The sequence below is a fragment of the Helianthus annuus genome, chromosome 15 (genome assembly GCF_002127325.2).
Source record: "Helianthus annuus cultivar XRQ/B chromosome 15, HanXRQr2.0-SUNRISE, whole genome shotgun sequence".
Classification (NCBI taxonomy): Eukaryota; Viridiplantae; Streptophyta; class Magnoliopsida; order Asterales; family Asteraceae; genus Helianthus; species Helianthus annuus.
Genome location: NC_035447.2, coordinates 40,980,056 through 41,052,144, shown reverse-complemented (window position 1 = coordinate 41,052,144; position 72,089 = coordinate 40,980,056). Strand labels below are relative to the sequence as shown.

General features: G+C 37.9%; 2 protein-coding genes and 1 pseudogene across 12 annotated transcripts; all 3 read right to left on the bottom strand.

The window, feature by feature from the left end:
* Window positions 1-9,805: 9,805 nt before the first annotated feature.
* LOC110911467 (LEAF RUST 10 DISEASE-RESISTANCE LOCUS RECEPTOR-LIKE PROTEIN KINASE-like 1.1) lies at window positions 9,806-12,570 on the bottom strand. Its single transcript, XM_022156092.2, has 4 exons — window positions 11,649-12,570; window positions 11,455-11,502; window positions 11,123-11,359; window positions 9,806-11,031 (listed from the first exon to the last, which is right to left on the bottom strand). Exons 1-4 carry the CDS (start codon window positions 12,373-12,375, stop codon window positions 10,022-10,024), a joined length of 2,022 nt encoding a protein of 673 aa, XP_022011784.1. The 5' UTR covers window positions 12,376-12,570; the 3' UTR covers window positions 9,806-10,021.
* A 1,778-nt stretch (window positions 12,571-14,348) lies between these two features.
* LOC110911466 (LEAF RUST 10 DISEASE-RESISTANCE LOCUS RECEPTOR-LIKE PROTEIN KINASE-like 1.1) lies at window positions 14,349-17,757 on the bottom strand. Of its 11 annotated transcripts, none has more exons than XM_035983813.1 (7): window positions 17,472-17,753; window positions 16,684-17,351; window positions 16,505-16,549; window positions 16,358-16,387; window positions 16,233-16,259; window positions 15,606-15,842; window positions 14,349-15,528 (listed from the first exon to the last, which is right to left on the bottom strand). In XM_035983813.1, the coding sequence occupies exons 1-7, from the start codon at window positions 17,516-17,518 to the stop codon at window positions 14,534-14,536; spliced, it is 2,049 nt and encodes a 682-aa protein (XP_035839706.1). In that variant the 5' UTR covers window positions 17,519-17,753; the 3' UTR covers window positions 14,349-14,533. The 11 variants fall into 11 exon arrangements, with proteins under 11 accessions (XP_035839706.1, XP_035839707.1, XP_022011782.1 ...); XM_035983814.1 differs by having other exon boundaries at window positions 16,505-16,543; XM_022156090.2 differs by having other exon boundaries at window positions 17,460-17,749.
* Window positions 17,758-25,728: 7,971 nt separating this feature from the next.
* LOC110913630 lies at window positions 25,729-33,164 on the bottom strand (annotated as a pseudogene).
* Window positions 33,165-72,089: the final 38,925 nt, after the last annotated feature.

The following is a 72,089-nucleotide window of genomic DNA, read 5'->3' as shown; positions in this document are numbered from 1 at the left end:
AGTCTTACCATCTTGGCCGGGTCTTATAATGACACCAGGCTAGGTTTCACTATTAAGATTCTTTATTTAGGCAAATTAATTTAAAAGGAATGATCTTTGATTCATTTCATATAATAATGTATTTAATAACAAAAATGAAATTTATAACATATATTCCATTAATCATAATAATGGTTATACACTGCCCTAAACGGGACTTTTAAATAATTAAATACCTACACAGAGGTTTACAGAAAACAAGTCCACGCAGGGACCAAATACATAGATAGATGTCCGCACAGGGACTAAAAGATAAGTCCTCGCAGGGACTGAAATGCAATTGTCCACACAGGGACTAAACACGATAAATGTCCACGCAGGGACTAAAATACTCAAAACAAATGTCCTCGCAGGGACTTGATTGCAATAGTAAATACTATAGTACATAAAGAGACTAATGATCTTGTTTCTTCCTCCCTTTTTAGTAGGTTTGCTAGGCCTTTAAGGAATCCACGATTACTTTTACGTTCTTGCTCAAAGTCTCGTTCCACTCGGTTTAGACGGTGGAGGATTTCTTCCTGCTCCGGTGGAGAAAAACGTGGCTGCTGCGACGGTTGTTGAACCGGAGGTCTAGGAGGTGCTGGATACCCATGAGCTGAGTAATCTATTCCCCAAAGGTTTCCATAAGCTCTGTCGGGATGGAGGGCATTGTAATTAGCCGCTACCACGTATGGGTCGGCATCGTAATTATAGTTGTAGTGCGTGTGAGTCGGCTGCTCAAATGGGTTGTACGCGGTGGAACGGCGTACGCTGGTATTGGATTGTCATATCCGAATGGTGGTGGAGGTGGTGCAACTGGTGCAGAATTCACCTCTGCAGGGTGACCAGAAGGTTCCCCTAACTGTGGTTCTTCAGGCACTGGCGGAAAGTGACTTGCACTCGAGTGGCGAGGGGTGCTAAAGTGGAATTCCCCTCCTCGGGTAGACATCCGCGCGCCTGATCTGCTACGCCTTGGCGGATCAGGAGGTGCTGGTTGAACTGGTGGCGGAGGAGGCGGTGGCGTAACTGTCACGAAGCGTGAATCCTCGGAAGGATCCTGTTGTTGTTACTGCTCGTGAGGCGAGAAGTGATGAGAAGGTGTGAAGTACCAATCACACTGGTTGAACCTCGTCTGGTAACTGTCGGGACCTTGATAGGGTGTTCCATGAAAGGATGACCCATCAGAGATCTCGATTGGATGATTGGGAGTACCTCTTGCAGGTTCTATGGGATCTGTGTCTTCATCCATATCTACCGCATTATCTTTGGAGAAATGGTCTTCGGGTCCTAAAGGGTTATAACCTATTGGTTCTTGGACATAATCAGCCGGATTAAATCGGCCTTGAAAAAAGGAGTAGGGTCGCCATAGGAACAGTACGAAGCAGATCGCTGGAGAGGTATAAACGAAGGTTGAGGGTTACTGGGATTGTTCTCCGAATCTGGTCCAAAAGAGTGACGGTATGAAGGTGTCGAACTGTGTGAGGTAGACCGTCTTGCTGGCTCAAAGAGGTTTCTTCTACGTCTCTGAGGTTCTTCGCTCCTCATGCTGGAAGGAGCTCGCATGTTCGAAGGTCCGGCCTCGTGATCATTATAAGTAGTGATCGGCCCTTTGCCTCTTCCTCCTCTTTTAATTGTTGGTGGCATAATTCCTGCTTAACAAACTTTTAAATCATAATAAACAATAAAAAAACAAACTGGAATAACAATTCGAATTTGTCCTATGTTCTTGTCTAGACTCAAGAATGTGCAATTGTGTCATTGAGATTAAACACATAAAGATAGTGTTTAATTCACTCAACGTTGGCTCTGATACCAACCCGTCACACCCCGATTTCCACGTGTATCACCGGTGGGCCCGGTGGGGGATTACCGTGACGTAGTTGGCAACAATATAGTCAAACCACACAATATATAAATGCACAGCGGAAGCATAAAGATAAATATATTTCAACTATTGAATGTAATATCCAAGTATCACAATCGTCGAAATATAATCCACAAGGGATCAAAATAAGATAGAAAATAATTGTTCAACGGATATTGGCATCCAAAGCTTGCGAGACTCTACACGATGCTAAGGAGTGGCCAGCCTATTACGCGTAGAACCTGCATTAATCTTTTTGGGGAGAATACGTCAGTTTACACTGGTAAATACATTCAACAGACACTTTTGTAAAATGTTTAATAAAATTAATTTGAATGCACAAGGCACAAACTCTTTATAACTTGGGATAATTTATAATTAAATCTTGTAAAAGAATTACATGTTTACTATGCGTTCGGTCGCCCGGGTCGTGCCGGGTTTAAGGTTAATAGACACACCACATAGCATAAAACCGCGGCGGGAAAACCAATGGCTATACCTTTGTAATTAAGGACACATTGACGGGTGTACGCCTACACCCGCGTGTCTAGGTCGTGGCCATTTCGTAAAATGCTGCCAAGGATATCCGGGACATGGTCATTAAGCTCCCAAAGGCGTAAAGCCAACAAAACCAATTTTTAAACGGGTCACATTGAAATCACCCAACTACTAATGAGTTGGGGTCAATTGCCCGACCAAGCGGTATTTTAAATACCGTAACCCAAGCCCGTATAACGGAAAATAAGTTAAAAGTATTTACCTGAGCAAGTAATAATCCTTAATAAACAAATGCAAGTTTCTTTTACTGGTCTCCTATTCTGGAACGAAGGTTTAAAATAACATATTAGAATCCTAACGGGTCTTTAATTTAGCCTTAGCTTAGACCGGTCAATTTCAAAGGATAATTACGGTCTAATCGCGTGAAAGGCGAAAACCGGGAATGGAATGTGGTTTGGACCCAACAAGTTTGAAGACTTGTTTTATATGGGTAATATAACCACACTCTGGATTTTGAGGTCAAAACAATAAGGTTTGACCCGTTTCGGCTAGTTTATGTAAACTAGTTACATAAACCGTACCGTGCGCGCAAAAGGCGTAACGGGTAACCGTAAGAGTCCTACACAAGTTTCCTTAGTTAATATGCTTTAAAGAGGTTGTGGTATCAGTAGGATACCTTCCATAATACCCGTAACGAGTTTAAATCCATTATATGCCCCGTAGGGGTATTTCGGTAATTTTAAAGATTATAAAAGAGGTTTCTGAGTTCTACAGGAAATCTGAGTTTTCTGAACAGTTTATAAAGTCCAAAATATTCTATTTATCATTTAAAATCAGTAGCAACTGGAATCCGGTCAAAATACCTTGTAGAACTCAAGTTATGCTTGAAAAGGGTATATTCGGTATTTACCGAACCGATGCCATAACCGCAGGTTATGAGCAAGTTAAAAATAATTAAAAATCTTTAAAAATACCAAAATATCATTTTACATCAGTGTGTAAAAGGTTTGGTGCCGAAATTTGGGTTTAGATAGGCTTTATGCTAAATGCGCCGTTTAATTACTAAAGTTTCTGTAATTGCGCTATTTAGCATAACTCCTATTCTGGACCTCGGATTGACGTGAAATTTTAGGGACATGCTTAGAAATCAGCAACCAAGGTTATTGTCCTTTCACGTGTCCAAAATTCTCGTTTTAAAGCGAAAAGGACCTTACGGTCAACTTTTAAGCATTTAGCGGAAATGTGCTAAAGACTCGGACAAACAACGAACCAGTCACAGAGGGTTATACCATCATGCATCCTGGTCCTAATAGAGTCCTAAGGCATATCTAAATCATACCATAACGGGTCAGAACTGAAGTCAAAGCAAAAGTCAAAGTTTTGCGACTTTCGGTTCCGAACCGGGTCAAAACAGTAAATGGTCGGATCAAACAAGCTTAGACTAGTTAATATACTTATTATCATTTTATATGAGTGTTAAAACAGGTTACACGCTATCTACATTACTGATTATGCATGAAATCATAAAATAGCATTCTGTTGACTTTTTCTAACCAAGTTTGACTCGACATTCGGACTTGTTAGAGTGGGAATCAGATGGTGCCCTTTTAGGGGTTTAAAGCCCACATGATTACCAACATATAACTACCTTTGATTCGACAAACCACTGGACCATTTGTGATTTATCGTAAAGTCAATCGTTAATTACGACGGATTGACTTTTAAGCTATAACTATGTAAAAACTAAACCACAAAGGGTTAGGCAAACCTACAGAAGCTTGGTACACGACCAGAGATGTTAGAAGAGTGCTCTTGAGCTCCAGAAGTGATCAAGAAAGCAGGTTTGAGGTGTGGTTACAATGTGCACAACTTATGGCCTTTTATAGTGAAAATTAGAGCACAAGATCATTACAACTAGGGCTATAATTGTTCATGGATGATCAACATGTGTCCCTGAGTGCTAGGGGACGTTTAGGGGGCGCCCATGCTGCCCTAATTGCCATATAAGTCGGTTAAAATAGCAAACCGTGCTCCTGTCCCCGTATTCTGCATCTGGCGCCTTGACGCGGCCCGCGTAAGAGTTCACATATGGCTTACGCGGGTCGCCTGAATCCCAATGTCAGGCACCGAATCTATACATGGCTCGCAACCCACGTGAGCTTCCTTGTTTCTCTAACGCGGGTCGCCTGAGACTTGATTTTCAAGGTTTTCAAATCTTTTGCCATTATTACCCTGGCCTTTCGGTTCCGAAGGGGTAACTTTGCGTTTTGGGCGTCGTTTATTTACGAATAAGGGCCTCGCGACTTTTACCCGCATCGCTAAGTCCCCGGTTAGTTTAATTACTATCCGAAAAGCCCTAACTTTCATTGTTGACGCTTCTAACCCCTCGCATACGAATTTGATCATAACTTTCTCGTTTTAAAACGGAACTTCACGAAATTTATATCGTATATTCTAGTGAGCGTAATTTACTGTTACAAAGCCTCGGGTATGTTAAAGGGTCACTCAGAGGTATAACTTAAACATGTTGACACAATTAACCCCTGTAGTTTGTAATCTCTCACTTTCTTCCGCATTTCGTTCCGTACGATCCTTGATTTATCCGTTTGAAGGTACGAGCATCATTTAGGGTTACTGTACAGTATATTTATCCCTCGTTGACATTTCTAACCCTCGAATTTACATACTTTCGATGTTTGTCAACTTTAGTCCTTTTTCAGTATTTAACACCACGTGTAAACTCAAGACATGTGTCAATACATTATTGGACGCAAAATTTCGAGGTGTTACATATATATATATATATATATATATATATATATATATATATATATATATATATATATATATATATAGAGTAGGGATCCTGCGGAAAGTGTGTTTTTCGTAGAAAGTCTAGGAAGCGATCTGGGCCATCCAATGGGTGTGTTTAATGGTTGAGATGAAGTCAATGGCAATCTTGTAATTTTTTTAGTTTATTTAATTTATTGTTTTAAAAGACTAGGGACAATTTTGTCAATGTACCGTCAATCAAACCCCCACCCCTTCTAATCTACGATGTTCCCTCTCTCTCTCCATTATTCATGTGATTCTCTCTCTCTCTCCAAAAAATCCACTTCTGTTAAACCTAAGTCATACCAAAATTAGCTTGAATCCATGGATGTAGATAAGAAATATGGACTCCAATACAAGCGTAAGATGCTTTTTAACTTGATAATTGTGTTTTAGATCTCGATTATTCATCATCAATGTGTTTTTTTTTGTGATTTCTTTTATAGGAACAAGATTCAAGAATACTGAAAACAATGGAGAAGAATTACACTCTGATCTATCCCAAAAAAAACCTTACAAGAAGGAATCGACTGGGAAAGGTGTGTTTTTTGTATATATTTCAAGTCTAGATTTCATAACTTTGTTTTTTCAGCTATAAACACTGTTTATCCAAGTGTGTTATACGAGAACTTGAACGGTGTCTTTGTCGTTATGTTTTTGTTTAAAAGGTGTTGTATTTTACATTATAAGGAAGATATTCAAAAAGCATGATGGTAAAACACGGCGTCAAGAAATCTGCTGCTGTTAAAACACAGCGTCAAGAAATCTGCTGCTGTTAAAACACAGCGTCAAGAAATCTGCTGTTGTTACGTCAAGAAATCTGCTGCTGTTAAAACACAGCGTCGAGAAATTTGCTTGCTGTTAAAACACAGCGTCAAGAAATCTACTTGCTGTTAAAATACATCGTCAAGAAATCTGCTTGCTGTTAAAACACAATGTCGAGAAATCTGCTTGCTGTTAACACACAGCGTCAAGAAATCTGCTTGTTGTTAAAACACAGCTTCAAGAAATATGCTTGCTGTTAAAACACAATGTCAAGAATCCTCCAGCAATCTGCTTGCTGTTAAAACACAGCGTCAAGAAATCTGCTTGCTGTTAAAACACAGCGTGTCTGTTTGCTGGTAAAACACAATGTCAAGAAAATAAGAAATCCTGCATCAAAAATCATTGCTGAAAAGATGTTGTATGATTTAAATTGAAACTGTCAATTTGAATTAAAAGAGATATTTAGTTTCCATAATTTTCTAATTAGTTAGTTATCCTAATAATATAATCCATAATTAAAATAATATTCAAATTACACAAATGCCCTTTTACTTAAAATCCTTCAATGCCACATGTCGCGTTCTTAATGCTTCCTAGACTTTCTAGGAAAAACACACTTTCTACCCAACTCCTACTATATATATATATATATATATATATATATATATATATATATATATATATATATATATATATATATATATATATATATATATAAATTTAAAACCCAAGGCGAATAGGATGCCGCCACATCAATCCCAAGCCCGCCCCACGCCCGGCTTCAAACCCAAGCCCCAAGAGCCACGCCCCAACCCAAGCCCCAAGGGGTGGTGGCTTAGCAGCAAAGTGTAACTTAGAGCCTCTAATTACACCTATAATCCCTAAAGGGAAGAATGTTAGGGGGCGTTTGCTCTACGGAATGTTTTGGAATTGGAATTGGAATTTGTATAGGAATTAGAATTTGAGGGAATTGGATTTGGAATTTAAACATTCCAATTGGAATTGGAAATTGTTGGAATTGGAATTTCAATTCTATTTTTGTTGTGTTTGGTTGTCAAATGAATTGGAATCCATCACCGCGTTACCCACAACTCCCGATTCGGGTCGAAACGGTACGAGTCAAAACGGTTCGCGTCGCGGTTCTTGTCGAAATTGAGTCGGGCCAATTTTCCTTTTTTTCCTGAGAGAACGGGTTAGATTGTCAATATGATTGTGAGCATGATTTTCATTTCTTAAATCATAGTGCTGAACGTTTATTGGGTGTTGACTTGATTGTCAAAAGTCCAAACAGCTCAATAACCTTTTGACTATTCGATTCTCATCGCGACTAAACGGTACGAGGTGAAACGGCTCGGGTCGAAACGGTTCGATTCGAAACGGCACGGGTCAAACGGTTCGTGTAGAAACGGTTCGCGTCGAAACGGTACAGGTCGAAACGGTTCACGTTAAAACGGTTCGATTCGAAACAGTACGGGTCGAAACGGTTCGATTCGAAACGGTACGGGTCGGAACGGTTCGCGTAGAAACGGTTCGTGTCGGAATGATTCACGTCGAAACGGTTCGTGTTCGTGTCGAAACGGTTCGCGTCGAAACGGTACGGGTCGAAACGGTTCGGATCGAAACCGGTACGGGTCGAAATGGTCGAAGATTCCAATGAAAATATTTTAATTCCTTCACATATAGGAAGGATTTTGAATTCCTTCACATAAAGGAATTTAAAGGAATTCATGCTAATTCCAACTCAAATTCCATTGTCAACCAAACACATGAAGATTGGAATTGAGATTCCAAGTCCATCAAATTCTGTTCTGTGAACCAAACATATTAAGAGATGGAATTCAGATTCCAATTCACTTAAATTCCATTAAATTCTTGTGAACCAAACGCCCCCTAAAACAAGGAACGAAGGTTAGCCAAGTATGAATTGTTTTGAATAATTAGGCCCAAACTAGATATGTTTGGGCTTAAAATTACCAAGCCAAAAATAGAGTGTTCTGACAAATACGAGAACTAGTCAACAAAATATTACTTAAGGTGGGTCATTTGCGCTAGTATTTTTAGAGTCACTTTCAACACTCGCCTTCTCATAAAAGGGAGAAAAGGACCTAATTATAGCCCTAAACTTATAATGGCGAGAAATTTATTATTTTCAATTAAATAATTTTCTATTGAATGTGACATTATTTTTCATGGACAAACAAAAATTAAAGTAAGAAAAAAATTATTTAGCACATCTTTCCAATACTTAAACTGAATAGATCGGGTATTTGCCTTTATCAATATATCATATCAATGATCGGGTTTGTTTAGCATCTAACCAGGGACCTAAATCGAACTGAACCCTTATCCCCCACCGGCCTCCCCACAAAATAAATTGCGGAAGTGTTAACGTTTGAACCGAGAAAAACTAAGGTCTCATGTTCAAACCTGGGCAAGGTAGCTCGGGCCAACATGGTGTGAATTGATATGAATAATTAGGACCAAATTTGACATGTACCTGGGCTTAATTTTTCCATAAAGAGCGATTCAGAAGAAGGGTAGTAGCCCTAGCTCATGGGGCGACTGAAAACTGGTCATATATGAGGCTCTGGTTTCACAGCCAAATCGCATGCTCAGAGGTATAACTGAGACCGAGTGCAACGTCTGATAGCATCGGTTACACGAGAATCAACAACGGCTAAGTTAATATTAGGTTTTATGATAAATCCGAACAGATATATGAGAATTAGGTCAATGAGATAACATTCCTCATATATGAAGAAGCAACATAGTTGAAGAGGTATGGTCCCAATTCCCCGCCTACATGGCAGGGACCACACCACTTTTGAGCATACAAGGCGTCCACATCAGCGAAGCAATCCAAAAGCTTCTAGAAACTTCTGGAAGACTTACAGCTGGCGCCAAAGATGCTCTATCCGACATAAAGGACAACACGTGTCACCACTCGCAGAACGCCACATAGGCCTGCGACAAATCAGGGAGCAGAGCTGACAACACCAGTACGAGGTCTCCAGCGTGGGCAAATGTAAGAACGCCACGTGTACCACTACACCTGCCGTGACAGAGCAGACCAAGAGGATATTCCCCTTGGTCGAACAGCTGGCACGCGCCCAAAGCTGGCACAGCTGCTCCTTCCTTCTTCACCCTCCGGCTATAAATAGGACCCTTCATCATTCAGGTTCAGGATCTTTACTCTCCATATTCACTCTACACACACACTGTTTATTTCTCTCAGAACAGTACTTATTCTCACGCCGGAGCCTGGTTAAGAGGGAAACCCCCTTTCTCCCCCTCTTAACGAGACTGACGGTGTTTACTGTTTTGCAGATCTCGGGCCATCGATACGAGTAAGGAAAGAGGTTGAACCCCATAGACGAAATAACCCCATCGATAAACCTTGTGTTAATCGGTGTTTCATCAATAGTGAAGTTGATTCGGTTTATGATGCCTAGTTGTTTGATAGTTCATGATTCACATTGATGTTTGTATGAAGAAATGATTGATCAGGCCTAAACAGGCTCTCATATCATGATGAAATGCAAACATTGAAGAAAAGGAAAACCGAGAAACTGTCTATGTATGACTATGAGGTGATACAAAAATATGCCATAAATGATTAACTGCTCTAAATAAATGATGAAGCATGATTGTATATGATGTGGAGATTTCTGCAACACTTGTGGCACATTAGACCTTTTTCAGGTGTAAGGCCTAAGCCAAAAACTAGCCAATCTTTTAACAAAATCGGTCTAAATTAGTTCAAGTAGAGCTTTTAACGAGTTTAAAAAACAAGCCTGAAATATAAAGCGAGCTTTTATAACTTCATAGTGTACAAAACAACTTTATTATAAAGGTAATTGGACATCCTACGTATCCCAGGGCTAGAATACACGAGAAAATATGGAAGGAAACCATGTATTTACATATATTTGCATTAATACAGAAAAAAATTATCATACACGAGCAAAAGTAAATACAAAATTCTATGCATCTGATGCTTAATGACTACTTTCATGATTTTCTTGAAGAAAGGAGGCTCTCATGTCATCCTTGTTCCCCGTGGGTTTTTAATGTGTTGATATCATTCTTCATTGACAATTTATCACCATAGCTGCTTAACGATGTGGATGCACTTTGCCATTCACTAGTGATGGAAACAGGCGAAGGCAGGAAATCTTTCAAAAAAACCACCGCATCATTGGTTTCAGACAAAGGCGTCTCATTCACGGTTTTCAAGTCTCTGTTACTATTATTAGTGTCTATTCTACCAACAGCTTGAATATCCATCAATACATCCAGCACCTCATTCATTGTAGGCCGCATATCGGAATCATACTGCAAACACCTAAAAGCCAATTCTGCTACTAATGTAATCATGTTCGTAGTTTCAGGATTCGTATCGGATCCTAAAACCGGGTCGATTAATTCATCAATTGCACATCTTTGGATTCTGTTTAGAGCGAGGTTAGCCAAACCAATTTCATCTTGAGACCTATCTAAGTCGACAGCCACCATTGATGATATTAGTTCAATCAAGACTACCCCAAAGCTGTAAACATCACTCTTATCCGTTAATTGATAGCGTTGGTGATATTGTGGATCCAGGTATCCTGGGGTTCCCTGGGGAGCTGTTGACACATGAGTGACATTATTCGGTACAAGCCTTGAGAGACCAAAATCTGCTACTTTGACACAAAAATTGTGATCAAGAAGAAGGTTGGTTGTCTTTACATCTCGGTGAATGATTTCAGAAGCATGAAGGTACACCAGTGCACTGGCGGTTTCAATGGCAATGTTCATTCGTATTGGCCATGTTAACAGGCATGGATTTGCTTGTTCTCCGTGGAGGTGATCGGCAACAGTGCCGTTGGGAACAAACTCATAAACAAGGAGAAGTTCACGGCTTAGTCTAGAGGTGCAACCATATAGAACCACAAGATTCGGGTGCCTTAATTTGGTGAGGATTTCAACCTCATTTCTGAATTGTTGGACTCGACTGTAGTTGTGTTCGTGAAGTTTCTTCACTGCAACTTCTCTCCCGTCTTTGAGTTTACCTGTTTCAGAAAGATGGAAAGATCAGATGGGGAGATTTCAAGTGAAAACCAACATTTAATGATATTTTTATTCAAACAATCAAGTTCTCACCATAATAAACCGCTCCGAAACCTCCATCTCCTAGTTCATGAGAAGGGTCGAAATTTTGGGTGGCATCTTCAAGCTCCTTATAGGAGTAAAAATAGACGCCACAAGAGAGACTTATGTCTTCAAGATTTGGAGATTTATTCTTCGACGAGACATAGGAAAGAGGATTGCTCTTACAGTGGCGCCAGATTATGAAAATGACAAAAGACAGCATGAGGATTAAGGCTGATCCGACGATAGCTAGAACAAGAAAAGGCAAACACATTCAGCTACATGTGGGTGTGTGCAGTCTTATATATCCAATGATAATGCATAGGATAATAAAAGCATATTACCCAGAATCTTTATTGTCCTATCTCTGCTTTGTTCTTTTCCTGATTTTTCTGTAATAACCAAACAACAATAAGTATATATTATAGGGCGAGATAAAAACATTTGAACTCCTGATAATACATATTATATATTCTGGTGTACCCATAATATGGTAAACATGAGGGAAGATTAAGAAGGAAAGAGAAGCTGTAAATACCCCATTTGACGTCTAAACACTGGACATCATTTCCATTTTCAGTATTACACAGGCGGCCTTTTTTCAGACACTCAATACAATAAGGTGTCAATTCAAAGAAAATTGAGATGTTTGAAGAGAGAACAGAAAATATGTCGGTTTCATCAATTCCTGGACTAAACCGCCGTTTCACAGGTAGGTGCACTACATGACATGTCTGTGGGAGGTCACTTGGAACTGGAACTGTTCCATTCCGGTAATTATAGTAGAAAGCGTGATCTTTGCAACTGTTGTAGCTTTTGTAATTATGTTGATCAAAATAAGTTACATTTTTTGTGCATTTGAACACAGTGATTTTGGAATATAATAAAATTGAATACAAAAGAGGGCTTGGACTTGGAGAAATGATATTATTCGTAAGCGCCGCACAGCTGTTATTTTTCACAAGCTTCTCAAATGTACTGTTCAAGAAAAATAAAATACTAGAACGATAATCAATATCAAACTTCCTTAAAACCTCATACGGCCGTCCTCCAAATTGAATCTCTGCACCTATCAATGAACAATTGACCTTGATCAACCCACATCGTGTGTCAGTGACATTATAAAACGGGTACTTGAACGGGACCAAACCAGGGCAACTGAAACTTTCTGGGCAGATAGGCCTAGAAATGTTTCTGTCTGTAGCAGAGTGAATGAGTGGTAGACAAGAGAGAATAAGGGACATGAAAAAGAAGACTAGAATCATTTTTAAATTCCAACACAAGAGATTTGAGAACTACACAACTCATCACCTGCACTCTTCAGACTTCATTATTGCATTATATACATGAGCATTCATAGTTTCTACCTCTATATGTTCATACAATTATAAGCTTTCACATTGACAAACGCAACCTGTCCCCATTTTCCATGCAAAAACCAACCGAAATTGCATCACTTCGTTCATTTTTTCCATATTGACTAAGACGTTCAATACTTTTGACTTATTGATTCCTGTCCTCCATTCATCTTTAACCCCTTTCAAACGGTAATAGGTCACACTTGGAAATTTCATATGGTTTCCATTTCCCCCTATTAACACGTCTCAACTTAACAAATCTAAAAAAAAAAAAGACAAATCTGGATTTCAAACTCCATTTTTTATTAAATTGAAATTATATCATCACACCAAGGAATGCAGACACTAAAAGCATTGTTTATTTGTAGGATATATACTACAAACTTTTGCAGCACAACTTGAAGAAAATCTTTGATGGTAAAAATCTAGTCTAATTTGTGTGTGTGTGTGTGTGTTTTTTTTTTTTTTTTTTTTTTTTTTTTTTTTTTTGTAAAATGTAAAATTGGGAACCCAGCAGTTGTCTTGAAAGGTTCTGTTTATTTTTTTATATAAAAATCAAGTCTTTCTAACAAGTTGACTGAAACTCGTGTATAAATGCCAAACATATCAATTGTGATCAAAATGTCCTTTATGATGAAGACAAACTATCAAGACTTGACTAATTGACTTGTAAACAACAAACAATTGTCTAAAAGCAAAACATACTCTACAAAATTATTTCATACGTGTGGAAACTAGAGTTATGACTTATGAGGTGTTGGTACTTTATATAAAAAAAATCGTTGTGTTAAAATCACCTCTAATTAGGCCCAAACTCAATGTGTTTGGGCTTATACCAAGCCAAAAACAGAGCGTGTTCTCTGACAAAAAGGAGAACTAGTCAACCAGATGTTACTTAACGTGGGTTATTTGAGCTAGTATTTTGTGAGTCAGTTCCAACACTGGCCTTCTGGAAAGGGAGAAAACGACCTAGAGGTGGGAAAAACGGGTAAGGAAAAATGAACTGAAACCCAGAACTGAACAAGTTCATGACGAACCAGTTTGAATTCATCGGAAATAGAGAATTGGGATCGGTTTGTGTATGTATTGAGGTTATCCGGTATTAACCGAACCCAACCGGGCAAAAAATGAAACTAGTTTGGAACCAAAAACATGGAATTGGAAACCGGTTTGGGCAAAAACCAGTTTTTGACTTTTGTTGACCAGAAAACATTTTTATACACTGCTCCCACCAAAATAAATCGCAGAAGTAGTAGCATCTGAACCAACCGCCCAACACAATATGAATTGATTCGAATAATTAGGCCTAAATTTGATATGTTTGGGCTTAAATTTTCCAAAAGAGAGATTCTAAGAAAGAGTTACACCTTTTGGAATCTTTGATTTCTGAAGCATTTTGTTCTTGAACTTGAAATAAATAGGAATTGAATCCAGAATAGAGATTTGTTGTTTGTATCAAGAAATGATTGACCAGGCCTAAACAGGCTCTCATGTCATGATGAAATGCAAATAACGAAGAAAACATAAAAGAGAAAATTTCGATACTTGTCAGGACAAGTATATATATATCATAAGGGAGCTAATAATGCAAAGACATGCTCTGAATGAAGATACTTTCATGAGGGATGATTGTTTTACTGTGCAGAATTCTATAACAATTATGGCACATTAAGACCGTTCGTTATAAGGTAAAAGGCTGGCCTTGACATAGACGAATCAATCTTTTATTTTGAGCATGTAGGTGGTCTAAGCTTGTTCAAGTAGAGGTTTAATGAGTTTAAACTTAAACAAACTAGCTAGAAAACTAAAGCGAGCTCTGAGTATTCATTACTTTACAGTGTACAAAAGACCTTTTGTAATATTATTTATTGGACATTGTATGTATCAATGGGTCAAATATACTTGCAAAAGTAGATACAGTTTGCATTAATGAAAAAAAGTAAGATACACGAGCAAAAGTAGATACAAGAGTCCACGTATATCATGCCTAATGGCTACTATCATGATTTTCTTAAAAACAATGAGAGAGAGGTTCTAATGCCATCCTTGTTCCCATGGTTTTTTTTTATGTATTGATATCATTCTTCATTGTCAAATCATCTCCATTGCCGCTTAGCGTAGTTGATGCACTGTTATTGCTTTGCCACTCACTAGTGACAGAGACCGGAGAAGGTAGGAAATCTTTCAACAAACCCACCGCATCATTGGCTTCAGACAAAGGCGTCACATTCACAGTTTGCAAGTCTCTGTTACTGTCATAAGTGTCTATCCTACTAACGGCTTGAATATCCATCAACACATCCAGCACCTCATTCATTGTAGGCCTCATATCGGAATCATACTGTAAACACCGAAAAGCCAATTCTGCTACTAGTGTGATCATGTTCATGATTTCAGGATTTGTAACAGATCCTAAAACTGGGTCAATTAGTTCATCAATTTCACATCTTTTGATTCTGTTTATAGCGAGGTTAGCCAAACCAATCTCATCTTGAGACCTGTTTAAGTCGACAGCCACCATTGACGATATCAGTTCAATTAAGACTACCCCAAAGCTGTAAACGTCACTCTTATCCGTTAATTGATAGCGTTGGTGATATTGTGGATCCAGGTATCCTGGAGTTCCCTGCGGAGCTGTTGACACATGAGTTACATTACTCGGTATAAGTCTTGAGAGGCCAAAATCTGCTACTTTGACACCAAAATTGTGATCAAGAAGAATGTTGGTCGTCTTTACATCTCGGTGTATGATTTCAGAAGTGTGAAGGTACACCAGTGCACTGGCAGTTTCAATGGCAATGTTCATCCGTATCGGCCAAGTTAGCAGGTATGGATCTGCTTGTTCTCCATGGAGGTGATCAGCAACAGTGCCATTGGGAACATATTCATAAACAAGGAGAAGTTCCCGGCTTTGTCGTGAGGTGCAACCGTAGAGAACAACAAGATTTGGGTGCCTTAATTTGGTGAGTATTTCAACCTCATTTCTGAATTGTTGGACTCGATTGTAATTGTGCTCGTGAAGTTTCTTCACTGCAACTTCTCGACCATCTTTGAGTTTACCTTGTTCAGAAAATGGAAATATCAGGTGGGGAGATTTCAGGTGAAAATTGACAATTTTTGAACAAACAAGTTCTCACCATAATAAACAGCTCCGAAACCTCCATCCCCTAGTTCATGTGAAGGGTCAAAATTTTGGGTGGCATCTTCAAGCTCCTTATAAGAGAAAAAAGAGACACCGCAGGAGAGACCTATGTCTTCAAGGTTTGTAGATTTGTTCTTTGATGAGACATAGGAAAAAGGGTTGCTCTTACAAAGTCGCCAGATTATGAAGATGACAAGAGACAGAATGAGGATTAAGGCTGATCCGGTGATAACTAGAAGAGAAAATGGAACACATTTAGGTACAGAATCCTACATGTATAAGTGTATGTATGCATGTATGCAATCAGATTTATTAAATAATAATGCATAGGATCAAAAGGGTAGTTGCACGGTACCCCTGACCGCGGAAGGGATCTCCCTTCCCAGTTCACCACCCGACAAGGATCCCTGGCGGCAAATACCCATAGCCATCAAAGAGGGGTAAGAAACATGTTTCGAACACGAGACCTCGAGTGTCCTCGGTCCGGCTTTAAAGCGGGTGTCGGTGGCCACCAAAGTGGCACTAATGGGAATTGAACTTGGGTCTCCATTGGAGAACCCAAGTCACTCCACCACTAGGCCACTTGTGGTGGTTAATGCATAGGATCAAAGAGGCATATTACCCAGAATCTTAATCGTCTTATGTTTTTCTGCAGTAATCAAATAGGAAAATGATATAAAACATTAGTTATATAATATACGACATATAATTTCAATAATAATACATAGGATCACTGATGCAAATTACCCAGATGTGTTCGTTCCTTGCTTGGGCTTACTGCAGCAAACAAATGTATATATTATAAGGTGAGAAAAAACATTAGGACTTTGTTAGACGCATCGCAGATGCATTTAGACATCTTATATTATTGCATAGGAACGCAGATGCAGTTACCTTTATATGGACTTGATGCCTGTTTTGTGCCTGGTTTTTCTGCAGCTACCAAACAGCAAAAGGTAAATATTTTAGGAAGATGAAAAGGCAAAAAAAATCATGACTACGTTAAGACATCATTTTATTGTACTCATACAAGAATGAAGGAAGATGGAAGAGGAAAAGGAAGTTGTAAATACCCCTTTTGACTTCCAAACACTGAACATCATGTGATCCATTTTTAGTATCACACAGGCGGCCTTTTTTTTGACACTCGCTACACGAATGTGACAAATTAAAAAAAATGGAGGTAAAAGGAGAGAGTAGAGAAAATATATTGGTTTCATTAATTTCTGGACTAGGTGACCATTTCACAGGTAGCTGCACTACTTGACATGTCTGTGGTAGGTCACTTGGAACTGTTCTGTTCCAGTAGTTAAAGTAGAAAGTGTGATCTTTGCAACTGTTGTAGCTTTTGTAATTATGCTGTTCAAAATAAGTTACATTTTTTGTGCATTTGAAGAGAGTGATGATAGGGGAATATTGGGAATAAAATAGGGAAATTGAATACAAAAGAGGGCTTGGACTTGGAGAAGTGAAATTATTCATAAGCGCCTCACAGCTATTCTTTTTCACAAGCTGCTCAAATGTTCTGCTCCAGATGAATAAAAGACTGGGATGATAATCAATATCAAGCTTGTTAAAAACCTCATACGGCCGTCCTCCAAATTGAATCTCCCCACCTTTGGAAGTACAATGGACCTTGATCAACCCACATCGTGTGTCTGTGACATTGTAAAACGGGTACTTGAACGGGATCAAACCAGGGCAACTGAAACTTTCTGGGCAGATAGGCCAAGAAATGTTACTGTGTGTAGCAGAGTGAATTAGTGGTAAACAAGAGAGAATAACGGACAAGAAAAAGAAAACGAGAATCATTTCAAATTCCAATGGAAGAGATTAAAAAACTACGTACCCAACTTATTACCTGCATTCTTCAGACTCCACTGTTGCATTATATACATGAGCATTCATAGTTTCTACCTCTATATGTTTTTTACAAATATCTTCAAGACATTTAATAAGCTTTCACATTGACAACAGCAACTTTCCCCCCTTTTCGATGCCAAAAACAATAGGAATTCCATCACTTTGGTCATTTTTTTCATTATGGACTAAGACACTCAAGACTTTTGACTTGCATTCATACTTAACCCCTTTCAAACGGTAATGGGACTTGGAAAGTTTCATGTGGTTCCCATTTTCCCCCACTTTAACACGTCTCAACTTAACAAATTCTAAAGTTAAATAAAAGGCAAAAAAAAAAAAATAAATAAATAAATAAATAAATAAATAAATCTAGATTCCAAACTCCATATATTTTTTCTTTATTTGGTATAAATGAAGTCTTTTGAACAAGTTGAGTGAAACTAGTATACATATGCCAAACATATCAATATTAATCAAAATATCGTTTATGATGAAGACAAACTATAGAGACTTGACTCATTGACTCCTAAACAACAAATAAGTGTCCAAAAGCAAAACATACTCTAAAGAAATGATTTCATAATGCGTAGAAAGTATGTTTTAATAACATATTAAAGTTATGAGATGTTGGTACTTATATTTAAAAAACATTTTTCTTTGTGTTCAAATCACCTCTCAATAGTATTTTATTTTGTGTTGCTTCGTTCATAAGTGTCTTTTTTTTAGATAATTGAAAACTAATATGGGATAAGAAATTACTTTACTTGTACCTAAGAATTCTAGTATCATTTACTAATAGAGGAAGGTTCCTAATAGTATCATTTTTCATAGTTCACATAATTTTATCCATTTTTATAAAAATAATGTCGGACAGTTAGACCGACAGACATGAAAACATGTCTGCCGTGAACCATTCGTCTAAGTTCGTTCATTTGAATTCATACATGTTTCTTCGTTTACATCATTTATGTTCGTCATTTTACGTTTGTTCGTATTTGTTTACGTTTATAAACTGTTTATAAACTGTTTGTTTAGATTTTTAGCAAGCGAACACCAACATGTTTGTTTTTGTTTAGCGAACAGATGAACAAAAAAAATTGTCTTAGACTTGGTTAAAGTTAAATGAGTAAATATTGACACATGTCCTTGTCTGTGTTCTTTTGAAACCACTTTAAAAAATATATTAATAAATTATAGAGGGTGAACAATTTCCTTTTAAAATACAGATAAACAATAAATTTTCTCTTTCCTCCACTTACAACCATTTTATATAATATAAAGAACACCCTCACAGAATTGATGGAAAGGATGTAAATGCTCTAAGCTATACGAATGTCGGCACCCTACTTGTGAAAAACCGAACGGATTCCAACTGCACATCATCAGTACAGATAACCGGTATTTGTTTTTATGGTTTTTGATTCACATAAAACATGTATCAATGTCTTTTTGGATATATCATGATTTTATTTTTGAGGTTGCCATAATAACAAATCAGATGCTAGAATCATACCAATGGGGTGGTGGTCTATTGACAAAGTCAAAACCTTTAAACACCTTGAGTGCCACAAACAAAAGGGAATAAAATAATTTGCCATTAAAAAAATGCCAGAATCCCACTAGTTAAAAAGAGAAAAATGTACGGATAGTCCCTGTGGTTTGCCCTTTTTCACCTTTAGTCTCTAACTTTCTAAAATTACAGCTATAGTCCCCAACTTTTGCAATTTCATTCCCGGATAGTCCATAGGTCTAACATCAATTACTTTTCTCAGTTAAGAGAGTGTGAAATGACAAAAATACTCTTACTAAATAAACAAAATAACAACCTATTAAATAGATTTATTTATTTGTGGGACCCACTCTATATAAAAACAAAATAATAACCCCACCCCACCCCACCCCACCTCCCACCTTCCTCTCTCTTTCTTCTCTCTTCCCCCTGGAGCTCCAATCATCCCATCTTCTCCACTTATATATTAAATAGATTCGATCTTTGATATATGGCGACCCAGAAGCGTCGCGCCTCTACTATCTTGCACTCCACGCGCTACAGCAACACAGCCAAGAAAGCACCAGAATAGTCACCGCCTACATAGGAGTGTAGCTATACGAGATCATGTTCTTGTTTATGTGGGTGTTCTTGTGAAGAAGATGTGATGATGGAACTGCAGACGGAAGAGAGAAGAAAGAGAGAGGAATGTGGGGGTGGGGTGGGGTGAGGGTGTGGTTATTATTTTGTTTTTATATAGAGTGGGTCCCACAAATAAATAAATCTATTTAATAGGTTAAGTTATTTTGTTTTTTTAGTAAGGGTAATTTTGTCATTTCACACTCTTTTAACTGAGAAAAGTAACTGATGTTAGGCATAGGGACCATCCGGGAACGAAATTGCAAAAGTTGGGGACTATAGCTACAATTTTAGAAAGTTTGGGACTAAAGGTGAAAAAAGGGCAAACCACAGAGACTACCTGGGCATTTCTCTCAGTTAAAAAAGTTACAAATTTAATCGGCTTTTTTGGGCCATGCACGTAAACCGAAGCCGCCCGTTCAAAACTACAAATCAGAATTTGCAGCACGGGGGCATGCCCGCCAGGCACGCCCCCGTGCCGAAATATGTTAAAAGTTTTCTATAGAGAATGTGGCACGGGTCGTGCCCACCAAGCACGCCCCCGTGTTCACCATACTGTAAGTTTTCTGTTTAATTTTGATACTGGCACTTTGGCCACGGGGTCGTGTCCACTAGGCACGCCTCCGTGCCCAGTGACTAGTAACCAGAAAATTTGTTATTTTTACCCACTTTTTGCACATTTCATCAAAACAAATCCTATTTAGGACACATTGAGAACAATGTGTAACTTAAGTGTGGGGGGATGTTAAACCTTGAATCGTTTGTCCTAAAAACAAGCCTTACACAAAACTCGTCTTGGAAAACCGTTAATCTCCCCAAACTTTTTTTGTTGAAATTTTTTTATTTGTTTTATTTATCTTGGTTTAGTTGGGAAAAATATGTTCTAAAAAATATGTTTTTAATAATTCACAACTGATAGCGTCGTGATAAAAAAACAACCAATTAAGAAAATTATAAAAACGGGCATAACAAATCTTTGTAAAATTTGATTATATATACATTTTTACACTATATCCTTTTTCCCACAAAAAGTGATTTTTGAGCCTTTACCGAGCATACAAATATATGTCTATACTAATTTCTCAATTTTTCGTTTCTTGTGTGAATAGCCCGTTTGGTTCTTACAAATCTAGAACTTGCCAAAACAACACATTCCAAATCCTTACCGACATAAATCCAAGTAAGTAAATGATAGAGGCATTAGGACTATACCCATTTTTCATTCTAAACCTTTGTTAAACCCTTTGAGCCTTAACTCTTTCGTTTCTAAACCCGGAAAAATATATACTTTTGCAAAAACAACCACCCACATCCATAAAAATTTTTATTTACACCCTTTATTTTTTGTAAAAAGTTCGGTTATAAAATTACAAGTATGGCTTAGTTTCAACTTTGGTAAAAAAACATTAGCTAAAGTTTTTTTTTTGCTAAGCCACAAACCGATAGAAAAACCGACACTTTTACGCTTTACACTATTTTACCCAAACATACCTACCCGAACCAAAACCTACCCTTTTAAAAGCCCTCTTGATATTTACGAGGATTAAAACGTCAAAAAGGATGAGGTTTGATTGTTTGTCAAGCCTATGGTAGGAGTAAGTTCCAAACCCGATCTAAACGTTTTCACTTAAACAACTTCGGCCGAGTGTTGAGTGACCACCTGTGAGGTGTGTAAATTTGTATATAACTAAATAGAATTTTATAAAGGCATGTTATACCCAAAACAAATAACTTTTCTTAATATGTGTTTAAAATAAATTATGACGAATAAGATTGTAAATAAAATAAAAACCAAATAATTTGGAACTTGGATTCCCGACACTCTAAAGATAAACCCAAAACTTCTCTTCTACCATTTTTGTTTGGGTGTGTAAGCCACATTATAGAGTTTTGCTTGATGACACGCAAATATTCAAGTGTGGGGGTATTTGATGTGCATAAAATGCAACATATAAATTACATCAAACAAGGCGTAAAATCAACCCTTTTTCGGTACGAATGTTGGAAAAAGCATGTTTCTTTGTTTACTTTTAATTTACATGATCAAAAGAGCTTAAACGAACAAAAGGAACAAATTAACAAAAGAAAGCAACACAAATGCAAAGAAAGAGGATTGACACGACTTGCCGAACCCCCACCCACATCCAAAAAAACAAAAATAACAAAAACAGAAGCTTAGGCACGGGGTCGTGCCCACCAGGCATGGGGTCGTGCCTAGCCAAGATTCCCTACAGAAAAAAATAACAGCAAAAGACAAACCAACACGGTGTCGTGTCAAGTCAACATAGGCCGTGGTCCACTCTAAGATTCGTAGAATCTGAGATAGTACAGTAAATACAATCACCACGGGGCCGTGCTCTATCACAACGGGGCGTGTTAGTACAAGACCTGACATTTGCAGCTAATGAAGGGAGAGAAACTGAAGACCAAGGGGCCGTGTGAAGACTCTGTTTTCAGCTATAAGTAGGGGTGATTGCTTTCATTCCAACTCATCCATTGGCAAACCACTTCTCTCACACTTTCCATCAATCCACCACCACTACAACACCAACACCCACCACCATCATCCATCTTTCATCTTTTAGAGTGTGTAGTAGTCTCGTGATCCAAGATCGATCGTAAGAGTTCTTGTCAAACAAAGGCCATGCTTGGCTAAATCTCTTACATCACTTGGTGAAAACGAATCTTTTATGTATTACTTTTGATTTCCAATCTTTGGCAACTTTTTTTTGGATATGTATTAATGACTTTAATAACTACTTTTTATATTGAAGGTGAACTTTACTTAATCATTTCTTAATGTTTTGTTGATTCACTCATTCGTGTTACGGTCTATATAAAGTGCGTTAACTGCCTGGAAGAGGGTTAGAAGGGTGTTTGGGTAAAGTTCTTGCCTCGTTCAGTATATAGATCCTACGAGGACCTGATTCAAGCTTGGTAGGACATACCTTGAGGCAGATAGCATCAAATCGGGGGAAGTAAGAACAGCTTGTAATCCTTTATTTATAAACTACTATTAAAACATTAACCCGACCTTGTGGCCTGTATCCCTGCTGACTCAGACCAATAGGTTGAGGGTATCGTCGTCTTCACAAGAGGGGCCTACCACTTTTCACATTAATAACTTGCTTAATTATCTTTCAATAATCTGACCTTGCGGGACTGTATCCCTGCTGACTCAGACCAATACGTTGAGGGAAACGTCGTCTTCACAAGAGGGGCCTACCACTATAACTAAGATAAGCTCTTAAAAAGCCTAAAGTGCGGAAATCATCAAAGGATACATAAAAGACGAGTTGGAACCAAGTGATTCCTTCTTGTCTATTTGTTTTCCTTACATTTATATTTTTTTTATTTTCTAGTTTATCTTTTAAAACTTTCAAAACTCTTATCAAAATTTGGTTAGACGTTAACGATAAGCCGGTATTAAAAGCTTTTGTGTCCTTGGACGACCTAGGTATCTTATCATCACTATACTACGTCCATGGTGGTTGCACTTGCCCTAACGTGTGTAGAGTGGTAGTATTGTATCGTGTTCTATAAATTTAAAGCTTGATTCGCGAGTAAAAAGTGTTTAAAATATATCTAAAATTTATACACACCCGCAATTTACAGTGCCTCTTAAAGTGACCAACCTTACCACACTTACGGCAAGGGTAATTCAGCTTCTTGTTTTGACCCGAATTGGTGTTCCTTTGAAACTTTCGTTTCCATTTGAACTTACTGTTTCCTTTGGATGATTCACCAGTCTCAACCATGTTCACAGAAGACGTTCCAGCTTGCTTTTTTTCATCATTGACCAACAATTTTTCTTGTGCTCTCAAAGCCTTCTTCAATTCTAAAGTTAACTCTCCTTTCTGATGTCTCAGATTATGTTTAAAATCTTTCTAGGAGGGAGGTAACTTGTCAATGATACTTGAAACCAAGATAGATTCATCCATCTTCATGTCATGTTGGGCATACTGCCCCAAAATTTGTAACAATTCATTGTATTGTTCCATAACAGGCCTTGAATCCACCATTTTGTAAATGTTAAAATTATTGACAAGAAACTTCTTTCTAGAAGAATCTTCTGCCATGTATTTGGCTTCCAAAGTGTCCCACAGTAACTTTGCAGTTTCTACATTTTGATAAACATCAAATAAGGGATCAGACATACAATTCAGAATGTGGCCAAGGCATATGTAATTGTCATTCTCCCACTTTGATCTCTTCCTGATTTGCTCCAGATTGGCCTCCTCCAGTATCTTCGAGATTGGAATAGTTAACACGCACCTCCATCAGCGTTGTGAGAAGAAAGTGCATCTTCTTCTGCCATCTTCGGAAGTCCTGCCCTTCGAACTTCTGCAGCTTGTCAAACTTGCTTGTCATATCCTTCATCGATCCGCTTGCCATCTTCACGGAAATTAATTTGATCTTTGTTGGGGAATTTTCAGAAAACCGGACGATCAGAGAGGCGTGTACTCACTCTCAGATCAAATTATTTCGGTAGTTCTCCCAAATAATTTAATCAGATACAACTCTGATTTTCGAGAAATTGAACAATTTGTGTATGGAATTCGTCTGAACCAGGAAAATATGATCAAAACTGTCTACGAATTTTGGGGTTGGGGATGATTAACTGCCTAATAGCAGTTATCTCAATTTTAAAACAAAACTACCACTATAACTGCCATTGTTTTTATATTTGGAAATTATGGCATTTTCCAGAAAATGAATTTTTTGATAGCTCGACCCCAGCCAGGGGCACTGCCCCTTGGACCCTGCTCCCAGGGGTGCTGCCCCTGAACCCCTGCCAAGGGGCGTTGCCTCCTTGGAACGCCCGTAGAATACGATCTCCGCCCGTACACTTCGAATTATAATAACTCAAACAAGCGTGCACTCCCGCACCAACTAACTTGCTTCATGTGTATTATTATTCACTTTGACCAACAAGTCAATCCCTATTACACTAAAATATCAAACAAAAAAAACCCAACTCGTTTCAACCCGAAACCCATTTCGAACTAGACCCAATCTGACCGGAGCTCCTTTGGACCCGAATCCTTTCCAACCCGGACCCGTTCTGACCTGACCCAAAACAACCCTTTTTTAATTTGACTCATTTCAACCCTACCTGTTCCGACCCTAACCCGTTCTGACCAATTACCCGTTTTGACCCGACCCAACCCGTTTGCCAGTCCTAGTAGTGGTGCACAAGTTTTTGCTTCTGGTTTTGCATTTCTAATGTTTAGTTTGACCTTAAAATGAACTTTCATAAGTATTAGCATGGTTGCAAAAATCTCTAGGAGCTAGTCGAGCGTGGGGTACCCACTAAGCAATTAATCGGATTGGAAATTTTTATGTAACTTTTTAAACTTAGATGTATGCAAAAATTTTCATATGTAATTTTTTAAACTTAGATGTATGCAAAAATTTTCAGAATTTTATATATTGTTCTTCAAACTTATTAATCAGATTGGATCATTAAGTATAATTTCTCAAAGGGTTTTTTACATATTTCCCCTTCTTCTTCTTAAGATCAGATGGCTTATTACATATTTCCTCAATCGTTAAAATCAATTATGTATTTCCTCTTCCTAAACCATACATATTACATATTTAACCCTTTCATTAAAGTTACTCTTATTTAATTACTATTTTACCCTTAATGAACTTAATAAATAAATATTTATATATTTCCATCTTTCCATATCATCTATATTTTTATCTTCCATCATGAATCACAACATAATAGTTGAACATGTTATAATCATTATATACATGTACACAACCAATATGGAATCAATCAACAACATGTTATACACAACCATTAGAAAACCAAGCTAGTCTTGTATCCAAATAACTCTTTGTTTGACAATAAATCAATGTAATGGCACATTAAGATAATCTTCAACGTTGAAAATGATACAACAACAAAATAAGAACAGAGATGAAGAAAAAAAAATGACATCTCAACAACAATATCATTCACATTTTTGTTTCCAATTCAAGAACTCGTTTATTAAAATTGGTGTTTTCGTTTATCTAACTGAAACCAATGTTTAGGTTTGATCGGACCTTTTTATTAAAATATAAGTTAGTTTCCTTTTGATACACCAGAAAAGTAGATACATGTATCTCATGCTTAATGACTACTTTTGTAATTTTCTTGAAGAAAGGAGGCTCTCATGTCATCTTTGTTCCCCATCGTTTTTAACGTGTTGATATCATTCTTCACTGGCAATTTATCCCCATTGCTGCTTAGTGATGTTTATGCATTGTTATTGCTTTGCCATTCACTAGTGACGGAGACAGGTGAAGGAAGGAAATCATTCTCGGTTTGCAAGTCTCTAATACTATCATAAGCATCAACTCTACCCGTGGCTTGAATATTTGTCAATACATCCAAAACCTCATTCATTGTAGGTCTCATATCTGAATCATACTGTAAACACCTAAAAGCCAGTTCTGCTACTAATGTGATGTTGTTCATAGTTTCAGGATTCCTATCGGATCCTAAAACTGGGTCGATTAGTTCATCAATTGCACATCTTTGGATTCTGTTTAGAGTGAGGTTAGCCAAACCAATCTCATCTTGAGACCTGTTTAAGTCGACAGCCACCATTGATGATATTAGTTCAATCAAGACTACCCCGAAGCTATAAACGTCACTCTTCTCTGTTAATTGATAGCGTTGGTGATATTGTGGATCTACGTATCCTGGGGTTCCCTGAGGAGCTGTTGACACATGAGTGACATTATTCGGTATAAGCCTTGAGAGACCTAAATCAGCTACTTTGACACCGAAATTGTGATCAAGAAGAATGTTGGTTGTCTTTACATCTCGGTGTATAATTTCAGAAGTGTGAAGGTACACTAGTGCACTAGCAGTTTCAATGGCAATATTCATCCGTATCGGCCATGTTAGCAGGTATGGATTTGCTTGTTCTCCATGGAGGTGATCGGCAACAGTGCCATTGGGAACATACTCATGGACAAGGAGAAGTTCACGGCTTTGTCTAGAGGTGCAACCGTAGAGAACGACAAGATTCGGGTGCCTTAATTTGGTGAGGATTTCAACCTCATTTCTGAATTGTTGGACTCGATTGTAGTTGTGCTCATGAAGTTTCTTCACTGCAACTTCTCGCCCATCTTTAAGTTTACCTTGTTTGGAAAATATTGTAAGATTAGGTAGGATATTTGAAGTGAATAATGAACAATCAATGACTTTTTTATTGAAGAATCAAGTTCTCACCATAATAAACAGCTCCAAAACCTCCATCCCCAAGTTTATGAGAAGGGTTGAAATTTTGGGTAGCGTCTTTAAGCTCCTTATAGGAGAATAAAGAGACACCACAGGAGAGGCTTATGTCATTAAGGTTTATAAATTTGTTCTTTGATGATACACAGCAGAAGGGGTTGCCCTTACAGAGACACCAGATTATGAAGATGAGAAAAGACAGGGAGGATTAAGGTTGATCCAGAAATAACTAGAGCAAGAAAATGCCACACCCTGAAGTCAGATTCTTATATGCAGGGGTGAAGGATAAGGTATGTCCGGGGGGGGGGGGGGGGGCGTACCCACCCTGGGCGGGCGCACCCCATGAAAAAATATATTTTAGTGTTATTTTTGGCCGGAAATCCCAACCGCACCCCTTGAAATTTTTCACCCGCACCCCTTGAAATTTTTCAACCGCCCCACTTAGAAAAAGAAAATTATTAACCACTTATTCACTTAATTATTTAATTCAATCAAAGCCCAATCTGCAATCAATTTTTAATAACAGAAGCCCAAACCCAACCTAAAAAAATTTGAACTAAATAAAATAACCCAAACCCATCCACCCATTCCATTTTCAAATCCCATCCCCAAAAAAACTCCCAGCGACTTGACGCCACTGCTCACGACCTGGTGGCTTTATTTACCGGGAAAACCAAACTTCCGGTTGGACCGACTCATATTACGTTAGAATTCCAATATAGAACTAGTATGGTTTATTTATTTATTTATTTTGTTTTATGTGATGATTAGGAGAAAATATTGTAGGTCCCTTTTCTCGGAGGATCGAGAACAAACCTAAACCTTGTTATACAAACTCACTAGCGAGTGCGGAATCCAAGCTAGCGAGCAAACCGGGATGATGCAAGAACAAACACAAGAACACACAAGATTCAACGATTAACACCACTTGTATTAATGCGTAGAAAGTTTCCGGTTACAAGCACAATGTTTACAATCAGTTTGCAAACTCTCAAAGTGTGTGTGTGTGTGTTTTAGGCAGAGTATCCTCTCTATCTCTCGGATATGCTCTCTCTTGGTGTCTAACTGAAATACAACACACTGCATGGGTATATATACCCATACACAGCAGGTCTTGGTCGAAGGATCCGATAGATGATCCGAAGGATCATCTATCGATGACAACATGTTCGAATGATCAGCAATGACCTCGAAGGATGATCCTTCGAGGTCCAACAATTCGAAGCATATCTATCGAGTACCTCGAAGGATCAACAGTATCCTTCGAGGCTATCCTTCGATTCAGACTAGCATATTACAAACAGATTGACCAAGTCAAGCTAGGAGGATAGTTGACTTGGTCAACTTACAGACTAACTTTGGACATCGTTTATATACAGACCGAATACAGACAAAGTACAGACACAAGTGCACCAACAAACTCCCCCTTGGCTGTAGCTTTGTCTTTATCTTCCATAGTTGTAGACTCGTCTCGAACTTCGACGGTCTTTGGTCTTCGAGTTACCAAAACTCTGATGTCCTTTCAAGTCTTCAATGTCGGAGGATCTTCAAAGTCTTCACGTCTTGAAAGCAGAGAGTGTATCAACAAACTACCCGTATCATGTAGGAAGTGTGTTGACAAACTCCCCCTTAACATAAGCTCCCCCTTGGGTCATGCTCGTGAAATACTTTAACTTTATGAAGTGAGATCCTTGTGGTGTTGATGATGGCCAGCGGCAACTCGATCATCTTCATCAGTTGAGTGCCTTCACGTTGTGTCTTCATCCCGAAGCTTGTCATCGACCATGTTCTCCTAGCCTTTAGAATCTGCACATGCAAGAAATCTAAACGCATAATGAGAACAACTGCTTGGAATATAGTTAATCTAAACAAGTGACACACGAATGACCATGTCACAATCATACACCGTCCGACAGTTTGAAAGTTTAACAAATTTGTCAATTTTAGTCTTTAACTTTCAAAAACATGCAAATTTCGACCGTTTATGAAGATTTAGTCAGTTCGGTTTTCAGTCAGGTTTCAGGTAACGAAGACTCGAGCTCCAACATCGTACGATCGAAAATAAAGTAGAAAGAAAATCTTTTTGGCTTTTATAAAGTTTATATTAAAACAGATTTTAGGTGTGTTTTAATATAGAGAAAGACAACAATTTTAATATCCTTTGAGTGTTATCAAACGACATCACCGCTAATGTCGTGCTGATATGCACCAAACGACGAAACTGTTTAAAAGAAAAACAATAAAAGTCAAGCAGTAAATAAATATATACAAACATTCTTTTTGCGAGTTTCGAGGGTAAGAGAATCATATCAGTGTACGGTCATGCCAAAACACTCTTGTTGTTCAGTTAATTAACATTAAGATAAGCATCCTATAACAATTATCGGTATTGTTGTCCACCTAAGCTCAACTTATCAGATGTAATCATGGCGAGGGGATACGTTAAGGTATGATTTATACTTACCGACCGGTGTTCATCCACATCACGACACATTCCCGTATCAAGGTATGCACGAGAGTTCATCTTACCGGTGAGTATACCGATTATCATCTGTTTGACCGTATAAACTGTGAGATACTCACTTATTTTGATTTGAAAACAAGCCCTTTGTGATATAATCACTTATTGATGAGGAACTTGATTTTCGTATGCATGAGGGCACAGGTGCAAGTCCGTGAACAGGTCAGTACTTCCGTACAGCAGAGAGACGAACTTGACACCCGGATAAATATGATATTTTATCACTTATTTGATTTGGACATGTGATTGTTTATCACTTATTGAGGTCGAATGCAGTATGTAATATGTACACGTATGTATAGTATCATGGAAGATCTAGACTTGCGTCCCCGTTATTTTTCGGTAAAAGATACAACCATGATACCCAGATGATAAGCAGCATAAAGACCGAATATCTCAGAACCTCGGCAATCTATCAAACGAAATTTCGGTACTAAGACCATATGCCAATGAATGGTTCCCACCTGATCTTCAGTCGATTAAGATTTATATCACCCTGCACACTTTAAAATGATTGTGAGCCTACCGATACATCTTATATAGAGCTGCTTATCGTTTTTCATTTAAGGTTTAAAGAAGCTTGGATAGACCACTGATGTACTATCACTTTCTCTTTTGCTCGCCAGGAAACTCATTTTTGTTTTTCTATTGTTTTTGTGTTTTTGAAATTTTTCGATGTTTTTGGATTTTCTGATTTTTGGATTTACTCCCCCTAAAATCAATAAACTAAGATAAATTTAAAAACACACAAAGATATTTACAAAAATGATTTTCCGATGTTGGTTTACTCTTGCTTGACCTTAATGCCGTTTACCAAAATTAAGTTTTATCAGAAAAGATTTAACAAATTTTGGAAAAATGAGTTGGCATGTCGGGAAGCGGTGCGGACCATGACAACATTGATGAGTTTCATATTGAAACAATCACGTGTAAGGTGATATCCGAGATCAACGTGTCATGTCAAAGAGTGCTGTACGAGATAATAACAATTCACAAAGCAGCTAAAATATCGACAAGTATAGGAGAGATTAAGAATTTAAAGGCGTATCCTGCAACTGTTCCGTGCATTGCAAGGAATCTAAGCACTCTCCCAACTGGATATCCACCCGGTGTGGACTTCAAAGTCGAATTTGCAACTACTGAAAAATCTCTTGACAGCAACAAGCTCATAAACCTCCGGGTCCGGCTGGTCTTCCACATTTCACCAGCGAAGGTCTTTGACTTTATCTTTCAGAAATGGTGTGCGGATGTTCAATCCACGCCAAGGCATCGACACACATTTCACTTCATTCGTTCCTGTGGACCCGATCAAAAACCAAAATGTCCAAATTTTTTGGCACGTTCTTCATTTGGTCGAATTTTGCAACTTCATTCAGCCACATTTTCTTTTTCTTTCCTCTCTCTCCATCAAAGGCAACAATTTCTTCTGTCGCCTATCTTGTGCAAGGACATTCCACTATCAACAATCCTATGACTATCGATAGTTCCTCCTGGAACTTCCTGCACACTCACTCAGAGATCAGTTGGAGAGGGGGACCCAAGCCTTCATAGACTTGGGTTGCCCCTGAGAATCAAGAAATGTAATTTCAATTTCCTGATAATTTTCAAGCACAACACCTCCCCCTGAACTTTCACCCGATTTAGGTTTCCAAGTTTGTTTTTGTTTACCAGATTTTTGTTTTTGTTTACCAGTTTGTGTATTATGTACAATTTCTGGTTTTAATGGTTGTGACAAACTCGGTTTCCTTTTAACCGCCGTTTCCGGTTTTAAAGCCTTTTCGATCACCTTTACATTTTTACGTCGTTGTTTTGTTTCTTGTTCTTTAATAGTGCGTTTATCATGTTTTGGAGAAACAGGACGACGTTGTGAGTGACCTCGTTCAGTGGGGGATCTTTCAACAAAATTTGGTTTGGGCGAGTTTGTGCAGTCTTTAATGATGTGCCCAAACTTCCCACATTTGAAGCAAGTTCTCCTTTGACCAAACTTAGGAGAATTTGTTCGACTGGCAGATGTTGAACCTGTAGAACCTGAGGTACTTGCTCGTTCATCACACCCGTTTGTGTGTTGGGTGTAATTGTTATCGCTGTTACGCTTCAAAATCTTCAAAATCTTGACTTTTTGTACAAAATCGGTGTTTGATTTGTTTTCAAAAGTCTCAATTTTATCGGTACCCTTTGATGCTACAAATTTAACATCTTTGCTCTTCTTTTGATAACGAGCTCCTTTTGTTTCAACCTTAGCCTTTGGCTTTGGAGCTCGTTGTTGTTGTTTACCCTTAAAAGCAATTGGTTGTTGCTTTGTCGGTGATTTCTGATTTCCAAATTGTTTTCTAATTTCAGCCTTTGGAATTGGATCACATTGAGTTACAGTAACTCCAGGGATCGTCTTTCCCAAAAACTTGCTTGTGTTATCTTCAAAAACTTTATCAATCAAGGATGGATTGACATTTTTAATTGGAAAATCATTGTTTGAATAAATTTTAACATCACCGATTAAAGTATACAACAAATTATTGCTTTTAGCAGCAAACACACTTTCTTTGTCATTCTTGACATCTTTGACAGGATTTATCACTTTCTTGGCAACAGGTTGCACGACGGGAGTAGGAGGATCACAAAGAATATGATTCTCAATTGGAATTTCTACTCCTTTCGCCTCATTAAGTGATTCATCCTGGTCATTCACATCTGATTCATCATCTGAAGAATCACATTCCTCAATAGTTGGAGGACTTTGATTTGAAGCACATGATGACTTTTCTTTGTTATCAGATGAGCCCTCCGATGAATTGTCCGGTTTGAACCCTAGGCCAGTAGCAAATTCCTCAACATCAAGAGGCACACTGGGTTCATACCGGGGCATTTCCTCTTCATCGGGCATTTTGGTATAGTTGTGTCTCAAAGGGGGTGGACACGCCTTATACCCTACGCCTTTCACATTACCTTTCAGTTTTTGAACGTCTATGATGTGATCGAGCACAAATCGGGAGTTAGAATAACTCTCCAACTTTTGCTTGATAGCATCATGCTCGCATTTGGCAATGGCTAACTCCTTTTTGGCTTCCTCAACAAGATTAATATAATTATTAATACTAACTTGTTTATGATAAACAACTTTGTTCAATTCGGAAACACTTTTCTGTAGGGTTTCAATTACAGATTTAAAATCCTTTTCGTTTTGAGTTAACACCATGTTTGCCTCTCTGCACTTGGACAGTTCAATAACCAAACTTTGATTGTGACTATGAACCGTTTCAGATTCACGTTTCAATTCATCACATTTAAGTTTCATATCGGCACAATCACTACATATGCTAGGAGTTTTAGGTTGAACCTGACTTGTAGAATCTGTGACATTACCCACAAAGGCAGTCTGAGAAGAGAAAGATCCATCTTCAGTGAGAATCTTCTCCATTTCACTCGATGTAGCATCGGCTTTCTTGATCAAGTCAGATTTTTGACCTTTTGTCTCCTTGGCATTATCCGACAAGTTATCAGCTTCAACTTCAGAATCAGTTCTTTTGTTTAAATCTGATTCTTCATTTAAACCTGATTCTTCATCCGAGCTGCCACTATATCCTGAACTGTCATCATTTCCCGAAGGTTCATCACCATTGACATTTTTGACAATTTCAGCATAGAACGCAGTTCTTGTTTGATCATCGTTTCCTAACTGTGTGTCCGGACCACAATCGACACTTGGATCAAATTGAGGCTGTGTTGTGGAAACTTGGGCTTGTGCTTGGGTTTGATTGAACTGTGGACACGGAGAAGAGCTTGTATTTGATTCAAACTCCATTTGAAGCTTCGGTTGCTGAACGGAACTAGAACTAGCTGAAGGACCAAAACCAGGCAAATACATTTCCGTGCGTTGAGTAGGTGTAATCCTTTTAGCTTTTCGAATTTCCACTTCGTTCTTTTGCTCCAACTTCTGAATGAATTCATAGATATTAACATTGACAGCATCTAAAACGCCTGTATGCCTTAAAAACTCTATGAATGTGCTCCACTTTGGAGGTGGAGCATCAGCAAACCGTGCTACCATTTCCTGTTGAGATGTACGAACACCAGAATAACACATTTCACACATCAAATGATAATAACGAGTAGTCATATCATTTAGGGTTTCATTTTCTAAGAAATGAAATGATTCGAATTTCTTCTTCAACAGATCCTGGCGTATCTTTCTAGTAGCTGCATATCCTTCTCCTTGTTCTACCACAAAATTCTGCATGTTTTGATTTTGCTTTGACACCAAAGCCCATTGACTTGGACTGATTGATGGCTGTGGAATCATACTCTTTGCCCAATCTACAGCAGTCACTAACTCTTGATTGGTTCGTGAGTCCAAACTCCAATCCCATGGACTTGTACAGCTCATTTTGATCAAATATTAATTGAGATCCTAAACAAACACAAACTGTTAAGTTTAAACAAACAAGAATTGAAAGATAAAAACCTGTTCGAAAGATCAAGACTAGTTCGAATGATCAACAGTGATCGAAAGATTACTGTTGAGTTTCGAGCAAAGTCTTCGAAAGATTCACAAAGAAAGATCCTTATCTTTCGACCAATTATCACGAAAGATTCACAGTTCGAAAGATCTTTATCTTTCGAATACTGATCTCGAAAGATTCACAATGAAAGATCCTTATCTTTCGAGATGAATCCTTATCTTTCGGATTACTATCTTTCGAAAAGATTCCACATACGAAGGATAATTCTTAGACTTCGAAAGACTACTCGAAGGATGCTAATCTTTCGAGCTGTCTCTGATCGAAAGATGATCTTTCGAAGTCGAAGGATATCTTTCGGAACTTTCTGACACACTGACACAAAGTTGACGGGTAGGTAAGAAAGGTGATGGGTTGGTGCACAACTTTCGGCAGAAGGTATGTGCAGACCCAACTTTTCACCAAACTTTGAAAAGTTTTCCCAAAATGGACAACACCTTATCCACAACCAGTCGCCGGAAATATGATCGGAAAATGGCCGGAAAAATCAAAGTCTCTTAAAAACAAGTTTTCAAGTTACCCAACCCAACCTTGAACACTCCCGAAGGTTTAGAAGCCGTTTTTCAGTTTAGAAAAGCAAGAAAAACCACCAAAACGGGTGCTAAACCTAGTGTCCAAACACACCAAGAACTCGAACAACCCGGTTTTAAACAAGGTAAAGAGCCAAGCTCTGATACCACTTGTAGGTCCCTTTTCTCGGAGGATCGAGAACAAACCTAAACCTTGTTATACAAACTCACTAGCGAGTGCGGAATCCAAGCTAGCGAGCAAACCGGGATGATGCAAGAACAAACACAAGAACACACAAGACTCAACGATTAACACCACTTGTATTAATGCGTAGAAAGTTTCCGGTTACAAGCACAATGTTTACAATCAGTTTGCAAACTCTCAAAGTGTGTGTGTGTGTGTTTTAGGCAGAGTATCCTCTCTATCTCTCGGATATGCTCTCTCTTGGTGTCTAACTGAAATACAACACACTGCATGGGTATATATACCCATACACAGCAGGTCTTGGTCGAAGGATCCGATAGATGATCCGAAGGATCATCTATCGATGACAACATGTTCGAATGATCAGCAATGACCTCGAAGGATGATCCTTCGAGGTCCAACAATTCGAAGCATATCTATCGAGTACCTCGAAGGATCAACAGTATCCTTCGAGGCTATCCTTCGATTCAGACTAGCATATTACAAACAGATTGACCAAGTCAAGCTAGGAGGATAGTTGACTTGGTCAACTTACAGACTAACTTTGGACATCGTTTATATACAGACCGAATACAGACAAAGTACAGACACAAGTGCACCAACAAATATAGATGTGTAAGGGTTTAATCTTTTTATATTTTTTTTATATCTTTTTGTTGTTCTAGACTTGTAGTTAAATGATTTTGTTGTTTTATTTATAGCTTTGTTTGTTTAAATGATTAGTTACAAGTAATCAACATTTAATATTAGGGCTTGAATGTTTAAAAATATAATTGAAAGTTATGGGCTATAGTTGAACATGATTGTTTATTTTGTTTAAGTGTTTAGTGTTGTTTTATGAACTTATGGAGCAAATTATATGTGTTAGGAACAATGAGTAAGAATGTAATGAACTTATGGCGTATTTAGTATCATTAGATGATATTTTGGATATATGTCAAAAAAAAAAAAACCTGTAGGGCACATTTTTAAATACGTTTGTAATTTGTAATTTGTAATTTGTAATGACGTTTGACGTGTTTTTGATGATTTATAAATTTTAGTTTGATGTTCTTTGTCTTACATGATCCGACCCGACTCGACCCGCTTTGAACCGATATTTTTATACAGTTAGGGTCCTAAAATCTTTGAAAATATTCCGCACCCCCAGGAAAAAATTCTTGGGTCCGCCACTGCGCCCGACCCTTAGAACTTTTCGATGCGTAGTGTTATGAATAGTACTTTCGTATAGGTATATACGTTGCCGCCCCCCCCCCCCGGTTTTCCGAAAATTGAGGGGGGTGGGGGGTGTGTGGCTTCGCCAATGCTTATATGTATGTGTGTGTATGCAATCATATATATCTAATATAAAAACATAGGATCATAGAGGCAAATTACCCAAAATTTTAATCAGTTGGCCTCGATTTCCTGCAGCAACCAAATACTAAAATATTAGTCATATGACATCAATAATTTCAAGACTTTGTTAGACACATCAACTCGGTTGTATACAATATTAATATCTAATAATAACAAATAGAATAGCAGATGCAAATTACCCCTATGCGTAATTGATGTCGATTCTCCACCTGGTTTTTTGTAGCAACCGAACAAGATATTAGTCTCGTCTACCCAGTATAAGGTAAAAATGAAGGAAGACGGGAAAGAGAAAACGAAGCTGTAGATACCCTTTTTGACTTCATAACACTGAACATCACGTCCATTTTCAGTATCACACAGGAGGCCTTTTGTCTGACACTCAGTACAGGAATGTGACAAATTAAAGAAAATAGAGGTGTTTGAAGAGAGAAGAGAAAATATGTTGGTTTCATCAAGTCCCGGATTAAGTGACAATTTCTTAGGTAGTTGCACTAGTTGACATGTATGTGGGAGGTCACTTGGAACTGTTCCATTGAAGTAGTTGTAGTAGAAATTGTGATCTTTGCATCTCTTATAGCTATTGTAACTATGTTGGTCAAAATAAGGGAGATTTTTTGTGCATTTGAGGAGAGTGATGTTGGGATTTATTGAAATGGAATACAAAAGAGGGTTTGGACTTAGAAAAGTGAAAGTATTCACAAGCGGCTCAAATGTTCTGTTCCAGATTACTACATTATCAGAAAATACATTGCTACCAATGTCATATGACCGTCCTCCGAGTTGAATTTCCCCACCTTGTGATGTACAGTTGACCTTGATCAACCCACATCGTGTGTCACTGACGTTGTAAAATGGGTACTTGAACGGGACCAAACCAGGGCAACTAAAACTTTCTGGGCATATAGGCATAGAAAGGTTACTGTATGTAGCAGAGTGAACGAGTGGTAAACAAGATACGAAAACGAAGACGAGAATCATTTCAAATTTCCACAAAAGAGATTAGAGAAATACCCAACTTATCACCTGCCTTCTTCAGACTCCATTGTTGCATTATATACATAGTGAGTACCTCTATATGTTTTTTACAAATATCTTCAAGACGCAACTTGCTCCCATTTTCTATGACAAAACATCACCTTGGTCATTTTTTTCCATATTGACTAAGGCACTCAAGATTTTGACTTATTGATACTGGTCCTCCATTATTCCTTAACCCCTTTCAAACGCTTACATGACACACTTGGAAAGTTTCATTGGTTCCAATTTTATAACATCACACTAGAAGAAAGTGCAAACATTAAAAGCTTTGTGTATATGTTAGGATCCTACAGAATTTTGCAGCACAACTTGCAGAAATTTATGATGGTATTTTATATGCTTTAACTATGTTAAAAACCCGTGTATTACACATCTCGAATAAAAGAAATATTATATAATTAGTAATAAAGCGAAACAACGAATTTTTGGTCACAGACTCGTGACACGTGATACAACCAAATACTCGTTTATCATTAGGTAAAGATATATGTATTTTTATATGAAAAATTGGAAACTAGTGGACGACTGAACATTTATGTATTTTTAAATAAAAATGAAGTCTTTTGAACAACTTGACTGAAAATAGTATGCGTCAAACATATCATTTATGATCAAAATATCGTTTAACTGGAAAACTATCAAGACTTGACTCGTTGACTCTAATCGTTCGTTGCTCAATATAATGGTGTTTATTAGTCAGCATCCTTGCCTTAAGAAACATTTAAACAATACACAAGTGTCCAAAAGCAATCACATTAAGAATTTTTTTTAATAGCTAAATCTTACTCCTCTATATTACTGCTAAAATTCCCCCCTTTTTGCCTCTTTTAACGCTCGAACCCCAACCTATATGGGATGCTCCAACACCCATACCACCACACCACAAGGGGTGGGGCACATTAAGAAAATATTTCATACGCGTAGAAATATGTTTTAATTTGTGAGATGTTGATACGCTTGTATTTATAAAACAGTTTTTATGTAAAAAATAACCTCTCAATGATATTTAGTTTTTGAGTTTCTTCTAATGATTACAATGATTAGTTTGGTAGAAAAGAAGTATGTAGTGTAGAAGAGGGGAGAGAATAAGCAAGTGAAAATGGTGGAGAAGGCTTCTATTTATAGGCTGGCTGGGAGCAAGGTAAGCCTCGTGCCTGGCTAAGTGACTGGTTCTACCTGGTAACCGAGGCACGGGCCGTGTCTCGTGGTCAACTTTGTGGGCCTCATGTGATCTTCTAAATCTTCCAGAATCTTTCCTTTTGTCTTAACTGCCGAGGCACGTGCCGTACCTAGATTTCTTTGCTAGGTCTTTGTGCAGTGGGATTCCGGAGGTGTCCGGTGGTGTCAGGATCCGAGGTACGGGGCGTGTCTTCCAAGGCATGGAGCGTGTCTGGATAACTTCTTCTATTTTTCTCCATTTTTCACCCGGTTTTGCTTCATCTGTTATCTTGGGTTACTTTTGACCTGAAAATTCAATATAAACCATTTTAAGCCTACTTTGAACATTTCATTAACAAAACATATTATTAATGAGTGATAATTTGACATAAAAATATGTGTATTTTGCTCATATAACCTCCACTCTACACTCTCACTCTATACTTTTGCTCTCTTTCTTTCTTTTTAGAACGAACAATATTTATTCTCACACTGGAGGGTGGTTATGAGAAGAACCCCCACCTCTCTTTCTTGTAAAGAGTCTCACGGTGTTTGCTAGTTTTGCAGATTATTCCCTGGATTTGAGCTTGGGTAATCAGAAGATTAGACCCTCGGTTGAACATTAGGTCCTATCCCTACAGATTAGATCCATGTTTCTTCACGTAGAGCTCAAACTGATGGTACCCCGGTGCAGTCTACGATGTAGTACCAGTATGGTTCGGAGGAGTAAGAGGCAGCTTCACCGGTGTGTAATCTTGAACGGTTTTTGGAATTTGTTACACTTTCTGTTGTTGCTCTTTATTTGTCGAATGTTTATACTGGTGTTAATTTGTTTGATTGAGTTTAGTTTCATTGATTTAAATAGGTTTCTGATGTATGCTTGTTTTGTTATATCAGGTAGTAAAGTGAGTTTTGCATTTCTTTTGTTTAGTCTAACATAAAGTGATAAGATAATAGGTTAAGAATAATAAGTATTAGCATAGTTGTAAACTTGTTAGCCGATAGTCGGGTGGTGGGGTACGGGATTAATCCATACATACATACATATATATAGGGAGGGTTATCTTGAGAACACTAAATATTGCGAGAAATGTGAGAACGAATGGAAAAACCAATCAAAATCAACTCTTTTAATACAAACCTCATTGTAATTAAGATACAACATCAAAAAAAAAAAAAGAATTTACAAAATCAAATAATTCATTTATCCTCTCAAAATCATGCTTATTAGATTTTTTACACATGTGTAAATATAACGAATTTACACATGTGTAAATGGAAAACTTACACATGTGTAAATTTTCTTTATTTACGAATTCATGTAAATTTAAAGGTGTAAATTAAATTTCTAACATTGTATTCGAATAAAAATAATGATAAGTGTAACAAAAAAATTTGAATTTGAACTATTTTTGACCAAGTTCTCGTGCTTTTTTCATTCGTTCTCACGGTTCTCACAATATTTAGCGTTCTCATTTAACAGGAAATGCAACGAAGAATACGTGGAATAAGTCATATAAAACGTGTTGACTGCATCATTCCTGAAGAATCGGTCAAGAAGGTATAGAAAACATGCAAAAACTACAAAGAAAGTGGTTTACAATGGTCACAAATGAAGACTAACTAATCTCCAGGATTTTCGGAGATCATTGGTTAGGGATCCCGAAAAGGTTCAGTATCCTAACTTGTGTGTGATATGATACTAAATTTATCATGCTTTGTTTTATTTTATACTCGCAGGAACCGCCATATGACTTAGTCTCAACTAAAGACTCGGAGTAATAGTTAATATGCACGTGGAAAATGAGCTGAACAAGTCCACAACATTCAAAGCCAAATATTCTCGGTATCCCGGGAAGAGTGGAAAGTTTTTTATGTTTCTTTTTGAGTAAATTACAAGTTTTGTCCTTTATGTTTATATCAAATTTCAAGCGTTGTCCTTTTTGCCAAAATCTTGCAGGCGCTGTCCTTTAACTTTCAAAATCTTGCATGTTTTGTCCTTTAGGCCAAATCTGGTTAGAAATCTCAGTTAAAAAGGTCATGTGCAGTGCACATGGGGGTAAAATGGTCATTCCCACTCAACTCATTTAATTCCCCATTTATATCCACAACAACCCCACTAACCCAAGATCATCTCTTCAATTCGTCTCTTCAACCATCATTCATAAACAAAACCCCCAAATCACCACCACGACTTATATAAAAAAATCCCAATTCTAATTAATCAACAGATGCATGTTCAGATCTAATCATCAGACTTTATTCAACAGTTTAACACATATCCATATCCTAGCCGAGAATTACAAAAGGCAGACACTTAGTAAGGAACCACAAAATGCACAAAGTAAGGAACCACGAAATGAAAACAATAGTCAACTACTGACCGAGGGTTTCTTTTAAATGTCTGTTGCCACTGTTATGACCGTGAACCGGAGTTCCGGTGGTCCGCCGCTGCCATCCCTGTGCGCCGCATCTGCTGTCGACTCCCACCACCGTCTCAACCAAATCTCCACCTGCTGTCATCGTCTTCCCATCTCGACAACTGCCATTCTTCATCGTCATCATCATCTCAGTCAACATTATCATCTCCGGTGACTGGTTTTAGAGAAGGAAAGAGAGAGGAAATGATAAAGGGGCTAGGGTTATCTTACCGGAGAGACGGCCGTCGTTGGTCGTTCTGTTTACCGCCGCCGTGAGCAACGGCGCTGCTGCTGAGGAGGTCGCCGGAGGTCAAAGAAGAGGTAGAAGTTAACCGGGTGAAGAGAGGGGATGGAAGTAATTAAAAAGTGCATAACGTCCTGTTACGTCATTGTCATGTAGATAAGGGACTTTAACTAATCTATCTTTTAACTATGATTTGTGGTTTAACTAACAACTAAATGAATAAAAAAAATTAGTTGATTGGGGTGGACCCCATACCCTTACTCTCCCACGCCTGTTAAGGGGGTGGTGCCTCCCCCTTTGGTGCTCATGTTTAAAGCCCATGTGGTGGCGTTTAATGCTTCCAAAGGCTTAGGTTGCATGGGGCGTTAGCTAAGGCCGGCCCAACAGTGTATTGACCCAAGGCTAGCGCTTAGGGCCTCCATTGGATAAGTAATTTTTATATGGTGTGTATAACAGTATTAATTTGATTGCATTGGCATTTACGATTGATATAGTTTACTGATAATTAGTTTGTTTTTCTAGGTAGATAATTGAGTTCGAGTCCCGCCGATATAACTTTCAACGTTGTTTTTTTTATTTTTATTACTAGAGAGGCCCCTCCTAGGACCTAGGCCTAAAATACGGTTTCATTCGCAGATATTGTTCTGGTTTGGGACTATTTCTAAGGTTAATGGTTATGGTTCATGTTGATGGGGCTCTTTTTGAATTATTTTTTGTTTCATAATTTGAGTTCATCTTTTAAACATAGTGATTATTTAAAAGTATTGGAGGTGGAACCTAGTGTTCGAGTAGCTCTACAAAACAGGGCCGTCTCCGAAAATGTTCGAAAATCTTTAGGCTGTGTGAATACGGGCCTCTTAAATATAAATTTTTAAAAAGAATATATATAAAAAATAATATATGAAAATGAATTAGTATCATTTGAATCAACACCAATCATTTAATGTAACTTGACAAAATTAGACAATTAATGTCATTTGCATCTAATAAATAGATAAGAAACAAAAAGAAAAACAAAACTAAGGACGCCGAGATTAGAACACGTGTCTTCTTATTATTAAAGTGACTTTAAAACCACCAAACCAAGTGCTTTAGGATGGTATTTTTCCGATTCATTACATATATATATATATATATATATATATACATTCTAACTTTATAGGGTAAAACTAAAACAAAAACAAAAAAAATGGGCCCTGATAGGTTTGGGCCCTGAGCCGTCGCCCATCCGCACACCCTTCGGGCCGGCCCTGCCACAAAATACTAACTCAATCAAGTATTTCTTTTCATCTGATGAGATAGCCAACTACGTCTTCTAGACCAAGATAAAGATGCCAACAAATGTCAAAACGTAAGATGGCATGGAGGACCCGGAAGATCACCTCCACTACAAAAAAAATGAGTATGAGAGACTGAAAAATCAGTCTCTGATACATTCAAATCAGTCCCTCATGGTTATCGGGGACTGATTTGTTAGTCCCCAGTCAGTACCGGATACCTAGTACTAGATAGTGGTTTTAGTAACTAAAAATCAGTCTCCATTGTATGACACCAACAGGGACTAACGGTCAGTCTCTAATAAATAAAAATTCAGTCCTTAATTTGCCTGTTGGTACCACGTCATTTCAGTCTCCTCCGATATATTTCTTGAGTGACTGTAAATCGGTCTTGGATACCATGATATTTCAGTCCCTAGTCCCTAATGTATAACTTTGGGGACTGAAAATCAGTCCTCTAGCATGTCTATATTGTCCCTAATACGTTTTGTGAGGTTCAAAATTCATATCAAATCAGTCTTTAATAAGGTGTTTAAAAGACTGAGATTTAGTCACAGACACCACACGTTTCAGTCTTTAATATGCTTCTTTTAGGGACTGAAAATTAATCTTACATAGCATGTTATTTTAGTCCTTAATATGTTTTTTGAGACTGAAAATCAGTATCTCATAACAAATGTTTTCTATCTCCAATATTCTTATTTACCAGTCCCTAATACGTTCCTTCGGAGACTCAAAAGTAGTCTCTGATACTAAGTTTTCGGTGCAACAACTATGGAAAGGAACGCAAAATGTTGCCACATGTTCATGCAAACCCTCATTAGACCTGCTCGCCTTTGGTTCAGTGGATTACCACCGAGAAGCATAACTTCCTTCGATGATTTACACAAAAGCTTCCTATCCAACTATACTCCACAAAGAAGGTGCACAAGAGACACTTCAGTCATGCACCAAATCCAACATAAGGAACATGAAGATCTACAAACCTTCATTGAGCGATTCAAAAAATAAGGTCTAACTTACAGTGGGGCAACCGATAAGATAATAGTTTCTTGTCGCAACCCCCGCCCCCTATCTGTCCCGGGAACGGGCGGCCGCGAGATTCAATATTGGTGGTATCGGTGTTTATCAATTTGCAGCGGAAATTACATCAGGACCGTAGTAAGGAAATATTTTATCAGAGTAAAACACCATATTTTATATAAGGAAACATATTGGGATAAAACCCAAGTTTTTCATTACAAACTGATTTATAGGGATAAACCCCATTTTATTGAAATAAAACATCTTCTTTATTTAGGTAACTTTTATAGCCACTTTTCCAAGCCTTCAGTGTTGTCCAGCTGGCTTCTAGTTGGCTTTCACATTTTGTTACCTGAAACGCGTTTAAAAACAATTTGTCAATGGGAAATACTGGTGAGTGAATCCCAGTTTAATCAAGAAGAGTTTTATCTTTTAATAGTATTCAGAGCGATTACAATGTTTACATCTACACAATTACTCATTCAGTACTGTCAATCCTGACTCGTGGGTCATATTACACATTGGCTAACTCTTTGTCCAATGGTAACGTGTCTCACATTTTGTATACAAAACCCCAACATACCGGCAGTAATTGAAGATTACAAAGACTCAATCACTGCTAATCACATTGTAAAATATTTAAGGTTTTGTAAAAACAGTTTACAAAAAGGAGATTACTCACATTGCTGTCTTAGGTTTTCTTTAAGGGTTTCCTGGTGATTATCTATAAATTAGACAATTGCACATGCATTAGTATAATAACCCAATATTTACATTAGTAATACCCTCCCTGAGACGGCATTCCAACGACTACGTCGGGCAGAACCTCGACAGCCGTTACGGAACCCTGGATCAATCGTGCAGCGTATCTAATACATATACAGGGTTATGATACTTACAACAGACCAGAACTTCGTTATTTAGGGGGTATTATGCCCGAAAAGCACTTCAACTATAAAGAAATTCGAGAGAAAGAAAAGATTGTGAGCGAGTGGAACTGAAGGCTAAGCTCCCAATTTATAGGAGCTGATTCGCAGTTCCTCGCGGCCCGCGTAAGAAAAAGGAAGGTCCTACGCGGGTCGCGACATAGGGTCCGTAGGGCCTAGCTTTGCCAGCTCACTGATGTAGCTTCGACGCGTATCAGACACGTGGCAGCTCAGGGACTCGCCTGACCTCCTGGCTGTCGCGCTCCGCGTTAGACGTAGCCAAAGGCTACGCGGCCCGCGAGCGCCACAAATTTCTTGATTTTATTTTCTTTTTAATTATATATTGTATTTTGGGCTCGGTTTTCGCATACGGGGTGTATTTTAGGATATATAGGGACATTTAAAATATATTAGGGGTGTCGAAAAATATTTTGGAGGGTTGTTATATCCTCCCCACCTTGTTTTAGAACTTGTCCTCGAGGTCTACTGGAATAAGTGCGGATATTTCCTTTGCATTTCTGATTTAAGCTCCCATGTGTATTCTGGTCCTCTTTTGGAATCCCATTTCACTTTGACCAGAACTAGTCTCTTGTGCTTGAGGTTCTTAACTTTCCCGTCTTCAATTTGTAGAGATCTTTCTACAAATTTTAACTGCTCATTTACCTCTATGTCCTTAAGAGGTACCATCAGCGATTTATTAGCTAAGCATTTCTTGAGATTAGATACATGAAATACATCATGTATTCCTACCATTTCCTCTGGCAGTTGTAGCTGATAGGCTACAGGTCCTATTTTTCTAATAATCTCAAAAGATCCAACATACCTGGGGCTTAGCTTTCACCTTTTGATGAATCTTACCACTCCTTTCCAAGGAGAGACTTTCAATAACACTTTGTCTCCTACTTGAAATTCCAGTGGCTTTCGTCTGTTATCAGCATAACTCTTTTGTCGGTCACGTGCCGCTTTCAGTCGTTCCTTGACTTGAATAATCTTATCGGTTGCTTCTTGCACTATTTCAGGTCCAGATAGTTGCTTTTCCCCAATTTCTGCCCAACAGACTGGGGTTCGGCACTTTCGTCTATAAAGTGCTTCGAATGGTGCAACATTGATACTTGTGTGATAACTGTTATTATAAGAAAATTCTATCAATGGTAAGTGATCATCCCAATTACCTCCGAAATCAATTACACAAGCTCTAAGCATATCATCCATTGTCTGAATTGTCCTTTCGCTTTGTCCGTCCGTTTAAGGATAATAAGTTGTGCTTAGATTCAACTTGGTTCCCATTGCTTTTTGGAAACTTGTCCAAAAATGAGAGGTAAAACGGCTATCCCTATTAGACACAATTGATAACGGAATTCCATGCAATGAAACTATTTCATTTACATACAACTTAGCTAATTGTTCCATACTAAAAGTTTCCTTCATTGGTAGGAAATGGGCTAACTTAGTTAGCCTGTCTATAATCACCTAGATTGTATCATTACTTTTCCTTGTTTTGGGTAATTTGGTAACAAAATCCATTGTTATCAATTCCCATTTCCACACACACACTGGCATTTCTAATTGCCGCATTTAACCCGAGGGTTTCTGATGTTCAGCTTTAACCTGTGAGCAGGTTAAACGCTTAGAAACATAAGCTGCTATGTCCTTCTTCATTCCTATCCACCAGAAATTCTTTCTTAAGCCCTGATACATCTTATCACTTCCAGGATGCATTGTATACTTAGACTTACGGGCTTCTTCTAATATACGGTGACGTAGGTTTCCTAATTTAGGTATCCACATTCTTTTCTTGTGGAATCTCCAAATTCCATCAGTTCCTTGTTCTAATTCCTTAATCATTCCTTTCAACTTTTCAGTATCATCCCTGATTACTGATTCTTGTGCTTTTCTAATTTGCTCATTTAAATCTACTTGTAGATTTAATTTAAGAGAACGTACTCTTTTTGACTTTTCATGATACTTTCGACTTAAGGAATCAGCCACTACATTGGCCTTTCCTGCATGATACTGGATATTACAATCATAATCACTAAGAATCTCCATCCAGCGTCTTTGCCTCATATTCAGCTCCTTTTGCCCGAAAACATACCTTAAACTTTTATGATCTGTGAAAATGGTAAACTTACTACCGTTAAGGTAATGTCTCCCAATTTTCAGGGCAAAAATTATAGCTCATAATTCTAAATCATGGGTTGAATAATTCTCTTCATGATTCTTAAGTTGTCTAGATGGATAAGCTATAACCTTTTGACGTTGCATCAATACACATCCATAACCTAACTTAGAAGCGTCACAATAGACTACAAAGTCTTCAGTTCCTTCTGGTAACGCTAGTATGGGTGCGTTGGTTAATCTTTGCTTAAGAATTCTAAAGGCTTCTTCCTGTTTTGATCCCCATTCAAACTTAACGGATTTACAGGTTAACTTAGTTAAGGGAATAGCTATTCTAGAAAAATCTCGAATAACTCTTCTATAATAACCGGCCAGTCATAAGAAACTTCTAACCTCGGTTGGTGACTCAGGGGTTTTCCATTTGGTAATCGCCTCGATCTTGGTGGGATCCACATGAATTCCTTCATGGTTGACTAAATGTCCAAGAAACTGTACCTGTTCTAACCAGAACTCACACTTTGAAAACTTTGCATAAAGCTTTTCTTTCCTTTATAATCTTAGAAGTGCGTGTAAATGCTTCGCATGTTCCTCTTTACTCTTAGAGTAAATGAGAATATCATCTATAAAGACAATTATGAATTTGTCCAAATATGGCTTACATATTCGGTTCATCATGTCCATAAATTCAGTTGGGGCATTGGTTAAACCAAATGGCATGACAGTAAATTCATAATGACCATACCTTGTTCTAAATGCGGACTTAGGAATGTCTTCTTCCTGTACCTTTAATTGATGATATCCTGAGCGTAAATCGATTTTTGAGAAAAATCGAGCTCCTTGAAATTGATCAAATAGATCATCGATTCTTGGTAATGGATACCGATTCTTAATCGTGACCTTGTTCAATTCACGATAGTCAATGCACATACGCATTGATCCGTCTTTCTTCTTAACGAATAAAATAGGTGTTTGTCATGGCGAGGAACTTGGCTGTATGAATCCTTTCTCTAACAATTCGTCCAATTGTTTCTTCAATTCCTGCATTTCGGCGGGTGCCAAATGGTAAGGTGCTTTGGCAATTGATGCTGTTCCTGGTAGCAGGTGGATTCTGAATTCAACTTCCCTGTACGGAGGTAGTCCTGGTAACTCTTCCGGAAATACATCTAAAAACTGAGATACTACTGGAATATCTTTTAGTTCTTTTCCTTTAGTGTTAGTGATTGTGGAAATCAAATACACTAAAGATCCTTTTCATATATAACTTGTTGTTTTCATCACAGAGATAAATTTTGTGGATCTAGAGGGCTTATCTGCTTTTATTGTGATCTTTTCACCCCTTGGTGAATTTACTTGGATCGACTTTTGATCACATAAAATACTGGCTTTATTGGCTATTAACCAATCCATTCCTAATACAATATCAAATCCTGCCAGATTCATTGGATAAAGGTTTGCAATAAACTTTTGGTTTAAAAATTCTATTCTTGCTCCCTGCAAGATTTCAGAAATCTTAATGGTTTCTCCATTTGTTGTCTCTACTAGACATTCTTGTGGGAGTTTAGTTAATGGTTGATTAAGAAGTTTGCAAAATGAAGTATTAATAAAACTTTGGTTTGCACCAGAGTCAAATAATACTTTAGCAAAAACATCATTAACTAAAAACGTACCGGCAATCACATCCGGGATCATCTTGGCTTCATCTGCCGTCAGAACAAATGCTCTAGCATTATTAGTATTCTTGTTGTTCGTAGCTGTAGCTAGTTTCAGACAGTTTGGCTTGATATGACCTTGTTCTCCACAGTTTTAGCATATCCTGTTGTTAAGTTTCTTCTTGCAATCTTCTTCCTTGTGTCCAGATATTTTGCAGAAGTTGCAATATATGGAGCATCTTCCAGAATGCTTCCTTTTGCAATACTTGCAATAAGGTGCAGAGGTAAAACCTACATTTTTCCCACGGTTGGAATTTCCAGAACGGAATTCCTGGGTAAGCCTTTGAGCTAGGTTCTTCCTTTGATCTTCTTCCCGCGTACGCACTAACTCATATGTCAAGGTATTTGCTAGTTCTACAGCTTCTTCTATAGTTTGAGGTCTAGCTGCCTTGACTACATGCCTAATCTCACTGATTAATCCCCAAATGTAACGGGAGATTAATACAGGTTCAGGTGATGCAAGGGTTGGCACTATTCTAGCATATTCAAAGAATAACGTAGTATAACCCTTACTATTACTCCAGTCATTCTAAGGTTTAAAAACTTGTTTGCTATCTGTTCTTTTTCACTAGGAGGGCAGAATTTCCTTTCCACCAAGTTCTTAAATTCCTCCCATTCCATATTGTAAACCCTATCACGTCCCCTAGACTGGAGGATAGTGTTCCACCATTCTAAGGCTGAGTTTTTAAACAGATTGGAAGCAAACATTATCTTATCCTCTTCCACACACTTGCTTATTTTTAAGACAGCCTCAGTCTTTTCTATTCAGCGTAGAGCTGCAACGGCCCCTTCATTGCCCGAGAATTCCATTGGTTTACAAGACCAGAATTCCTTGTAAGAACAACCATAATATATGGTTCTTCTTCTTTTGGGAATGGGCACTTGAAGTAAGGGTCCATTATTTACGTTGTGTTCAGGTTCAGTTGGTCGCTTACTGCTATGGTTACTTTTATTATACGCTTCCCTAACTGTTTTGATAATATATGGCATCGCATCTATTATCCCTTGTGCCACTATGTGTTGGATGGCACTGTTATCCACTTGGTTTCCATTGTTATTGTTGTTCGGGTTATCATTGTTTGGGTTATTGTCATTCTGGTTGTCACTATTCTGGTTTTCCTGGTTCACTTCGTTGTCCATCTGAATTTTAAACATTTGCCAATTATTAATATCAAAAGATAATATTTAACACAACCAATCACACAACACGCATGTTGATCAAAAACGTCGAACATTGCAACTTACTCTTTCTTATATTATGCATCTAATACAAACCAGAACTGAAATTTAAAATTACAATACAACTGAAATTGAAATTACACTACTAGTAGGCATCCGTAGCTATGATTTTTTTTTTCAAAACATACACACATATTATATATTATTATTATATCATTATTATTATTATTATTATTATTATTATTATTATTATTATTATTATTATTATTATTATTATTATTATTACTACCTCGTCCACCATCACCTTCACTGATATGGTGTAACACCTCGTAAAATCATGTCCAATGATGTATTGACACGTGTAATAAACCCTAATAAAGTCCAATATTGAATTTAAGGGACTAATTTTTCGAAAAATAGAAAACTTTGATTATGAAAGGACTGGAAGTCTTTGCATGCCTAAAATAGGTTTCTAAATAACATCATACGTTATTTATATTCACAAATGAGCCACTTGTTGATCAAGTGTAGCCGTTTACGTAATTAATTAAAAGTTTGCGCAATGAAGGGTTAAAAGCGTCAACATGTTAATTCTTACCTCTGAGTGACCTTTCAACAAACCGGGAGCTTCATGATATTTGATTATCCTCTCGGGAATGCCAACTATTGGCCGACTAAGGTTTTTATGCCTATAAGTAAAGTTACGTGCAACTTTGCAAGTTAGAGGGGCTAAAAGTGTCAATATGTTTAATTATACCTCTGAATGACCTTTTAGCGAACCCGAAGCATCATGATGTTTAATAATACTTTCAAGAATGTCTAATATGGATTAGATGAGGCTTCAATGCTATTAAATGATGAGATGCGCAAGTTTGCGCAATAGAGGGACCTAAAGCGTCAACTTTTGAGTCTACGCCATTCGGTAATCATTTAAGCGAATGGGAGTGTAGTAATATTTAAGTATAATCTTGGGAATGATCAATATGGGCCATGGAAGGCTTGGATGTCATTTAACGACATTTCGCGCTACTTTGTACGATTAAAGGACTAATTGTGTCAAACTGCAAAAGTATGTCGATTCATATAGAATCGGACCTTCCGGAATATGACCAAAAGTTAAACATACCCAAAATATCCCTTACCTAGCTTAGAAATAGTTTAGAGGTGTTTCGTGCGCAAAAAAAATAAACTTTTAAGTCATGCAGGGACTAAAAGTGTCAAAAAGTGCACAAGTTTGCATTTTCGCGCATATCTTACATTCTGGATACATCCGGACATCCAAAAATTTATGTAATCATTAAAATATTTTATTTTAGTGATTAGCCTGATAAAATTCCATTCGTCGCGAAATTTGGTTTGTTTTTCGCGTCCGTCCATGTTTCGTCGTAATTAGCCGAACGACGGGACCGTACGACCAAACGAACCGACATACGGCATATTTTTGAGCATGTTTCATGTTCCCTATGATTAAGCATCATTGTAGAGCCTTAAAAATTGTTTAACGGGCCTTAGATGTGTCCGAAATGGCATTTGGAAGTGTAGGGGCTAAATCTGTCAACAAGTGAAAGTTGTTGTTTGCTGACCAGGACCATACGGACCGTATGCCAGGACCTATACGGTCTGTAAGCATAGCCCAGTAACAAAAAAACAAAAACCAGCTTTGGTTTTGCTTCTTTGTCTCACACACCTGATTCTAGGGGCCTTTGATGGTTTCTAAAAAATGGTATTACACCTGCCATGATCTTGTTAACTCTCCCTAACACTTGTCATCATCCTATGATCATCCAAAAACTATAAATATGAGGTGGGTTTCATTGTTAAACTTGCTCATTCCTTTCATTTCTTGCTACCTTCTCATTCTGGAGGAAACCTGAGTTTGTGGAACTTCTTTGGAGTTCATTTCAGTACCAAGGACCATTTGTAAGTGTCCTTAACCTCCTAATCTTAGTTTTGATTAGTTTAATGACCTAAAGTCAACCTTATCGTAATTAAGGATTGACTTAGTGAATAATCACTAATGGTCCAGTAGTTAGTCTAATTAGAAGTAGCTATAAGTTGCTAATTATGTAGGTAATAAACCCCCTAGAGGGCACCTACTGATTAGCAACCTAACTTAGTTGAATTGTCGGGTCAAATGAATGTCAAACGAGTTAGTTTTAAATAAATTCATAACTATTAATATAAGAAACCATAAGATCAGTTTTCTCACTTTAATAACTTGGTAAATATTAGTTGAACACGTCTAAGCATGTTCAACCCGACAATTCTAAGTATAGGCTCGGTTCGGAACCCAAAGTCGCAAAAGTTGACTCTTGCTTTGACTTTCAGTTCTGACCCGATTTGGCTTAGTTTAGATATGCCTTATGATTCCATTAGGACCATATTATAGGTTAGTATAATCCTCCGAGGTTATACAACTTGGTTCCATATAAATCCTAGTTCATGCATGTTTCCGGTAAATGCCTAAATGTTGACCGTTATGCCCTGTAGACCTTAAAACGATATTTTTAAAAAGGTGAGAGGATAGAAACCTTCACTATTGAATTATAAACTTGTCCCTAAAATTTGACATCAGTTTGAGGTCTAGATTAGGAGTTAAGCTCATTAGCGTAAATGAAAAGGTTTTTACTAATTAAACGACATGATTAGCGTATAGCCTATCTAAACCCAATTTTTAATACCAAACTTTTTACCCACTAATATAAAATAATATTTTGGGATTTTTGAAGATTTTTATTTATTTTTAGGCTGAGCATAACTTAGGGTTGTAGCATTAATTCGGTAATTGCCGATTTTGCCCTTTTGGCTTATAAATTGAGTTTTACAAAACATTTTGACCCCAAACCTTTTGCTACTGATTTTATAAGATAAATAAAACATTTTAAGCTTTCTGGAATGATAAAAATATCAGCTTTTCCTTAAAAACCCGGAAATCGCTTAAAACCGCCTTTTTACGTGTTTTAAGCGCATAGTATGTATAAAAAAACTATTTTAAATATATGAGACTTAATACCTACTGATATTTTAAGTAAAATTTTATACTTTAACAGTAAGCAAAAGTTTTAAACTCAGATTTCCAAATTTGACCTTTAAACCTTATGTGAAATTACCAAAATGCGGTGCATAGTTTGGTTATAAATGATAAAACTCACATATGTGTAATACCCTACTGATATAACTTATTAAATAAAGTATTTTTACTAATTAAATCAGACCTTAAACTCGATTTATAATTAAACCCTTTTAAAGCTTTAAAATGACCAAAATACCCCTATGGGGCATAAATTGGTCTTTAATTCGTTTTGGGCATAATGGATGGTATCCTACTGATATCACAACATATTTAGGGCATATTAACTTAGGAAACCTGTTCATGACTCATTTGGTTACCCGTTATGCACTTTTCGCGTTCGGATCGGCTTATGTAACTAGTTTACATAAATTAGCCAAAACGGGTCAAACCTTATCACTTTTATCTCAAAAGGTCTGACCACTAAGTACTGTCCGTATGCCATCCCCTGGTGAAGTGAAGGACAGTACTTTTGAACAGTACTTTTTGTGAAAACAACTGGTGAAAGCAGTAGTTACAATGGAAATGGAGGACAGTGGATGCTTTTCACTATCAGTAGATAGCTCAGCAGTGGATACATCACTGATTATGATCATCAGTGGTTATGAAGAAAAAGGAGAACAGGGGATGACTTTCAGCAGTGGACAGACTTTTGTAGCAGCACAGACTTTTGAACCCAACAGTGGTTATGGCAGACTTTTAGGATTTTAATGAAAAATTCATTTTTAGCTATTTTTAAGGATGAATTTTTTGATTTTCTGAAAACATTTTAATGCCTTTATTCATAGAAAAACAGGATTTTGCCTGTTATTCCATGTTGAGCATACCAATTCTAGAGATCAAACTTTCAAAGGTAGATGTGTCTAATGCTTTGGTTAGCACATCTGCCAGCTGATCCTTAGTTGGAACATGATGCAGAGAAATCAAACCTTTTTCATAGCAATCCCTCACAAAGTGATGTCTGATGTCGATATGTTTGGTGGTTGAATGGGAAACTGGATTTTTGATGATATTTTCTGCTGCCTGGTTGTCCAACATGAGTGGTGTATTTAAGGCAGTGATACCAAAATCCAGTAACTGATTTTGAAGCCAGAGCAGTTGGGTTGTACAGCTTGCAGCAGCTATGTATTCTGCCTCAGCAGTGGATGTGGAAACAGGTGCTTGCTTTTTGCTTTGCCAAGACACTAAGCAATTGTCTAGGAATTGGCACCCTCCTGAAGTGGACTTCCTTGTTTTATCACATCCAGCAAAGTCACTATCTGAAAAACCTGAAAGCTCAATTTTACCATCAGCTGGATACCAGATACCAAGTGTGGGAGCACCTTTGAGGTATCTGAATATCCTTTTTACAGCAATAAGGTTTGACTTTCTAGGGGATGATTGGGATCTTGCACAGACACATGTTGCAAACATGATATCTGGTGTAGATGCAGTTAGGTACAATAAAGACCCAATCATGCTTCTATATAAGGTCTGATCAACCAAATCATCCTTTTCTTCAGACATGACCAATTTATTGGTTGCAATGGGTGTACTACATGGCTTACAATCATCCATATCAAATTTCTTTAAAAGCTCTTTGGCATATTTGCCTTGATGGATGAAAGTTCCATTTTGCAGCTGCCTTACTTGGAGACCAAGAAAGCACTGAAGTTCACCCATTGCACTCATTTCAAACTCAACTGTCATGAGTTGCCTGAACTCTTCACACATTTTATTGCATGTGCTTCCAAAAATGATGTCATCCACATAAATCTGGACAATCATCAAATCCTTTCCTCTCCATTTTAAAAACAGTGTTTTATCAATCCTGCCTCTGGTGAAACCAATGGAAAGTAAAAAGGTGGAAAGAGTTTCATACCAGGCTCTGGGTGCTTGTTTCAAGCCATACAAAGCTTTGTTTAGCTTGTAGACATGATCTGGATAAAATTGATCCTCAAAACCTGGAGGTTGACAGACATATACCTCTTCTTGAATCTTACCATAGAGGAATGCACATTTTATATCCATTTGATACACCTTGATATTGTGGTTGACAGCAAAGGCCAGAAAGAGTCTGATTGCTTCAAGTCTTGCAACAGGAGCAAAAGTTTCATCATAATCAATTCCCTCTTCTTGTTTGTAGCCTTGAACCACAAGCGTGGCTTTGTTCTTGACAACAATACCCCTTTCATCAGTTTTGTTTTTGAAGACCCACTTTGTGCCAATAGGACTTACATTCTCTGGCAGTGGTACAAGCTCCCATACTTGTTGTCTTCTGAACTGTTGGAGTTCTTCTTGCATGGCCTCTACCCAGCTATTGTCTTTCAGTGCCTCTTGATACTTGACTGGCTGATGGAGTGATAGAAAGCCAGCAAAAAGACAAATGTTTTGGGACTGCTTTCTTGTGAGCACCCCTTCATTGATGTTGCCAATGATTTGATCTGCTGGATGAGATTTCAAGAAGATTAGCTCTCCTTGGTAGGGAATGATGGCATTTTGTGGTGAAGGATGCAGATGTGTATCATCTGAGCTAACCACTGCTGGTGACTTTGATGACCCAGCAGTGGCTTCAAAGGGTGGAGACATTGGAGGTAAAGGTGTGAACACCTGCTGACTTTGATCCACTGTTTGAGGACTTTTGTCAGCAGTGTTTGATGAGGTGGAAGCAGTGGTTAAGGGGCTACTTTGGTCAACAACTGTTGAGGTAGCAGTGGTTGAGCTTTGACAACTGTTTTGAACAACTGATGCTCCTCCTCTTAAAACAGACTTTTGAGGAATGATGATTTCATATCCATAGTCTGGTGATGAATCTTCTGATGGACCTGCAGTGTTAGCCTTGACAGCAATATTTTCAAAAGTGAATTTTTCAAGATCAAACAATTCTGCAGGATTTGCAGGGATTTTCAGTGATGAAAGTTCATTGAACTTTACATTCAATGTCTCTTCCACTGCTTTGGTCCGTGTATTAAACACTTTGTAGGCCTTCGCAGTGGATGAGTATCCCAAGTGATATCCCATATCAATTTTGGCTGCAAATTTTGAGATAGAATCTTTTAAGTTCAAAATGAAGCATGGGCAACCAAAAACTTTGAAATATGAGATTAATGGCTTTATTTTATACAGAATTTCATAAGAAGTCTTTTTGTGCCTGGAGTTGATTAAAACTCTGTTTTGGACATAGCAAGCAGTGTTTACTGCCTCTGCCCAAAAAGTTAATGGCAAACCTGAATCTGCAAGCATGGTTCTGGCAGCCTCAATCAATGTTCTGTTCTTTCTTTCAACAACTCCATTTTGCTCTGGTGTTCTAGGAATACTGTACTGCCTTACAATCCCTTTCTTCACACAGAAAGCATCCAACTCCTTATTTTTGAATTCTGTGCCATTGTCACTCCTGAAGACTTTTACTGGAAGGTCAAATTGCTTTTCAACCTGTGTAACAAAGTCTTGCAAAATGCCTGCAGTCTCATCTTTAGAGTGTAAAAAGAAGGTCCATGTAAACCTAGAGAGGTCATCAACAATAACCAAACAATATCTTTTCTTTTTGAGACTCATGACTTGCACTGGGCCAAACAAATCCATGTGTAGCATTTGCAAACACTGGGTTGTTTTGAACTCTTCAATGGACTTAAAAGAGCTCTTGTGCTGTTTTCCTTTTAAACAGGAAACACAGTGTTCAGGACATGAAAACATTTTTTGTGGTAAGCCTCTTACTAAGCCATTTTTTGAAATTTCATTGATTGTTTTGAGATTTGTGTGTCCCAGTCTTTTGTGCCATAACTCTGTCTCTTTGTTAGAGGCAGCTGAGAAAAGACAGGCATCAGCTCTGGGACACTCTCTTGACATGTCAACAACATAAACATTGCCACTTCTTTGAGCAACAAGTTTTGTTAAGCCTTTCTTGATTATTGCTTCAATCTTACAAACCATTTCTGGTCCGACAATCCTACAACAATCCTTTGTGAAAAATGATCTAAACCCTTTATCACTCATTTGAGACACACTCAGGAGGTTGAATTTCAGATTATCAATAAGATTGACATTTTCAAATTTCACATTTCCAGACTTTACAGTACCAGACCCCAGAACTTTTCCCTTGCTATTATTACCAAAGGATATATCTCCCCCTCCATGAATTTTGAAATCTTGAAGAAGGGCTTTACATCCTGTCATGTGCCTGGAGCCTCCACTATCTACATACCAAAGACTATCTAAGCATGCAGAAGCTCCCTGCACATGAAGTAAAGGATTAGTTCAAAAAGGTTTCCAAAGCCAACAGGGCTTTGGATGGGGTCTCAACAGTGTCTAGGATGGTGGCAGATGCATGGACAGTGGTTAGCTCAGGGGTTTGTACATTTTTGGGAATGTATTTCTCTAACCACTGTTGGGGGTCTTGACCTATCATCTGTTGATAACCAAAAGGATGCCTGTTCACTTTTGGTTTAGAGGGCTTTTTGTAAGTCTCATAAACGTGTGGAATCCTTTGGTATGATGCTTTTTCCTTGCCTTTTCTGAATTGATTGGATGGAGGTGCATCTGTCACCTGTATATCCCTTTGAACAGATGTTTGGTTCAGCTGTTTTGTGACAGCAGTTTGGACAGGGATGAACAGTGGTTGTTTCTTGGTGAACTTAACAGATGATGGTGATGAACTTAAGGATGTTTTTGCAGTGTACTCTTTCTTCTTTTCATCAAAGTTTTTGAGATACACACATTTCTTAGTTTTGTGGTTATTTTTACCACAGATGGTGCAGCTTGCAGCAGGTGAAATGTTGCTTGTTTTGTTTATATCATATGCTTTTAGATGAAAACAATCTTTTGTTAGATGATTCTTCTTTTCACGGAATTCACAAAAACAAGTTTTTGATCTTTTCTCTTTTCTTCCTTTTCTCAGATTCCTTTGCAACAGAGTTTTGAACCTCTGTTGGGATATCTTTGATTGGAATGACTCTTGCTTTTGGAGCTTTTACACCATCAGTGGTTGTGAAATCCATTGGTTTGAAATTTTCAAGGATATCACACTCATCAGACCATGTGGATTTAAATTGGTATTTCTCTATTTCCTCAAAGGTTGAGGATCCCACAGATCTTTCCAGAGTAATTTTGTTACCAAGTTTGTCGGTTATTTTAACCTCTTGGCCATTTTTGTTGGTTGGTATGATTTCAGAAGAAACAACATGCATTGCAGCAGTGCTTGCAATGTCATCATATTTTCTATGACCTATACCAAACTTGACATTGCTTTTTAGCTGTTTCTCAAGCATAACCTCATACCCTTTGCAAGACTCCACCCACCTTTCACAGGTGATCTGGGTAGACTCTAACTCCTTTTTGCGAACTTGGTATTTTTCTACCATAGTTTGGAGTTGAGTTTTGGTTATGCTTTGTTCTTCTTTCAAACTGCTGATCTCTTTATCTTTTTCAGCCAATTTGTTTCTAAGTTCTTTCAATGACTTTTCAAATTTGACCTCATCAGACAAGATTTTATCTCTAAGGTTTTCATTCACCTCTTTAATGTTAGCAAATGCAATAATACAGTTGTCTGAACACAATTTTTCAAGAACTTGAGGTGATACCTTAGCAGCAGCTATCATGGCACAATCACATTGATGATTATCTTCTTCGTCAGCTCTCTCTTCTTCATCACCAGCTTTCTTTGGCTCTTCTTCCTCTTTGTCTTCTTTGGACCAAGGGTCGGTCAGTGGTTCAATCAGGGTTTCTAAATTTCCTTCCAGCAGTAGTTCACCAACAACTGCAGTAACCACTGCTTCAGCAACTTCATCCACTGTTTCAACACTTAGTTGTTCACCTTCAGCTTCATCCCCTTCTGGTATTGACTCTAATGCCATCAAACAAAATTCATCATTAAAAGCATCATTAGAAGCATATAGAGCAAAATTTTCATCACTAAGCTCTTCAGGCATGCTGCTCCAATCAACAAAGCCTTGTGTGAAAAAGCTTTGCTGATCTGGTTGTGTCACAGTTGGAGCAGCTGTTTGAGGTGCAGCAGGCTGCACTTGTGCCTGAGGGACAGGGGCTTGAACTACTGAATTTGTGGAACAGTGGTTTGAACATAATGCACGGGCACAGGGGTTGCAGCATAATGAGCAGTGTTTACATGTGCTGCAGGGGCATATTGGGTATAGTGCACAGTGTTTTGTTGTTGTGGTCTAGGATTTGTGCTAGGGTGAGTTATTATGGGACCAGTAGTTTGACTCCTACATTCTCTAGCAAAGTGACCTAGCCTATTAAACTTGTAACACTTGATTTTTGATTTATCCAACCCCACCCTTAAATTTCCATGGAGCCCTGGAAATTTTCTCCCTGTTCTTTTATAGAACTTGCTTGTTCTTACACTAAGCAAGGCCAACTGATGCAAGATGTCCATCTCCTCTAAGTCAGTGGGATCAAAATGTTGCAAATCATTAAGCTCAAAACACAAATTATCTGACATCTGGTTCTCAGTATTTGCTGTGAAAGCATAATTTGTAGAGTGAGAATCAGAGTTGACGAAGTTACCCCCAGCTGTTATATCAATAAAATGATCATAACTCTGATCCTTACTACTACTGCCAGATTCTTCTTGACCAAACAGAGCTGTGCTGCCAAATGAATAATCATCAGCAACCAAACTCTTGCAACCTCCTTTTTTGGTTCAACTCCCTTTCATAGGTCAGGAGTCTACCATGGAGTTGGGTCAGGGTCAGATCTTTGAATTCAGCTGAATTCCTGGTGACAAAAACAATTGTGTCCCATTTTTCTGGCAATGATCTAAGGAACCTGCTATTTTGGGTTGCATTTGGAAATGTAACCTTAACAAGCCTTAGCTCACTGATGAGACAACTGAAACGTTCAAATTGTTGGGTTAGTGATTCCCCTTTGATGTGACAAAACGTTTCATACTGCTGATTCAGAATTTCCCTATTGTTTTCAATAACCTCCTCTGTTCCTCCGAACTGTTCCTTCAATGCATCCTACAATTCTTTTGCACTGTCACAATGTAACAGTCCAGCATAGATTTCGTTGGGGAGTGCAGAGGCTATGATGCTAAACGCTTTGGCATCCAGTTCAAACTTCTGAAAATCTAATTCAGTGTAATTTTCAGTTGGTTTAGGAACGAATTTTTTGGCGTCCTCTGCGCTTGGCACCATAGGAACATGAGGACCGAAAACGACAGACCTCCAACATCCAGTGTTTTGTTGAGCGAGGATGTGACGCATCCTTCGCTCCCAGATGTTGTACTCGTTTCTTTTTAGCATAGGTGGTTTGAACAAAGAGCCAATGTTATCATCTAGTGATTGTGACATCTTTCCGGTTGTTTTACAGGTACTGATTAATCAACTTTATCGGTGATTAAACCTTACTCTGTTTTTCAACACAACGAACAAACGATCAGTGTCAACAATTTTGAGCTGAACTATTTACGTCAAAATGATTGTTAGATCAAGTTTGACTGTCCAAGCTCTGATACTAATTGTTAGGATATGAGTTTGGATTGATTGTGATTTGTGTTTGAATTTAGATGAACATATGAAAGAGTAGTGCAGCGGAATTTGATGGAACCAAACTTTTCACAATCAAACAGAAGAAATGCTATCAATTATACATTTTCTAACACTGAATCAAATGATTAAATTTATTTTTAAACTCTGATTACAATGCGTGTATGATATGCAAACTCCCCCTCAGCCTGAGCTCAGTGTTTGTTCGTGCAGAAAGAAGATGGTGAATGAGCTAAACAGAACAGTACAGAGTACTGTTCTATTTATAGGCACTTGCAAACCACTGAGCATCAAAGCTGACGTCACCATGAAAGTGACATCTAACCTCCTAACAAACTCTAACCTCTAATCTATACAAACACTGCTATGCTAATTACTGATATTACATTTCAATGCATAAACTAAACATAAACTGCTGCTGCATCCTTCCACTGCTGTGAACCCAGCAGTACTTGTCATGATCAGCAGAGCTTGAACCAAGGCAGTAGATCGAGCAGCAGAGCTTTAGTTTTTCTATTAGACTTTGTCTTAGTCAGCAGTTGTTGGTCAGCAGATTGTATGATCAGCAGATAGGAGGTCAGCAGATGTTGAAACCACTTTCAAGGGGAGAGACTTGCAACCAAACATCTGCTTATTCTGAATCTACTGTTGTGACCCAGTTTTGGCTTTTATTATCTGTTCCTTTGGTAGGGTTCAATCCCAACAATCTCCCCCTGGAACAGATAATGCCAAAACTCTTCATTATTGTAGATTTTTATTGCCTCAACAACAGTTCCCTTATTTGCCCTTTGAATTGTATTTCAAAGGTTAAGGCATCTGTATCATCTTCATCCCTGCTAAGTGGAAGATCAAGGAGATCCTGCAAATCTTCAAGTCTCAGGCCAAGAGCTTGTTCCCTTGTAAATTTCTTCACTTCGCCATCTGCCCTGACCATAGTCAATACGTGGTTCTGTTTGTCAGTTTTCCACTCTTGTATTTTTAGGCGAGATGGGTTTCTTGGGAGATCTTTATTTGTTGAGGAGTTTGGTGATGCTGGCCTATTCATTACTGGCTGAACAGTATGTGCAGATTTTTCCAGTTCAGATTCTTTTTTCAACATTACCAACAAGCCCTTTTTCACAACGGCATTTCCGGCAAGAATCTCTTGAACTGTTTCAGAACCTAACTGGCTTTGTCTCCTTCTTTTGTAGATGGTAGTGCCAGCAGGAGCAGTGGTTCTTTTGAGATGTGGCTTTGATGATCCTTTCGAAACCTCTGCTTTGGAGTAGTCAGGCTTTTGTGGAGCTTTTGGATCTTTCTTCCTTAGCTCTTCCAAACTTTTGTATCTGGCCCTGACCCTCGCTTCTCCCCACTTAGACACAAAGTTCTTTGACCCATAATCAGCAATTATCAGCTCCTCTTTCATTCTCTTCAGTTCTAAGGCCTTATCAGCTTCAACCCTTTTTAATTTTACAGGGGGAGTCTGCTTGACTTTATTCTTGATCATTTCATGAATCCTGGCTACTTCCTTTTCAAGCTCAGGAATAGTCCAGTTTCTGAACATGTGCTTCTCCCCTTGTATGTCTTGTAGGTCATGATGTTTTCAATGTAGTCTTTTCTCAAGGACTCATCTGCCTTTTCTGAGATTTGCTGACATACATTCTTTGCAAACTGTTCCAAAGCTTTGACATGTGTAAGTAGAAACTGATAGTTTTGTTGATACTCTCTATCAGATTTCCCTTGTTTGTTTTTGATTGAGATATCCTCTGCTTGCTTGGCCTTGATTTTCAAGTATTCTTCAATATTAGTTGGCCCGGGATATCCTTCAATCGATGGCAAGCTCCTTTTGGCAGGGTCATCCTCATAGTAGAAGGACTTAATTTCTTCTCTGACTGTTACAAGCTCAAGAGGAAATTGAACACCTGCAGGAGGTAAGGGTTTGTACAGTTGAGCTGAAGAGAGAGGAATGGATTTTGAAACTGTGACCAGTGCTTGGGATTTTGAAGCTTTTGGTGGTGGTGATGGAGAATCATCATCTGATATAACAACCCTTTTCCTTTTTATTATAGGGAGGGCAGATGATGTTTTGGGTGGATCAGTGGTTTGTGGTTGACTAACAGCTGTTGAAACAACTGGTGTTTCAATCACTGTTGTCATTACAGCAGATGTTTTGCCCTCAGCTGTCTTCTGCTTTAGGGCAGGAACAGATGGTGGTGGTAAGACAGTGGTGGTGGTGTGTGTTGAAGTGGTGTGTGTTTAAGTGGGAGCAGTTGTTGTAACAACTGTTTGGATGGAGGTTTGATGTTGGTGGCTTTTGGACAGTGTTTTTGGAGTGTGCTTTGGAAGGCTGGATGGTGTGGATTTGGGTTTCCTTACTTTTCTAGTAAGCTTTCCTTTTGGAATCGGATTTTGATCATCCTTTTCACCAGAACAACCCTGCGCATTCAGCTCTATGAAAGCTCTTTTCTCCTCATTCCACCTTGCTAGGTCCTTTGCCGCTCTGTCCTTCTTTACACTTATGACAGCATCATCAAGTGCATTTTTGGTAACATCAACCTTTTTACTACCATCTGGCAAAGGAATGTCTCTGAGCATTGCACCTATTGTTGTATCTAGATATAGCCCATTTTTTATCCCCTTCTTTACCCACTCCTTCATTTTCTCCCCCTTTTTGGCATTATCTGCAGGGAGGTCATCAATATAAAGCACAGTAGGAGGAGTAGTGCCAGTGGTTGTAAACAACTAGGCCTTGATCGCCTTGATGTCATCGTTTGTATCCCTGAACCTAGACTCCATTGCCTTTTTGAGATTTTGAACATGTTTTTCATGTTGTTGCTCGGCCAACTGAAATTGTTGATGGAGAAAAGGTTGGAAGAGGTTCCAGAGCTCATTTGTAACATCTGCTGGTGGTGGAGCAGGTGTTTGAGATGGAACAGCAGTGGATGGTACCTTTTGAATTGTTAACAACTGTTGCAGCATTTCTTTAATTTCTGCAACAGATGTATCCAATTTTTCAACACGTTCCGTCAATTCTTGGTACTTTAAACCATCACCCAAGTTAATGGGATCATCTGATTTCCCACTAGCAGTGGTTTTATCAGAGGTTGAAGTAGGGAGTGTACTCCAAACATCAACAACTGATGCCCCTTTTTCTTGGTACCAGGGTCTTCTTCCTTCAACACTTGATAATCTTTTGATGTTACCTGTGGTTAGTACAAACTCACGGGCAGATAACAGAGGTGTTATAGAAGGAATTGCCTCCAAGGAAGTCTTATTGATGTAACCACTGTCCAAGTGTAAACCTGTAGGTTCAACACTTGTAGTGGCTGCTTCACTTGGAATACCACCAAGAGTTACATGTAACTCAAGGGCTGTAACCTCCTCAGGTTGTGTTGGTGGGTTAGCAAAGATTGATACATCAAGCCCAGTCTCTTGTTGAGGTATTTTCTCATGAACAGGTGATTGAGAAGGACTGGTTTGTGCTAGGTTCAAATCAATTGCATCTAACAGTAGTTTGGTGTTTGGTGGAATTGGGGATGTGAAGGTAGGTTTAGAAAGCGGATTTGCCCCGGGTATTGGGCTGTGGAGGATGGAAACGAGTGCGTCCAGAGCCTCATCATGTGGTGACCCTGTGTGTACAACCTGTTCTTTTTGTGAAGAGACAGGAGGAGTTTCAGGTATAGGTTGAGATATTTCTACCAACTGCTGTGAGGAAGTAGCAGCAGTGGTTTGTTGTGATTTTTGTGCAATCACAGGCAAGTGCTCTGGTATCTCATCCTCCAGAGTTGCCTTTTTGATGGGTTTGGGGGGTTTTTGATTTTTCTTTTTCTGTGGTTTTTTGGTGATTTTAGGTGTGGGTTTCAAGACAGTTGTTTGGCTGCCTTGATCACCTTGAGCAGTAGGCTCAGCAGCAGATACCTGAGGAGCAGTGTTTGCTGCTAAAATCTGCTCAGGCACCTCTACTCGTGTTTTACAAGGTGTTGACATTCTTGAAAATGTTTCAGCAGTTAAGCTGTTCATTTGAAAAGATTCACCTTGGTTTATTACCGCAATATCATCTTTACTGAACTTTTTCTCAAAATAATAACTTAAAAACCTTGGGAACAGTAAGAATGATTTTGTTTCAACATTTTTAACCAAATCATTGAAAATTGCCTTGGAGTAGTTAAGATTTTCTCCTTGTAAAATAGCATACCCCAAGTTTTGAATTTTCATTGGTATTTCATTAAAGGAAGTGGTTTTGTTTGAAACACACATGAGAAGGGTATGAAATAAAAATCTGGTTGCAGAAGGGAAGAAACCTTTTTCTAAGTGTATCATTACTTTTCCTTGTTTTGGGTAATTTGGTAACAAAATCCATTGTTATCAATTCCCATTTCCACACACACTGGCATTTCTAATTGCCGCAATAAACCCGAGGGTTTCTGATGTTCAGCTTTAACCTGTGAGCAGGTTAAACGCTTAGAAACATAAGCTGCTATGTCCTTCTTCATTCCTATCCACCAGAAATTCTTTCTTAAGCCCTGATACATCTTATCACTTCCAGGATGCATTGTATACTTAGACTTACGGGCTTCTTCTAATATACGGTGACGTAGGTTTCCTAATTTAGGTATCCACATTCTTTTCTTGTGGAATCTCCAAATTCCATCAGTTCCTTGTTCTAATTCCTTAATCATTCCTTTCAACTTTTCAGTATCATCCCTGATTACTGATTCTTGTGCTTTTCTAATTTGCTCATTTAAATCTACTTGTAGATTTAATTTAAGAGAACGTACTCTTTTTGACTTTTCATGATACTTTCGACTTAAGGAATCAGCCACTACATTGGCCTTTCCTGCATGATACTGGATATTACAATCATAATCACTAAGAATCTCCATCCAGCGTCTTTGCCTCATATTCAGCTCCTTTTGCCCGAAAACATACCTTAAACTTTTATGATCTGTGAAAATGGTAAACTTACTACCGTTAAGGTAATGTCTCCCAATTTTCAGGGCAAAAATTATAGCTCATAATTCTAAATCATGGGTTGAATAATTCTCTTCATGATTCTTAAGTTGTCTAGATGGATAAGCTATAACCTTTTGACGTTGCATCAATACACATCCATAACCTAACTTAGAAGCGTCACAATAGACTACAAAGTCTTCAGTTCCTTCTGGTAACGCTAGTATGGGTGCGTTGGTTAATCTTTGCTTAAGAATTCTAAAGGCTTCTTCCTGTTTTGATCCCCATTCAAACTTAACGGATTTACAGGTTAACTTAGTTAAGGGAATAGCTATTCAAGAAAAATCTCGAATAAATCTTCTATAATAACCGGCCAGTCATAAGAAACTTCTAACCTCGGTTGGTGACTCAGGGGTTTTCCATTTGGTAATCGCCTCGATCTTGGTGGGATCCACATGAATTCCTTCATGGTTGACTAAATGTCCAAGAAACTGTACCTGTTCTAACCAGAACTCGCACTTTGAAAACTTTGCATAAAGCTTTTCTTTCCTTTATAATCTTAGAAGTGCGTGTAAATGCTTCGCATGTTCCTCTTTACTCTTAGAGTAAATGAGAATATCATCTATAAAAACAATTATGAATTTGTCCAAATACGGCTTACATATTCGGTTCATCATTTCCATAAATTCAGTTGGGGCATTGGTTAAACCAAATGGCATGACAGTAAATTCATAATGACCATACCTTGTTCTAAATGCGGACTTAGGAATGTCTTCTTCCTGTACCTTTAATTGATGATATCCTGAGCGTAAATCGATTTTTGAGAAAAATCGAGCTCCTTGAAATTGATCAAATAGATCATCGATTCTTGGTAATGGATACCGATTCTTAATCGTGACCTTGTTCAATTCACGGTAGTCAATGCACATACGCATTGATCCGTCTTTCTTCTTAACGAATAAAATAGGTGCTTCCCATGGCGAGGAACTTGGCTGTATGAATCCTTTCTCCAACAATTCGTCCAATTGTTTCTTCAATTCCTGCATTTCGGCGGGTGCCAAATGGTAAGGTGATTTGGCAATTGATGTTGTTCCTGGTAGCAGGTGGATTCTGAATTCAACTTCCCTGTACGGAGGTAGTCCTGGTAACTCTTCCGGAAATACATCTGAAACTGAGATACTACTGGAATATCTTTTAGTTCTTTTCCTTTAGTGTTAGTGATTGTGGAAATCAAATACACTAAAGATCCTTTTCATATATAACTTGTTGTTTTCATCACAGAGATAAATTTTGTGGATCTAGAGGGCTTATCTCCTTTTATTGTGATCTTTTCACCCCTTGGTGATTTACTTGGATCGACTTTTGATCACATAAAATAATGGCTTTATTGGCTATTAACCAATCCATTCCTAATACAATATCAAATCCTGTCAGATTCATTGGATAAAGGTTTGCAATAAACTTTTGGTTTAAAAATTCTATTCTTGCTCCCTGCAAGATTTCAGAAATCTTAATGGTTTCTCCATTTGTTGTCTCTACTAGACATTCTTGTGGGAGTTTAGTTAATGGTTGATTAAGAAGTTTGCAAAATGAAGTATTAATAAAACTTTGGTTTGCACCAGAGTCAAATAATACTTTAGCAAAAACATCATTAACTAAAAACGTACCGGCAATCACACCCGGGATCATCTTGGCTTCATCTGCCGTCAGAACAAATGCTCTAGCATTTTTAGTATTCTTGTTGTTCGTAGCTGTAGCTAGTTTCAGACAGTTTGGCTTGATATGACCTTGTTCTCCACAGTTTTAGCATATCCTGTTGTTAAGTTTCTTCTTGCAATCTTCTTCCTTGTGTCCAGATATTTTGCAGAAGTTGCAATATATGGAGCATCTTCCAGAATGCTTCCTTTTGCAATACTTGCAATAAGGTGCAGAGGTAGAACCAACATTTTTCCCACGGTTGGAATTTCCAGAACGGAATTCCTGGGTAAGCCTTTCAGCTAGGTTCTTCCTTTGATCTTCTTCCCGCGTACGCACTAACTCATATGTCAAGGTATTTGCTAGTTCTACAGCTTCTTCTATAGTTTGAGGTCTAGCTGCCTTGACTACATGCCTAATCTCACTGATTAATCCCCAAATGTAACAGGAGATTAATACAGGTTCAGGTGATGCAAGGGTTGGCACTATTCTAGCATATTCAAAGAATAACGTAGTATAACCCTTACTATTTACTCCAGTCATTCTAAGGTTTAAAAACTTGTTTTCTATCTGTTCGTTTTCATTAGGAGGGCAGAATTTCCTTTCCACCAAGTTCTTAAATTCCTCCTATTCCATATTGTAAACCCTATCATGTCCCCTAGACTGGAGGATAGTGTTCCACCATTCTAAGGCTGAGTTTTTAAACAGATTGGAAGCAAATATTATATTATCCTCTTCCACACACTTGCTTATTTTTAAGACAGCCTCCGCCTTTTCTATCCAGCGTAGAGCTGCAACGGCCCCTTCATTGCCCGAGAATTCCATTGGTTTACAAGACCAGAATTCCTTGTAAGAACAACCATAATATATGGTTCTTCTTCTTTTGGGAATGGGCACTTGAAGTAAGGGTCCATTATTTACGCTGTGTTCAGGTTCAGTTGGTCGCTTACTGCTATGGTTACTTTTATTATACGCTTCCCTAACTGTTTTGATAATATATGGCATCGCATCTATTATCCCTTGTGCCACTATGTGTTGGATGGCACTGTTATCCACTTGGTTTCCATTGTTATTGTTGTTCGGGTTATCATTGTTTGGGTTATTGTCATTCTGGTTGTCGTTATTCTGGTTTTCCTGGTTCACTTCGTTGTCCATCTGAATTTTAAACATTTGCCAATTATTAATATCAAAAGATAATATTTAACACAACCAATCACACAACACGTATGTTGATCAAAAACGTCGAACATTGCAACTTACTCTTTCTTATATTATGCATCTAATACAAACCAGAACTGAAATTTAAAATTACAATACAACTGAAATTGAAATTACACTACTAGTAGGCATCCGTAGCTATGATTTTTTTTTCAAAACATACACACATATTATATATTATTATTATATCATTATTATTATTATTATTATTATTATTATTATTATTATTATTATTATTATTACTACTACCTCGTCCACCATCACCTTCACTGATATGGTGTAACACCTCGTAAAATCATGTCCAATGATGTATTGACACGTGTAATAAACCCTAATAAAGTCCAATATTGAATTTAAGGGACTAATTTTTCGAAAAATAGAAAACTTTGATTCTGAAAGGACTGGAAGTGTTAGCATGCCTAAAATAGGTTTCTAAATAACATCATACGGTATTTATATTCACAAATGAGCCACTTGTTGATCAAGTGTAGCCGTTTGCGTAATTAATTAAAAGTTTGCGCAATGAAGGGTTAAAAGCGTCAACATGTTAATTCTTACCTCTGAGTGACCTTTCAACAAACCGGGAGCTTCATGATATTTGATTATACTCTCGGGAATGCCAACTATTGGCCGACTAAGGTTTTTATGCCTATAAGTAAAGTTACGCGCAACTTTGCAAGTTAGAGGGGCTAAAAGTCTCAATATGTTTAATTATACCTCTGAATGACCTTTTAGCGAACCCGAAGCATCATGATGTTTAATAATACTTTCAAGAATGTCTAATATGGATTAGATGAGGCTTCAATGCTATTAAATGATGAGATGCGCAAGTTTGCGCAATAGAGGGACCTAAAGCGTCAACTTTTGAATCTACGCCATTCAGTAATCATTTAAGAGAATGGGAGCGTAGTAATATTTAAGTATATTCTTGGGAATGATCAATATGGGCCATGGAAGGCTTGGATGTCATTTAACGACATTTCGCGCTACTTTGTGCGATTAAGGGACTAATTGCGTCAAACTGCAAAAGTATGTAGATTCATATAGAATCGGACCTTCCGGAATATGACCATAAGTTAAACATACCCAAAATATCCCTAACCTAGCTTAGAAATAGGCTTAGAGGTGTTTCGTGCGCAAAAAAATAAACTTTTAAGTCATGCAGGGACTAAAAGTGTCAAAAAGTGCACAAGTTTGCATTTTCGCGCATATCTTACATTCTGGATACATCCGGACATCCAAAAATTTATGTAATCATTAAAATATTTTATTTTAGTGATTGGCTTGCTAAAATTCCATTCGTCGCGAAATTTGGTTTGTTTTTCGCGTCTGTCCATGTTTCGTCGTAATTAGCCGAACGACGGGACCGTACGACCAAACGAACCGACATCCGGCATATTTTTGAGCATGTTTCATGTTCCCTATGATTAGGCATCATTGTAGAGCCTTAAAAATTGTTTAACGGGCCTTAGATGTGTCGGAAATGGCATTTGGAAGTGTAGGGGCTAAATCTGTCAACAAGTGAAAGTTGTTGTTTACTGACCAGGACCATACGGACCGTACGCCAGGACCTGTACGCTCTGTAAGCATAGCCCAGTAACAAAAAAAAAAACAAAAACCAGCATTGGTTTTGCTTCTTTGTCTCACACACCTGATTCTAGGGGCCTTTGATGGTTTCTAAAAAATGGTATTACACCTGCCATGATCTTGTTAACCCTCCCTAACACTTGTCATCATCCTATGATCATCCAAAAACTATAAATAGGAGGTGGGTTTCATTGTTAAACTTGCTCATTCCTTTCATTTCTTGCTACCTTCTCATTCTGGAGGAAACCTGAGTTTGTGGAACTTCTTTGGAGTTCATTTCAGTACCAAGGACCATTTGTAAGTGTCCTTAACCTCCTAATCTTAGTTTTGATTAGTTTAATGACCTAAAGTCAACCTTATCGTAATTAAGGATTGACTTAGTGAATAATCACTAATGGTCCAGTAGTTAGTCTAATTAGAAGTAGCTATAAGTTGGTAATTATGTAGGTAATAAACCCCTTAGAGGGCACCTACTGATTAGCAACCTAACTTAGTTGAATTGTCGGGTCAAATGAATGTCAAACGAGTTAGTTTTAAATAAATTCATAACTATTAATATAAGAAACCATAAGATCAGTTTTCTCACTTTAATAACTTGGTAAATATTAGTTGAACACGTCTAAGCATGTTCAACCCGACAATTCTAAGTATAGGCTCGGTTCGGAACCCAAAGTCGCAAAAGTTGACTCTTGCTTTGACTTTCAGTTCTGACCCGATTTGGCTTAGTTTAGATATGCCTTAGGATTCCATTAGGACCATATTATAGGTTAGTATAATCCTCTGAGGTTATACAACTTGGTTCCATATAAATCCTAGTTCATGCATGTTTCCGGTAAATGCCTAAATGTTGACCGTTATGCCCTATGGACCTTAAAACGATATTTCTAAAAAGGTGAGAGGATAGAAACCTTCACTACTGAATTATAAACTTGTCCCTAAAATTTGACATCAGTTTGAGGTCTAGATTAGGAGTTAAGCTCATTATCGTAAATGAAAAGGTTTTTACTAATTAAACGACATGATTAGCGTATAGCCTATCTAAACCCAATTTTTAATACCAAACTTTTTACCCACTAATATAAAATAATATTTTGGGATTTTTGAAGATTTTTATTTATTTTTAGGCTGAGCATAACTTAGGGTTGTAGCATTAATTCGGTAATTGCCGATTTTGCCCTTTTGGCTTATAAATTGAGTTTTACAAAACATTTTTACCCCAAACCTTTTGCTACTGATTTTATAAGATAAATAAAACATTTTAAGCTTTCTGGAATGATAAAAATATCAGCTTTTCCTTAAAAAACCGGGAATCGCTTAAAACCGCCTTTTTACGTGTTTTAAGCGCATAGTATGTATAAAAAAACTATTTTAAATATATGAGACTTAATACCTACTGATATTTTAAGTAAAATTTTATACTTTAACAGTAAGCAAAAGTTTTAAACTCAGATTTCCAAATTTGACCTTTAAACCTTATGTGAAATTACCAAAATGCCCCTTCGGTGCATAGTTTGGTTATAAATGATAAAACTCACATATGTGTAATACCCTACTGATATAACTTATTAAATAAAGTATTTTTACTGATTAAATCAGACCTGAAACTCAGATTTATAATTAAGCCCTTTTAAAGCTTTAAAATGACCAAAATACCCCTACGGGGCATAAATTGGTCTTTAATTCGTTTTGGGCATAATGGAAGGTATCCTACTGATATCACAACATATTTAGGGCATATTAACTTAGGAAACCTGTTCATGACTCATTTGGTTACCCGTTACGCACTTTTCGCGTTCGGATTAGCTTATATAACTAGTTTACATAAATTTGCCAAAACGGGTCAAACCTTATCACTTTTATCTCAAAAGGTCTGACCACTAAGTACTGTCCGCATGCCATCCCCTGGTGAAGTGAAGGACAGTACTTTTGAACAGTACTTTTTGTGAAAACAACTGGTGAAAGCAGTAGTTACAATGGAAATGGAGGACAGTGGATGCTTTTCACTATCAGTAGATGGCTTAGCAGTGGATACATCACTGATTATGATCATCAGTGGTTATGAAGAAAAAGGAGAACAGGGGATGACTTTCAGCAGTGGACAGACTTTTGTAGCAGCACAGACTTTTGAACCCAACAGTGGTTATGGCAGACTTTTAGGATTTTAATGAAAAATTCATTTTTAGCTATTTTTAAGGATGAATTTTTTGATTTTCTGAAAACATTTTAATGCCTTTATTCATAGAAAAACAGGATTTTGCCTGTTATTCCATGTTGAGCATACCAATTCTAGAGATCAAACTTTCAAAGGTAGATGTGTCTAATGCTTTGGTTAGCACATCTGCCAGCTGATCCTTAGTTGGAACATGATGCAGAGAAATCAAACCTTTTTCATAGCAATCCCTCACAAAGTGATGTCTGATGTCGATATGTTTGGTGGTTGAATGGGAAACTGGATTTTAGATGATATTTTCTGCTGCCTGGCTGTCCAACATGAGTGGTGTCTTTAAGGCAGTGATACCAAAATCCAGTAACTGATTTTGAAGCCAGAGCAGTTGGGCTGTACAGCTTGCAGCAGCTATGTATTCTGCCTCAGCAGTGGATGTGGAAACAGGTGCTTGCTTTTTGCTTTGCCAAGACACTAAGCAATTGCCTAGGAATTGGCACCCTCCTGAAGTGGACTTCCTTGTTTTATCACATCCAGCAAAGTCACTATCTGAAAAACCTGAAAGCTCAATTTTACCATCAGCTGGATACCAGATACCAAGTGTCGGAGCACCTTTGAGGTATCTGAATATCCTTTTTACAACAATAAGGTTTGAGTTTCTAGGGGATGATTGGGATCTTGCACAGACACATGTTGCAAACATGATATCTGGTCTAGATGCAGTTAGGTACAATAAAGACCCAATCATGCTTCTATATAAGGTCTGATCAACCAAATCATCCTTTTCTTCAGACATGACCAATTTATTGGTTGCAATGGGTGTACTACATGTCTTACAATCATCCATATCAAATTTCTTTAAAAGCTCTTTGGCATATTTGCCTTGATGGATGAAAGTTCC

What these genes read in the sequence shown, in the direction of transcription:
- LOC110911467 (XM_022156092.2), bottom strand. Translation starts at nt 12,375, where the DNA reads ATGATTCTAGTCTTCTTTTTCATGTCCCTTATTCTCTCTTGTCTACCA. An exon ending in GTGTTTAGACGTCAAATGGG is followed by an intron (nt 11,503 to 11,648) that starts GTATTTACAGCT and finishes TGGTTATTACAG; the next exon opens with AAAAATCAGGAAAAGAACAA. An exon ending in TTTCGGAGCGGTTTATTATG is followed by an intron (nt 11,032 to 11,122) that starts GTGAGAACTTGA and finishes TTTCTGAAACAG; the next exon opens with GTAAACTCAAAGACGGGAGA.
- LOC110911466 (XM_022156087.2), bottom strand. Translation starts at nt 17,422, where the DNA reads ATGATTCTCGTTTTCTTTTTCTTGTCCGTTATTCTCTCTTGTTTACCA. An exon ending in GTGTTTGGAAGTCAAAAGGG is followed by an intron (nt 16,550 to 16,683) that starts GTATTTACAACT and finishes GCTGTTTGGTAG; the next exon opens with CTGCAGAAAAACCAGGCACA. An exon ending in GGCATCAAGTCCATATAAAG is followed by an intron (nt 16,388 to 16,504) that starts GTAACTGCATCT and finishes TGTTTGCTGCAG; the next exon opens with TAAGCCCAAGCAAGGAACGA.